Genomic DNA, 72,089 nt, shown 5'->3' with positions numbered 1-72,089 from the left:
TAGAAGCCATGTTCATGCCACCCACCATCTGAAATAATAAGCTTTTGTACCAGTCTGCCTACACAACTTTGAGACAACCATGTGACATGGTCTTGAAAAAGGTGGACTTACTGCCCTGGTTACTAGTATTGGATTTATTGGCTCTTTGTACTAGTTTTGGCTGGGATAGAGTTAAATTTCTTCACAGTAGCTGGTATGGGGCTATGTTTTGAATTTGTGCTCAAAACAGTGTTGATAGCACAGGGATGTTTTAGTTATTGCTGAGCAGTGGTTATACAGCATCAAGGCCTTTTCTGCTTCTCACCCCACCCCACCAGCGAGCAGGTTGGGGGTGCACAAGAAGTTGGTGGGGGACACAGCTGGGACAGGTGACCCCAACTGACCAAAGGGATATCCCATACAATATGACATCACACTCAGCAATAAAAAGCTGGGGGAAGAAGAAGGAAGGGGAAACATTCAGAGTCATGGCATTTTGTCTTCCCAAGTAGCGGTTACACATGGTGGAGCCCTGCTTTCCTGGAGATGGCTGAACACCTGCCTGCCCGTGGGAAGTGCTGAATGAATTGCTTATTTTGCTTTGCTTGTGTGCACGGCTTTTGCTTTACCTATTAAACTGCCTTTATCTCAGCCCACGAGTTTTCTCACTTTTACCCTTCTGATTCTCTCCCCCATCCCACCATGAAGGAGTGAGCGAGCACCTGTGTGGTGCTTAGTTGCTGGCTGGTGTTAAACCATGACACTCTTCAAGCTTAGGAATTCCTTCACTGTGCTCCTTGGAGTAGACAAAGACTTATTTCTCTCCATTAACTTCCCCACTTTCCAAAATATTTATAACCAGCTCAATACTGCAATTCTTGCTCTCTTTTATTTAGCTATGGGGAGTTCAGGAGATCAGTCCCTTGCTGATTAGAATAAATACTGAATAAATACTCCAGCTTAAAGCAGGTCATTAATTCATATGGCACATTTCCTCTAGGAATTTATATATGGGCCATAGCCTCAGCAAGCAAAGTCAAAGGAGTTACACCACCTCATGGGACCTGAAGATAGCAGTCCACTCAAAACCAGATCCTAATTCACGAGTCTCTGATAAGTGGCTCTGAAAAGATCAGGATAATTCTGGTATAAGAAAAAGTTGTTTATGGCAACTTTTCTAGGCTTGATGTTGTGTGACATGCACAAGTAATGCTATTCTATTACCTTCTAGAAGTTTTCTTCTACTAATTTCTTTGTAAATTAACAAAGAATCATTTAAAATGAAAGTTTTTCTCCCTTCAAGCTGTTAAAAAGTGATATGGGAATACAACAATGTTAGAATTTTCACACTGCTGTGGACGCTTTGAGTTTTCATTAAAAAGTTGATGTTCTCCGTGCCTCCAGCCAAAATTCTAAACAACATTAAAGCAGCACCATTCATGTTGCTATAGGAAAGGCTGCTTCTGTATTTCCCTCTCCTATCCTTTTCCAGGAGTTTATTCAGTTGCTGTAAATATTCATTTTGTGTTGAAACTTGTTATACAGTGCATCATGTTGCCCTTAGAATGATGATTTTTTGGCATTGTGGTAAGAATTTTTTTTAGGAAGCAAATACTATTCCATTATGCGGCACTTCGGCTGTAAAAGCCTTGCCTGCTTCTGCACCCAGTGTTCCCCAAAAACATAGCATGCACAAGATTGGGTGAAAACTGCCTTACTCTCCAAAAACAGATGGAAAATTCCCTGTATTAACTTATTGTAGGGACTTATGTGGAGTCAAATTCCTCTCACATAACTTGAGCTGTGTAAAAATTAAACATGTAGCTGAATATCTATGAGCAGGCTCCCTCTGGAGCCAATGTCACCCTCTGGAGACACCTAGTCATATATCGACTTTGTCTTCTTTCTAGAGTTTACTTCTCTCACCCTCCAAACCCCCTTACTTTCATTCCAGGACTGGCCGTTAATTTGCTAGCCAGCAGTAATATTGTCTGCTCCAGAGCTTGTCTCTTTTCCATCACGATGAATCATTCAACCAGAAATTTGATTCAAAGCTGGATTTTTACACAGGTTTCGTTACGCAGATCATCTCGCAAGTCACAAGCATAACTGGGTGTGCTTGGTACCGGCTAGCAACCAGAAGCATGCAACCATCCACCAGCCTGTGTCCAAAGAATCTGAGCTAAAACTCCCCTTTGTATATAAGCTAATAGTTATAATCTTCCTGTTGTGTGATTGTCATTCAGTTCTCAGTTAATTACTGATACTCCAGGCACACATCTTCAGGCTCCAATGAACAGCACCGTGTTGCATTTAGTTCATGCTATATATACGTTCTGAAATGTTTTGATAGTTCTTAGTTTGCACATCTTACAACATTACCTTTGTAGACCTTTGTTAGTTACTTGATAGACTACAGGTTTGCTCATTTCTCTCTTAACTAGATCAGTCACACTCTCAAGCTCCCCTCTGTTTCACTTGCATAGTCATGAGAAGTAGATGTCTTCCCCCCCCCCCCCCGGCCTGTAAAACACTGATTTAGCCTCACGCCATAGGGTATACAGAGAGACTAAAAGTTTAATTTAGACTAGCTGCTTAGTTTTTAGATTTCTACAGTTAAGTGAGTTTAATTCCAACCTCTTTTCATGCTGCTTAACTTACCACTGAGGAAAGCAGGTGCAAGCAGGTCTATGCCACACAGATGAGGAGTTTTACTCAGTTTGTCTTCCTTGTTCAGTAAACATGGGGAATGGCTGGGTGGAAGGCTGCCTTGGACCTTGATCCTGGCTGGAAAAGGGTGCATGGATACAGCATTTACTAACTTAAGCTAAGGATAAAGTCCTATTCTACACTCTCGCCTCAGTGTGCATATGTACAGTGACTTGTAGACAGATCTCGAGCATTTTACGAAATATCTGAAAATAAAATCTGGTTCTCTTCCTTAAAAATGCAATATAGTTAGTAATAAGTGCTATTAAAAATAAATGTTTTTTCTAAGAAATTACAGTGTAAATAAATACAGTGTTGGGCAGGTTTACTTTTCACTTTTCTTTCAGAAAGTGCAAGATCATCTTCTTCCAAAATGCTGACAACCTCACAGCTAAATTAGAGTGGCTTTATAAAGTAGTCTTGAAGTATGTTGGAGCCTATCTAACCCTTTTTTTTGCAGAAACAATCAGGAACAAAACAGGTTATGTTAAGCTGAATTTTGAAATATGTGGAAGAAACGTATTCCTTTTTCTTTTTCCCTTTAAATAAAAGGAATCTTTTTTTGCTTTTCTTCAACAGCGAGATCAGCCAAGTCAAATTTTTTCTTGCAGTTAAAAACAACACCTGAGGTTACAGCAAAAAAAACAGCTACAAAATGATTAGTTCATTTTATGGCTGGTTGAACAGAGAAGGTATGAACAGAGTTTTTATTTTCCTCCATGTCATTAATGAAACACTAATGAAATTAATTCATGCTCTTCTAACAAGAACGTGTTGGGTGTATTAATCTGATTATATTATTTCGGCAGAAAATTATAAATTGACTAATTTTATTTCTTTTTTTTTTTGTGTATGTGGGTGTATATCATTATCAGGTAACTTACATCACAAAAGGCTTTAATTGTAAAGAAGTTACTGGTTAAAGAAACAACAGCTCTTGATTCCAAAGTACCCCATGATCTGGAGGCATCATATTAAAGGAAAGGCAAAATCCATCTTGCAACTTCCTTGTACAGTTTTCCTCATAACTTGCAGCAAATGAATTCTGAGATTCATTTAGTGGTCATTTTCATTTAATCTCACCTTCTTGTCTGAAAATTAAGCATCCAGTCTAATATATACATCTGTGCTACCTCCCTCATTAACAGACACAGGCTAGTTCTACAGATTGCAATTGGTCCATCCTAAAGTGAGTAAGAAAAAACACATGCTGAATCATAACCCTTGGTCCTATGTCTAGGCTGTGGCTGTATTTATTTCATTCATCATTCACAATGTTGTATTTTTAAACTGTGATCACTCTTCTGGGTATTCATAAACTTCACAGCTAAACGTAGAGTCAGTATAGCAAAAAGTCCTACCTTGGCTTTGAATACCCCGTAAATGTGCTGGGATGGACAAGCCTAGAGACAGACTGTTTTGAGAAAGTCTTGTTTGTGGGTCATTACAGGATTCTTCAGGGTTAGCTTTGATTCCCAGCTGCTGCCATGGGATTTCTAGTGTTCACTAAGACTTTTCTCCCACTTCACAAGATGTCAAATATCTGCCCAGTTAGGGGAGGTAACACATACACACACACAAACACCCACACACTACAGCTTCAGCTGCCTCATTGTTAGAAGTAGCTGAAAATTATCCTACTTGTGGCTATGTGAAAGGCAATGAAGTTTAAAACAGCTGACTGCTGAAGAACATTGGCAATGTTAAACAGAGACCTGTCCATAAAAACCTGTGCAATGCAATATAATTTTATATACCTCTGCTTTTATACTCTGTACAATGTTAGCAAGTTGTCCTTTCTACTGCCTTGCTATATATATAAGCATATATATTGTATGTATAATTACTGATCTGACTTTCTGAATTCAGTCAGCAGACTATTAACTGAATCAGGGGAGGCAGCAGGTATAGAGAGCAAAAGCAGTGCTTTTCCTTTGAGCAAAAGTAGATATCGCCAGTCTTTATCTGAGCTAATTACACCAGGCTCTCTTTGTAGGCAGTGAAGACAGATTGCCCATTTTACTGTTCAATTCATCTAATCCTGAAGGAGCCATAAAAAAAATAAAAATCATATGACTCTCATTCTGAATATAACTGTCTTTCTGCTGACTTCAAAGAGAGCTTAGGGCAATGGCTCAGATGTAGAAGTCTACGTCAAATTTGTCTACTTTGGGTCAGATATAAACATTTCCGAAACTACTTGTGTGGGCAAGCTTAGCAAGTCAGAGTGAAGGTCTCATATCTAGAAAGACTCCATAGGAACCCTGGATGATTAGCTTTAGGCTGTGATTATATGCTATGAAGACTTTTGTATCAGTATCACATTAAGCTACACCTGTTCATACCACTTCATAATCCCACAACTAGGCCAAGACATGCAATCTTGCTTAAGGGACTGTGCTCTGACCGAACAGTAAACTTTTTTGGTTTATGTAAGCAACAATAACACTGTTTTTTGGCTATATAAGTTTGACTACACGACTCCATGAATGGCTGTTACAGGACAGACAAAGGGAGAGTGTCCTGTGGTAGGGAGAAGACATGAGAGACGTGATAAAACTGGTAAGCTGTTATTGCCATCAAAGCTTTGTAGTATTGAAGCTGCAGTTTAGAGACTTAGCTCTTAGAGAGCTCTTAGAGACTCAAGCTCCATTCCCTTAGCTGCTTAGTATTGCATTTCCCCTTAGCATTGCATGTTTTTCAGATGATCTTTAAAGTTACACCTGTAACAGTCTGTTGTGTTTTGGTTTTTTTTAGCAGTTTGTGTTTGTTTTTAAGCCGTGTGTTCAAAAAGGCTCAGTTTTTTAAGCAGTAAATGTCATTTTGATGGAAATGCATGCATTTGCCATTCATTGCAAGGTGATGCCTACTGTGACCATAAAGCTAAACTTCATTGCCTTGATAAATAGTTTATCTCTTGGCTGCTCAGCAGAAGGATGTTCTAGAGCCCTTGAACTAGTAAGCTGTGGGCTAAATGCCTTTGCAAATGGTCATTTGTCTTTGCTTTTAATTTCTACATGAAATTATCTGTCACTTTTTCAAGGAAAAATAAACATGAAGATGCCTGTCTAGCTAATCGTACCTACCCTTTGGGCCAGCAATGGAACAGTTTTGTAGTCATATCATAATGATTGATTTGAGCTGTGTCACTTGTGTTCTAATGTGCTTTATAAGCATGTTTGTGTAATCCAGGAAAAAATACGTCATCATGGAGCATGCACTCTGCCAGAACAAATATCAATAATTAGACTCCATTTCCTTTTAATGGACTTTTCATAATTCTAACTGATGTCTTTTTTATCCAGATGCATAGCACAATATTCAAATTAGAAATACTGTGATGCTTCTCTATCTCTGATTTAACTAACAGAAAGGTTTATTGATGAATGTAGCATAAGTTTTTCTTCAAATATTCATTGTATCATTTAGTGATAATGCTCTATCACAAAGAAGGATGTATAACATATAAGCAAAAAGCAGGTAAATGCATATATGCCTGGTAAGTACTTTACAGCCTTGGGGGCAAATTCTTGGCTGGAGCAAACTGAAGTAGCTCTTTGAAGTAAATGCATTTATGCAGTGTATACTGACAGCTGGGCTCTGGGGCAGACAGGCAAGCACAACACACTGTGGCAGGATGATTTTGTGCCAAGCAGCTTTTTCATTTCACTTCCTCACAGAACCTTCCTCCACTTCTGCAGGCTGTAAATAACCTTCCGCTCCCTTTCCTCAGCTCCCTAGAAATGCAACCTAAATCCTGGACAAAAATCCATATTACAGAGAAACATTTAAACAAGACAGGGGATGTGTGTAACAAATATGAACGCAATGGCTGTCAGCAAGTGCAGCTCTCATTGACAGTGCCCTAGGAAGCAATGGAAATATATAGGGTAAAGAAAACTTCCTGGATGGCTTCTTTCTACCCATTGTGCCTTCTGCCCTTAAGAAGCAGACACAAGTCAGGGTGAGCTTTTGGTGTGTCCAATGCTGAACAAAGGTTTTTCATGCACTGAGGTGCCTGTGCCACTCACTGAACGCTAGCGACCTCGGAAAGGTCTGAGTCCTCGACACCGATGTCACTTTCAGGTGAAGTGCTCCCAAGGAAAGTCTCTTTTCTTCCATTGACCATACAGGGAGCTCAGAATGACTATTTGGCATGTAGGCAATGTAGATATCCAAAAGGGACGGGGCAAGTCCTGTCCCTGGTCTCTGGTTTGTTAGTCGTGTAACCTACACAACTTATCTGTGAGCATCTTCACAAGATGTTGTTCATGAAATAAACCCATCAGAGACAAGTCTGCACCCCTTTCTCTCTTTTGCTCTGTGAGCAGTAATTTGCTGAGAAAGCACCTCAAGCTCCAAAGATCTGGTGGGAGCACAAAGCTTCTGCCTCTGGCTGCCTACCTACATCCCAACCACCTTCCTGACAGAAAAAACTCCTTGGTTTTGAGCTATCTCTGCATAACTAAGTGCAAACTTAAAATCCCGTGTGCAGTATGATCAGGACCTGTGGGTAGAAAGTCAGGAGTTCAGCTGCCGAAGGGTTAATGTCATATTTACTGCCAAGTCCCCCATGACTGTCCTTTTCCCGCTCCGTGACAGCCTGCATGCAGTGCAGTTAGCAGGGTCAGCGCTCAGACATCGATCTCGGGGTGGTGGCACACATCAGCAGAGGATGTCTGGCCCAGCAGGTCGTTTCGGCGTGCTTTCTGGGTCCCAAGCTCCCTCACAGGAATGGGGGAGAAGCGGGTGCTTTCAAAGAGCACGTCAGACTGTCTCTACCTGGCAGCTACATCCTTCCACCATATTCAGGGAAGCTAAGCTGTACTTCACTATATTTGGCGACGTAAAAGATACTAGATTCAGCTCTGAGTTTCAATAGGTGCACAGTGGGTTTTTCTAACCTCTTGACCTCCAAACTTTCTTATATGTACCTGTCAATCCTGTTTAACCTTTTATCAGCAAAATGTAATGTGGCAGGCCTCATTACTCTTGAACATAAGAAATGTCGCGTAGTGGCATGTGACGGACTGAAGGACTGTCATTCAAACGTAAGCACCCTTTGGGACCAGAAAGAAATAATTTGGGGAGGGGGGGGGGGGCACAGTGAGGATTATTAATTTTTTTAGTGTGTGATTTTGTGATTTTAAAAAAGATCTACTCCTAGTTCTAATGATTGCTATTGACAAAGAAAGCAGCAGTGAAAGGAGTGGTTAAAATGTGATCAGATCTGTTTTGCAATCTGCTGTTGCACGCCTTGCTGATTTTAATGTATTAAACATAACAATATGCCACATCTAATCCAAAATAATAAAAAGAGGCAACTATGTTGTGTCTGTCTATAACTGGTGGGCTTGTCTCTCTCCCAGAAATTGGCTAGCTTCCGTGATCCAGAAATTGTCATGAACAAAGCACATTTTGCAAAGAATGCAGAGGATGATTTTGCTTAAAAATCAGCTGCTGAAACAAACATCTAAGCATTCATTTATTTCTCATATGGCAGCATTAAAATAATTGGCAGCACTGCAGTAAGCGTAACAGTAAAAATGTATTTGTGCTTCATGCCACAACAGAATTATTTTAGTAGGGGCTAGAACAACTTGAATGCCAATAAGGTACTGAGAGCTGTGAAACATAACCACCACACTGTATTTGAGGTTTAGGATTTACTCAACTTACTACAAAATCAATAATGGGATCGTTTGTAACAAAATCTATTTGCTGAGAAGGAATGTCAGTACAGGTATTCATCACAAGAGTGGGATGCAGACAGTACAGTGCCAAAGCCAAGGATACAAATGAAGGTCTTTTACAGTACACTGGCTAATAGCTGACAGTTTCAAAAGTCTTGGAGACTAGAAGGATCTTAATGGGACCAAGTGGATAGGAAGACATTATGGAGTGTAAACATCCACAAAACTGTTGAATTATTTTTTAACTCACATTTCCCAAGACTAGCTGGAATCACCGTCCCCTGTCATTTCAATGTTTCTTGGTGTCTCTTGTGAATACTGTTTTCTGGCTAAGTGAAGCCATTGATAGTAAAAGCCCTCAGTTTTCCTTCCAAAATCTGTTCTGGCCAGTGGCAGAAATTGAGTTTTTTATCCTTTTTATAGTTCATTAAATTTTTCATTTGTATTTTTCCTTCTCTGCCTTAATTGTGCCTCGGCTCATAGTCTCTCCAAATTAGAATGTGAAGCCAAAAGTATCAGTGTTCAAAACACAACTGTGGTTTCCAAGGGGAGGGTGATAAAACTATGTCACCCAAATCACTGTTTTTGAAAGAACTAGAGGTGCTACCTTTTCAAGCTGGCTATCCTGAAATGGAAGTACCTCACTTTGGCAGGTACTCACAAGCCTTGGTCTTCAATCATCTTCTGCAAGGGATGGATCTTGTTTGAAGCATATAGGTCTTTACCTTGTAGCAAGACTTATCTAAAATTAAATTTGTCAGGTTTTTTTTGAGTTAGAATTATTTTTCTGTTCCCCTTGCATGTCCATTCTGTTTCTAGGCATGTTCAGTCAAAGCGTATGTCTAGAAATGTCTAGACAAAATGACTGTTAAAACTTTTTTCATCCTATCTGAAAGCATCATTGTTCCTGTAGGAAACAGTCTCCTCTGGCTCAGTTTTTGTATGCATAAGCAATTCCAGTGATATGGATTAAGCGGTGTCATGCATTGCTTCAAAGTAAGGACTGGGTTGCGTTCCTCTAGCATCAGCTTGTGGCCCTGCATGTGTGAAATGGGGAAGAAGACCCTTTGCTATGGTTTACTGTTCAAGGGTGTATTGTGTTGGTAGAGATTCTGTCATATCTACCAGACAAATTCACACCATTTTCCATGTTCTAATCTCTTCTGTATCTAGCTGTGGACTAGCTGTCTCCTAATCTACATGTATGAGAGCTGCAAGTGATTCAAACCATCTTCTGTTCTTCTACATTTCTTTGACGTTGCTTGGCTGTGTATTCAGTGGGAATTGGTAAGCACAGCCCAAACTGAAGGTTGTAATAGGAGATTTGGATATGGCATCTACCTTTGACTGTTTTGTTTCTGTGTAGAGCCAGAATCTGGCAGTTCTGAAGAGCAGGGACTGAACTACTCATAACAATGTTGATTTTAGAGTCCATTGTAGGTGGTCTGAATATGGTTCCAAGATGATATAACCTTCCACCAGAACCTAGGAAAAAAGATAGAGGATGAAGTTCACCATAGGTGAAAAGTTCATATCTTTTAAAACTCTGAAACTGTTAGTCTTGGCTCGGGATTAACATTAACATTCAGGACTTACAATATAACGTTGGAATTATACAGGAGAAAACGATTCAGTGTATTTAGCATTAACAGAAATTGCTACAGATTCAGAATCTGCTGGAAAGACAGCAGGAGGAAAAGTGATTGGTGATAAGTTGCCCTGCTTTCTTAGGGAGAATTGAAATGGGTGGTTTGATATCTGCAGTTGACAAAACAGTTTTGGAGGATGCTGCTGGAGGGACAATAGCAGAGCAGTAAAAGAGTAGGATACTGGTGGATTAAGCACCCAGTTAAACTCAGTCACATATTTTGAAACAACCACTACAACTGGCGCACCTGGTATCTGCCATTATCACTGCAAGTTAGTTGGAACAAAAGGACAAAAATTTTTACAATGAATGCCTACTACTATGAATCATAGTACTATAAAAGCATTCTTCAGCAATGAAAACTCAACAGTGTGTTCACATCACAAATAAGGATGAAGTCTCTAACATCTCTTTTATATAGTACAGCCCACATCTGTCTGACACTAGTGACTGAAACCTACAAAAATAAAATAGCGGCTAAGTAGTTCTTAAATGTTTAAAGTGTAAGTGGAAACGTCAATTCAAAAGGTAAAAATGGGTGAAACAAATAATTCTAAATGAATGCCTGAATAATGACAATTCTGTCAGCACAAATGAAAGCAAGAGTTTAAACTTTGCTGTTATGAGAAAGGATTAGAGGTTTTTACAACATGAAGATTTTTCTCTTTCTTTGCAGCATTTGATACCAAATAAATGAATCTCTGTGTAATGAGCCAAATCTGCCACAGATTTTAGTGAGTGACTCCAGTATGGTGGCAGATGGTGTAAATCAGTGCAAAATTTGGCAGTTAACTGAAATCTGTGATATTTCCAGGGACTCGGATGCATGCAACCCGTGAGTTCCATCTGAAATCACAAAATTTTTCTTGTGCTTGTATGAAAGCATGAGCTTAATTTAGCCTCTTAGACTATTCCTTGCATTTAAGTTGTCGTTAGTCTTCATTCTGATTTAGAAGAAAGGGTATGCTGAGAAGTCAGTTAGAAGACAGAAGCTAGTGACATCCAGCCATTAAAACAGATGTTCGGCAATTTAGAGAAAAATCTCCTTGGACAAAAAGCTGACTGCTGCTGCATAATAAGACAGTTTTTCCAGATCTTCACTTTTAGGATAACTTGAGAGGAGGGTTTGGCAGAAAGGATCCAGTCAGCTTGGAGAAGCTCTCTCTGATTGTTCGGCACACGGTGGAGGAATGAAGTCCAGGCAACAGGACTCTGACTAAGTACAGCTAAATACTGCTCAGTACTGTGGAGAGAAAGGTCAAGTACAACATATGATACTTACAGTTGTTCTTTTTCTTTCTTTATTCTGTTGATCTGTCTCTAGGAACAATTTATCACTTTTGCAAATCATCTTGTGATTTTATGTACTGGTTTTATGTACTTGTTACGATTTACTAAAGAAATATTTTCTATAAATATTGCACTCCTCTTTTCCCCTGTTCCTTCACCTTTATCTTATGTTGAAATTTAGTATGGTCAGGGACAGTGCAGAACTGTATATTCCCAGGAGAGCTCAAGTACCTCACAAGTTTACTTAGGCACTTTCTTTCTTGAGTGCAATATGATCCTTCCTCTTTCCTGGCATGGGTTGTAACCATTATCCTGTGTCTTCTGTATTTGTGGTGTTTTGTCTGGGGCACTTTGTAGCTTCCAGATACCAATATAATTCCTATGTTTCAAGTGCAGATTCTGAAATTCACTTGACTCATGAAAGAATAGGGACAAGTACTGAAATATTTCTCCTCTCATCTGTTTTTTACTATGCATTAAGGTAAGGAACTATATGCCCTTGAATGACTGGTGTACTAAGGTGAGGACCTTCTTTTTTATAAAATCATTAGTGACTAGGCATGTGACAAGAAGGGTTACTGATAGAGAGTTAATACACAGTGATCCAAACTTATTTCTCTCATTCTCTTAATCTTATGTACATAAAGTACAAATATTAGGATCCTAAACACTCTACATACAGTCTTTAGCCATTAAAGGGAGATAGGTACCTCCAGACAGCAATGCATAGAGAAACAGAAAAGATCTCAAGGTATCATCTAATACATCATCTCACAGTCCTCTCCACTAAGTCTAGTTGATTCTTTCTAGCTACCTGCAATGTTTTAAGTTTGGCCCTGATGAATTTTTTCATATTTTTCTAGTTCATATTTTTAAGTTATGAAGAATCTGCCCTCCAAGGTATTAGCAGCTATCTACTGCCCATGCCCTGACACTCAGAGGTCATCATCCTCTGTGAACTTAATAAATCCTGTGCTCCACCACTGAGGTTATGGAGGAGTCGATGGATGAGGAGCACCACCCCCAGAACATACACTTGCAGGACCTGGGGTCCTTCTTAGTCTTTCCGTGGTAACATAGAATGACTGACAATCACTCTCTGTGCAGGGTCTTCTGGCTAGTTTTATATCCAGGCAACAACAACATCTCATCCACAGCTTAGAAGGGTTGAAGCATCATTCTGTAACCCCACCTGTCCTTTGCTGTTGACTATAGAGACAGCTAGATTCCTAAGATCCCAGTAAAGGCTTTTAACTTTAGTGGTGAAAATGCCATGCTTTGTAACCACAGTGTAGTCATGCAGTCCTATGTGAGGTCTCAACTTTTATATGACTCTAAGGATTTTCCTATTTCTTTCCCCATAATCTGATTTTTTTTTAGTTTTTTTTTTTTTTTTTTCTTTTCCTAAGTGAAAAAATTTCTGCTTTGATATCAGGGAAAATATTAATGTCCTGAGGTAGTTTCCTCTTCCAACTTCACTGTCACAAACTCATTATTTAGATTGAGCAATGAAAATAGCTGATATAGAGAATTAAGGACAAACCCTCTATCCCTCCGCATCTTGTGTGGAAATCTGCACTACTGAAAGTGAAACTGAACACTTTCACATTACTCATTATTTAAAAAACATTTTGGCAAAGATTATTTCTACTTGTTTTGAGATAACTAAATAATCTCAAAAGTACTTTTAAACTTCTGTGATTTTTGTCATGCTCTAGAGGTACTTAGAGGTGACTAGAGGCAGCATAAAGCAACAAATTTCCAATCTTTAGGCATCCCAATCAAATACCCCCAAAATCAAAGGCATTAGCAAAGCAATTATCACCAAGGGCTTCTGTGAAAGCTTTGCTATTGCTTCAAATAATTACATTTAATTTTCCTTGGAATAACTCAAACAACATGCAGGATTCTTACCTATAATATTAATTTGTTACCATGACAAGCACTGGTTCAACCCAAAAATCTCTAGACCAAGTCAAGGCAGGAAAAAAGATTTGCCTTTTTTTTTTTCCTGGAGCCATGGAACTAAGTTTATGATTATGTTAAAATGTTTAGAAAGTAAGCTTGAATTCAGTAGACAAAACCAAAAATCTTTATGCATTGAATTTCCAAAATAAAGAAAATAAACTACCAGTTTATATCAATATATTTGAAGGACAAAAAAAAAAAAGAATGGTGTACCTCAGTGTTTAAAAAATGGTTAGTGATAACTGAGTGATGAAGGAAGTATGAGGGCAAAACCAAAGAGGTGCTTTGATAACAAACAGTATTTTGTTGTTCATTGGATCTGGGCCATGCTTCAGTCAGGGCAATACACAACAGGCAACTGATGGATTTATTCAATGAATAGCTCTGGCTACATCCCTCTGGCCGAGAGAACTGGGAAAAGTTTCTGATCTCTTCTGTTATTATTGATAAAATCTCATTTACACAAGTGTGTCCTGTAAAAAAAAAGCAAACAGTTACCCTGAAAATGAATTCTGGTGAAAGATTACCAGTGATAAGACTCCAGCCAAACTAATTTAATGCCAACAGCTTAAGTGTTTGGGCTAAAATGTTTTAAGGCAGGAAATACTCAGTGGCTTTCTGGAGAATCTGGGTAACTTGTGTTTTCAGCCATGAAAGCCTTGACTTTATACTGCCTCTTTGGATGGGACAAGCTAAGTTTTGCTGCATATTAACACCACCAAGTAACTGCTCATGCGATGCTTTCTCTGTATTCTGATATGGGTTGCATGTAGGCTGTGTCTCGACTACATCTGGTCCTGCCTTTATAACTCTTTGTATTTCCTAAATGGAGACCTGAGGATTTCCCTTCTGCTGTGAAGTCTAAGGTCAGTGAGAAGCTAAGGTGATTGACTGCCTTGGTCCCTCCTGGATGCCTGTTTTGGGTTTGTGTGGCAGGGGTTTTGGTAGCAGGGGAGGGGCTGCAGGTGTGTCTCCCGTGAGAAGCTGCTGGAAGCTTCCCCGGCTCCAGCCGGACCCGCCGCTGGCCCAGGCCGAGCCCGTCAGTGCCGGCGGTAGTGCCTCTGGGAGAGCGGAGTGAAGAGGGGAACCTGCAGCGAGTTGGGGATCGGGATGGGAGAGGAACCCCTCTGCGGGTACCGAGGGCAGTGAGGAAGGAGGGCAGGAGGAGCGGGGCAGGAGGGGATGCCCCCGCAGCCCGTGGGGAGACCAGACGGCAGGCTGTCCCCCCCCAGCCCACGGAGGGGAGCGGGGGAGCAGATGCCCGCCTGCAGCCCGGGGAGAGAGGAGCCCACGCCGGAGCAGGGGGATGGATGCCCCCCAGGATGGCCGGGACTCCATGGGGAAGCCCGCGCTGGAGCAGGCTGTGCCTGAAGGACTGCAGCCCACGGAAAGGACCCGCGCTAGGGAAGTTCATGAAGGACTGCAGCCCGTGGGAAGGACCCCACGGTGGAGCAGGGGACGAGTGAGGAGTCCTTACCCTGAGGAGGAAGGAGCGACAGAAACAACATGTGATGAACTGACCCCAACCACAATTCCCTGTCCCCCTGCACTGCTGGGGGGAGGAGGTGGAGAGAACTGGGAGTGGAGTTGAGCCAGGAAGGAGGGAGGGGTGGGGGGAAGGTGTTTTAAGATTTGGTTTTACTTCCATTATCCTTGTTTTGATTTGATTTGTAGTAAATTAAATTGATTTTGTTTCTTCCCCAAGTTGAGCCTGTCTTTTGCCCGTGACCATAGGTGGTGAGTGATCCCTCCCTGTCCTTGTCTCGACCCATGAGCTTTTCTTTGTATTTTCTCCTCCTCATTGCACCGCGGGTTATGGGGGAGTGGCTGAAGTGAGCGAGTGGCTCTGCTGCCGGCTGGGCTTAAGCCAGGACAGCACCTCAGGGAGGAGCTGAGCTGGAAGCACACTGGGGACAAAAACATTGTGGAATGTCAGTGGTCCTGCTGGTGCAGCTGTGGTCATTGCTGGATGCCAGAGATTCCAGAGTTTCAGGAGCTGCTCTACATTATGCTGAGAGTTGAACTGTTCCTAACTATGGACTGGAGGGAGGGAATAGAGCCCCAAGTTATTTTCACAGTCTTTGAGCCTGATGTTTCTGTCATATTACATTATTGCTTTTAGAGAGGATTGGTTGCCTTTATTGTACTCATCTAATTTTTGGAGACCTTTTCCAGTATCTTGTAATCTGGTTTATAAAGGGGAGTGGGAAAGAGAAAAAAATGGTTTGATTTAGGCTTTTTAGTGTTCCTGATGCCAATTCAGTATCATTAAAAATGGCTGAGGATTCAAAGTCAACACCACAGTGAGTAGTAGAAGTTTCTTCTCTTTCTTCTTCTGTTGTTCTTTAAGTAGGAGAAAGAGACAGACAGAGCCATAATACATATATACATTGCACCTTCTGTGGGTCTGACTGCCTTTATTTATGGAGATCATTCCTCACGTCCAGTTCTCTTGGAAGTCTTATCTGCCCTGCCTATCATTAGAGATGTTTCTTCTTGACAAATACACTTTAGGGGATGAATCAAATATTATTGACCTGCCACTGCTTATAGGTAGTTCGGGAGACCTCTATTCCCAGATTAGTTCTTCCCTTGCCTTTGGATATTTTAATATATTCTTGTATTAGAGTTGAACTTGGGCCAGTAGTTACAAAAACTGCAAATTGGAGCTGCAGTTCTCAGCAAATCAGTCAATTTTGCCAGCTGCCTTCCGTTAGGCGGCTTACAATGCCTATTTAATTATTAAGCTGGGAAGAGAAAACTGACTTCCCTGAGAGTGGCAGAGACATTCTCCTGTAGACACCATGGAGAATGTGAAAGCTGGGGGAGCAAGATGAAGAGTTTCCATAATGCTTCTGTATCAGACATTTAGTACCAAAGCTGTCTGCTCGAATTCACATGTAGAACAGCTGGGCATTGACATTGAGGTCTACGCATTTAACCCTAGCCTTGTGGGGAGTGTGCTTGGCAGGGCCTTTGTTGTAAGGCATGAAATAGATCAACCGCTGCAATTCTGCTGTGACTTCTTATCATTGCCTTTTCCCTTGTTCAAGCTCTGGGCACCCATGTCCCTCTGCAACAGCTGAATCGTGCATGCTTGACAGACATACGGGGGCTGAAGATTTTATCTTGGTGGATCCTGTGAAATGCCGAATGTCTGTAAAACTGCTGTCAGAAAGAGCTAGAGCTCCTTATTAATGAGCATGTAGTCAGACGCTATGTTTCCTCTCACACATTACCTCTCATGACTCCCTGGCTTCAAGTATCCCATGCAAAAGCTATATTTACTGTGCCAGACACTTACTCACTTTCCCTGGATGCCTCCCAAAACCTCAACCAATAAATGGCCCATCCTTCCCTCTCCCCAAAACTTTCATAAATCTAGTCTCCTGCAAGCTTAAATCTCCAGATGCTGAGCTCTCATGCAGAGGACTGCATATGAGCTTTCTCATACTGCCAGCCTTAGCCCTCACTGCAGGAGTTAGATGCTACTGTCAGGTTTATTAGCACAGACACTATTGAGTGCCCTCATTTCCAACCAATTCAGGACACAATCCGAAGCTGAGGGTCTCTGCCTCTCCATGGTCTTGTAATTTTGAGGAGCACAGACACCTGAAACTTTCACAACTGTGGAAAAAAAATAAATAACAAGGTATCAGTAGTTAAAATCCCCTCTTTTGGACAAGGGGATTTTGTATGCTGATTGCTAGGGAAATAATCTTTCACATGTCTCTCTTTCTGCAGCTGACCCACTTTTGTGGAGGACAAGACCTTTTGCTTAGGGATTTCAGTTCCTTACCAGAGTTTGAAGCCAAGGCATCGGAAACAGTAAGTAATATTCCTTCTGAACTTGCATGCTAAATTTATGTACAATACTTGACTGCAACATACTGTGGAAGTATATCCATCACAAATACCTTCAAGAAGAAGCTGATCTCCTTCATAAGCACCTATACAATTTCTATTTTTCCCAAGATCAAAAATTTAGTTAGACCCACCCCCCCAAGAAAATAAATTTGCAATAACAAATAATATGGTTTAAAGGTATTTATTTATAGGAGTACACATATATGAACATTGTATGTATGTGAATATAAGCCTGTAAGCCTATATTTAAGTATGTTTTATTACATATGTATACAGACTTTTAAAATTATATTAGACTTTTGCTTATATAGAATAGAATCATAGAATAGTTTGGGTTGGAAGTGACCTTAAAGATCATCTAGTTCCAACCCCCCCCTGCCATGGCTAGGGACACCTTCCACTAGACCAGGTTGCTCCAAGCCCCATCCAACCTGGCCTTGAACACTTCCAGGGATGGATGGGACATGCACGACCTCTCTGCGCAACCTGTGCCAGTGTCTCAGCACTCTCTCAATAAAGAATTTTTTTCCTAATATCTAGTCTAAATCTACCCTCTTTCAGTTTAAAGACATTACTCCTTGTCCTATCACTACACTCCCTGATAAAGAGTCTCTCGCCATCTTTCCTGTAGGCCCCCTTTAGGTACTGGAAGGCTGCTGTAAGGTTTCCCCGGAGCCTTCTCTTCTCCAGGCTGAACAAACCCAACTCTCTCAGTCTCTCTTCATAGGGGAGGTTCTCCAGCCCTCCTGATCATCTTCATGGCCCAACAGCCTCCCACCTCTAAATGGCCTATTACACGAAATGGGCTTTTGCATAGCAATATCCCAGATGGTCATTTCTGAAAAAATTAAAATGTGTACTGAAATTTTTTGAGACCTGACTTCCTGATGTATAGGTTTCATGTGACTTAAGTTTCTATTATTACTATTATATTCAAATATGTGTTTGCGATGTTTTGCAGTGTATGACCCTTTTTTGTGAAAATCTTCTCAGAACTAAATAAGACAAACCAGTTCCTGGAAGTTAGATAACAATCAAAAAACCCACAGCAGTTCTGCTGTAGGTATTTGTGCAATATTTAAGGTGCAGGTGGCTGGGGGACCAATGGATCTTAAGGAGAAGGTAATATAACTTGTGCATTACAGCTGAGATCCTTTTGACAATGGCTGGAACTACCCATAGCCTCAGTCAAGGACGACTTCTATACCACACAAGTGAGTTTTGCATTATCATGGCACACTCTCGCTCCTGTAGAGTCTTAATGGTTCACAGCTAAATGCAATTTGATTGCACTGCTCTGTAAAATCAGGGGTCTCCCTTTGCATGTTTTACTGTCCATGTTTTCAAGCAGTGTTTCCAACCAGAAAGCCTAAAAAGTTATCTATCTGACTCCTCTCAGCATCTAGCCTTTTTGCCTATGCTCTTGGGAAGCCCATGTCGCTGTTCCCACCCAGCTTTCACATGTTTAACTAAGTGCGCTCTTTACCTGTGGCTCATGTAGTAACTCCAGCACCTGATTTGCACCTTTGTGACAGCAGTTGCTGTGCCCTGTACAACAGCAGCTTGCTACAGGTAACACTAGAATATACTTAACTTCGTGGTTTTATAAAAACACCTGATCTGTACTTAAAACAAAGAAAAATGTTTCTGGCTTGTTTTTTCTGCATGGAGTAGGTACAATGAAACTGTTGTTTGCCTGCTTGATTAGCTGCTGTTTGACCATTAAGTAACTATTGAAAAAAAACTTCAGTGCTCTCCTAATGCAGTTACACAAGTGGTATGAACTGTAAATAGACAACAGAACAGATGTTGGAAGGTCATCGTAGAACCAGAAATGATGCATCTTTAGATTTAACATGTTGGTCTGATTCCCAGGCAGATGATGCCCCCCTGATTATTAAACAAGACAAGAGCAATTGTTTGGACCAGTCCTTCAAAAAGCAATGATTGATCATAACTCCATCTCCACGCCTGTAATGGGTTTAAGCAGTAATTGTTGCATCAGTGCCAAAAGATTTACAAAGGTCAAAATCAAAAGGGACACAAGACCCCTGTCCCTGTCCCTGCCACCAGGAAAGTAATTGTTATCAGTAGCTCCAATAATGGCAAAAGTGCTGAGCTTGCTTTTTTGGTTCTGCCTTAAAAACTTAGGTTTCACTGGTATGAATGCCTCACTGGCAAGCGCTGCATGTTGATGACAGTCATTTTTCTTCCCACTTGATGTTGACCGTTACAGCTGTCCTTGTAAACCTCCCCCCGCCTCCCCCCGCCTTCTCATTACAGTTTCAGCAATGCTCTTGCTGAACAACAAAAGAGGCTCAAAGGGAGATGCTTTCTCTGACGTTCCAGCAGTGGTGGATAGCAAGGAGTGGTGCAATAGGAGAACAGTTGCTCTTGGTTGGATCACACTGCCATCCTGAAGAGGCAGAGAGACCATGCTGGTTTGTAAAGAAGGACGCCTGAAGACTTTTTGTAAGCATGGAGGTGATTGTTGGGGATGCTGACAGTGCTACCATGCTTTTCAGTTCAGGCTTGGACTCTGCCACAGGTGGTCTGACCAGAACTGGCTGGTCAGCAATGAAATGGCCATGGCACAGGGAATACGTTAGAGGCTGATGGTGATAAGGAAAATGCAGATACTTACTCCTGCCTTCCTTCTTGTTTGTGGTTTGCCATGCAGCCCTGTTGCCCTGCAAACCCCTGTGAACTTCCTCCTCCCTGTTCCTGACAACACATCTGTTTTGAATGGGTGTGAACATGTCCTTCCTCATCCCCATTGACTTTGGCATATGTAGGAAAGAGTATCTCAGAATGCGTCTATGTGGTGGGTTGACCCTGGCTGGATGCCAGGTGCCCACCAAAGCCGTTCTATCACTCCCCCCTCCTCAGCTGGACAGGGGAGAGAAAATATAACAAAGGCCTTGTGGGTCGAGATAAGGACAGGAGAGATCACTCACCAGTTACTGTCATGGGCAAAACAGACTCAACTTGGGGAAAGTTAACTCAATTTATTACCAATCAACCAGAGTAGGGTAACAGAAAAAAACCCAAATCTCAAAACACCTTCCCTCTACCCCTCCCTTCTTCCCGGGCACAACTTCACTCCTGGATTCTCTACCAGCCCCCACAGTGGCGCAGGGGGACAGGGAATGGGGTTTACGGTCAGTTCATCACACGTTATTTCTGCCGCTTCATCCTCAGGGGCAGGACTCATCACACTCTTCCCCTGCTACAGAGTGGGGTCCATCCCACGGGAGACAGTCCTCCACGAACTTCTCCAACGTGGGTCCTGCCCATGGGCTGCAATTCTTCATGAACTGCTCCAGCGTGGGTCCCTTCCACGGGCTGCAGTCCTTCAGGCACAGACTGCTCCAGCGTGGGTCCCCCACGGGGTCACAAGTCCTGCCAGCAAACCTGCTCCAGCGTGGGCTCCTCTCTCCACGGGGCCACAGGTCCTGCCAGGAGCCTGCTCCAGCGTGGGCTTCCCACGGGGTCCCAGCCTCCTTCGGGCATCCCCCTGCTCCGGCGTGGGGTCCTCCCCGGGCTGCAGGTGGAGATCTGCTCCCCCGTGGACCTCCCTGGGCTGCAGGGGGACAGCCTGCCTCACCATGGTCTTCCCCACGGGCTGCAGGGGAATCTCTGCTCCGGCGCCTGGAGCATCTCCCCCCCTCCTTCTGCCCTGACCTGGGGGGCTGCAGGGTTGGTTCTCTTACATGTTCTCACTCCTCTCTCCGGCTGCTGTTTCTGTGTCTCCCGCAACCTTTTTTCCTTCTTAAATATGTTGTCCCAGAGGCACTACCACTATTGCTGATTGGCTCGGCCTTGGCCGGTGGTGGGTCCATCTTAGAGCCGGCTGGCATTGGCTCCGTCGGACATGGGGGAAGCTTCCAGCAGCTTCTTACAGAAGCCACCCCTGTAACCCGCCCTGCTACCAAAACCTTGCCACACAAAGTCAATACAATCTGGAATGGGCTCGATCCTTCTCCTCACCTCCATAGGTGTCAAAGCAATGCAACTCAAGTTTTTTCCAGAAAGCCACTCCTGCCTTCTGTTGGTGAGGCTGGAGAATCAAGGCAATCTGATTAACCATGTACTAAGTTACCAATTTCAGTGGTTAAAATACCCACTTCTTAGCTATGAAGTTTAAACTAGATACAAATGAATTCATGTATGAACAGTAAATTCTGCTGAGACTGCTTCAGTCTAACTGAAGGCTTTATTTCCTAAAAATATTGCAAATATTTTTGTTTGTGCAAGATTTCAAAAGACTGCAAAAGTAGAAAGGGATCCTCCCACCCCACCTCAGGCCCAGAAGACCCATAGGCCAGCTCAGGTTGTGGGGGAGACCTGCGGGCACTGTAAGATCAAGTGGAGGGCAGCTGTGGGCTTTAGAGAAGGCAGACAGCTGGAGGGAGGGTTCCTCTCATGAGAAACACATTTCAAAAAGCTTTTGGCTCCTGCTGACTAAATAAATCTGAAGTTAGTCCCTGACCCGCTGGAGTTCAATCTCTTTTTCAGACTTCTTCCTAGAAGTCAACAGAATTACAGATGGGTGGCTGCTCACTGAAACACGATCATGTTTCCACCCCAAGGTAAAGGCATGTTTGTCTGGATGCACTTCTAACTCACTGGGTTTATTAGACAAGTTGTCCTAGTGTAATTAAAGCAATTGGGTTACATAGTGCATATCCTTGGACACTCAAACGAGTTTAAAATTATGTTTACATTGACTGACTTCAAAGGGTTAGTTTCAGCTCACTACATAAAAGCGAAGCTTTAACTAGTGTGAGTAACTGTCTATTAGATGTTCACATTCTTATAACTAGGTCAAAATTGCATTGACTTAGTTATGCTGCTTCAGTGTTTCAGGCTAGGAAAGCGTCTCTAATCCTTAGGATTCGTCACTACTGAGGTCTGAAGGTTTTGAATCAGACCAGACAGTGCTTTACTAAGTGGTTAGAACTGAACACAAACAGGATATTTTTCCTTGTGATAACATTTTCCTCCAAACATCTAGTTCTACTTCTAGTCATGTAATCTGTTTATAACTCTTCCTCGTATTCTGTATGTAGTCTATCAAAAGTGATACTTTTCAGCCTTTGTCTATTTGCAGATTTTTAATGCTTTTCCAAATGCAGGTACATGGAGCTCATCGTTCTAGGGAAAATAATCTTCATTACTTTTATGGATTTTCCTGTCAGTAGGACTGATTTCTTCTTTGGTATTTGATATTTTCTTTTACATCCTTCTACTTATCTGCCTACATCCATATATAGTATGGTATAATGGCATAAATTATGATAAACACCACCAAAGTGACTAGGCAACTCATACTATTATGGTGCCACACTCCTCTCTGCACCATGTCTTGTACTTGTTGTTGCTCTTTGCCTCCTCCACCCTCTCACCCATATCCACCTCTTCTTCTGGGACAGTTTTCCCCTTTCCCTTCTTCCACTGCACTGGAGCAAAACAGGTCAGTTGGACTGACTGGGTCAGTATAGAGCCCTTGGTTCCAAGCAGGAAAATGGGTCAGAAAGGGGGTGCCAGGGTGAGGTGATGCCTCAAGGAGTGTGCAAAAAGGAAGGGGACAAGCTCCACTGACTCTGTATTGTACTCCAGATTACAACGTGGGAAAAATCCACTACTTACTAGAAGCAGTGGTTTCGTGAAGAGTGAAATAGGAATCATATGTGCCTAGAAATGCTTCTGAGCCCTTCTCTAACACACAGTGATATTATAATAGTTTTCTGTTACAGTTGTCATGATACATATAGTATCTTCTTTCAGAATCAACTTTTTTTTTTCCCAGAAAAATGGTAAATGTACTAAATGTACTAAACAGAACCTTGAATTATCTATTATTCTGAATCATTTTTTCCAATGCTTAAGTGAACAACAATGTATTTTTTTTTCCTGATAGCTCTGGAATTAACCAGAGTTAACCAGAGTCTGACCTCTTTGAGTAAAGTTGAGTTACTGTTGCCTTTCATAACACCATTTAACAAAGTGGGGATTTATCTCGCCTATCTTCAGCCACATAAAAATTAGATGTTTATTCTAAACTAATACTTTGGGCTGACTAAATAATCAATAGACAGAGTTAGGTACCTCCGGAAGGTTGGTTGTCTCACTTTGTAATATAAATTTAAGATGTGGGGTGCACAACTGTAGAAATGGATGCATGCGACACACCAGTTGTAAGCACATAGATGAATGTTTACATTAGGAATCTGTAACATCAGAAGAGAAATCCACCTCGCATTTCCAAAACCCGTCTTTAATCCACCATTGTTCAATCCACTCAGATTATGATTTCAGAACATGTGCAGTCTCACGGATTTGCTAGAGTGGCACTAGACAGTATCAATATCATAAAACAAACCTAAGTCAACAACTGAGACTTTACTTTTGTTTATAAATCAGCTTCAGTTTGGAGCTGACTTCACATTTAACTAGATAAAGCATGCAAAAAATCAGATTTTCTGTTCATCACCTCCAAGTGGTTCTACAATATAGCCAGAACAGAGCATAATTTCAAATCTATTGACAGAGAAGACATCAGCATTATGCAGTCATTTGTCAGAAAAAATATACACTTTAATCCTCATACTTAATAGCTGCTGAGCTCTGCTCTACTTGTCTGTGCAATGTTTTAGAATACCAAAGTATTCCTACTTGCCATTTCTGCATTGATTTCATCCTTTATTTCCTCTTTTTGCTGAGCTCTTGAATTGCTTGATTTTTTAAATTTCATTTTCCATTATTTGAGTTTTCTTTGCAAGCTCTGAAACATGCCTTTTGTCACTGGAACACATCTTACCTTCTGTACATATCTTCCCTTTTTCAACTAGAGAAACAAATGGCAGATAGATTAATCAGTCACTAAGCGCTGTTTTGCATGCATTTACTAGTGTTAGAAGATACTAATTTGAGATTTTCACAAACTAGGGAGGTATACCAGGACAAATCAGTACAAGCTTTGCTTCTTATACTCTTCCCTCTTGTCTTTAGTTTTAGTTTCACTTGCAGACACAGTATGGCAGTAAATAGACCTTTAAGCTAGCTCTGTATGTGTATTATTTTTGTCCCATTTATTTAATTTATTTCCTGTGTTTCCACATATTTCATGGCTTTTAGTGAGTCTTACGGACCAGCTCACCTTTTTTTTACCTGATTCTTAAAGCCTTTCTCTGCGTTTCCCTGGGTTATCATAAAGCATAAGGAAAGACCATCTCTCTGAACCAAAAGCCTCTCAAGCAAAACTCAGTGCTATATGCATAATATGATTGTTTTGCTTCCAAAATTTGTAATTATTATGTGGTGGTATTAGTATTATTACAATTGTGATTATTTTAAGAAGCAGTATCCTTTCACCAAAACAGTGTTTGCACACCTTTATATTAGATACAAAAGCAGATTCTTCTCATCTTAAAGGGAAATCTGTCTATGGTAGTAGGTATAAGCTAATGTACGAGATCAGATGGGTGGCAAGTAACCCATTATTTAGTTGTGCTATTTCATAATGTCTCTTTGATTGTTGATTTATTTGAAACAGCTTATAATGTCCTTCACAATAGTGAACTGCAACTGCAAAGACATCCCAACAACATAGCTAATATAAAAAATGTAAGAAAACTTTATTTCTGAGTTCATGCCCAGTTTTTTGACAGCTATATTCATCAAGTAAAGGTTGAGAGGTAGGAAACAGCTTTAAGAAATAATGAGAAACTAGAAATAAGATATTCATCTTATCACAGTTTAGTTAGAGGAAGCTGGGTGTAAGCCAGGATTTGAAATTGGAGATGCAGAAATTAATGGCAGAGAGTGATAAGGGTTGTAAATCACATGCATTTACATGCCATCAGTCTTGTCATACAGGAGGATTGTACCATGATTGACAAGGGAGAAAGTATTAATTTGTAAGGATCAAGATTTTGGAGTTAATAGAATTTGATCATCTGACTCACCAAAGGTACAGAATTGAAATACTTAAATGACATAAGAATGAAGCATAATCATACAGACAATGGGTTTGAAGAAACCTAGGGCCCTAACTTTTCCTCTTCTCTTCCACTGTAAATATTTATTATTCTTGTGTATGTCCTTGGCCCATTCATCAGACATTCTCGTATACTTCCTGGACAGGATTGTTGTCTTTATGCCTTTCACATGTTTTATACCCGTTATGTGTTTTAGCCTGTTTTGCTGAAACATTGTAAGTTGTCTTTCTTTCTGATTTCCCTGGGTACACTAACGGGAAGCTCTTCTAGCTGTGACTGCTCTTATCATGTGCTTGAAAGTGGATTTGGGGCAGAGGCTGAGGCACTCTAAAGAATTAGGTGAAGCGGAGGTTTACAAGATCTTTTTCTCCCCCACTCTTTTTATTCCTGTAATGGGAGCAGTGATTTCAGGAACTGGGTGTGACCCCTAGCAGGGAACTTGCAGCAGGCTCTAGTTCATTTTTTGCCATGGGTCTTCAAAGAAGATGGACTGTGATGTTATCTAGCCCATGCTGTTTTTCCACCTTCCTCTATTTCTTCTGTAATCACATTCTAGTCAATACTATAGTCTACAGTTGGGAAACCTTTGATTGCTCTCTGCATAACCAAATCTTGTTGCTTCTTTCTCCTTATTATTCATTTAATGAAATGTTTTCTGAATACAGGAACCAGCATGAAAGTAACAGAAAGTGAGCAGCTGCTGGAAGTAAGAGTTTGTAAGAGGAATTCAGTGCTCAGTCTGTAGTGTGCACATTAACTGCATATCTGTAGATTTTCTTAAATGCAATAGCCAATTTAGTTTTGCACACATTATCATATGAAAGTTGTAAACATGTTAAGATGTTGCACAGCACTGTGGACTTGTTTGGTACATTACAAATTTTGTGGTGTTTGCCCAGATCTTTATCTGTGTGTCCTAGCTAATCATGTCCAGATTCTTGTATACCATGTACACTCTGCATATGCCACCTCCAAACCAGTTTTTGAAATGCGGTTTTGAACTGAATATTTCAAACCACTGTTTTGAAAAGATCCTCTCTGCAGTGGACCAGAAAAATTAGGTGTGCATGGCTTTGTGCTACACGTACTCATCATGCCATGCTGAACAGGAATCTGTATTGAGATAGGGACATTTAGACTTACGAACGCAGAAGGCTAAAAGAAGATGCATATTGCTTTTCCTACCCTTATATTTGTGGTTCCTCATCTTCCCACTGCTCATTGGTATAATGAATTTTTAACAAACATTTAGCATTTATACTGTTACTGTGCCATCAGCAAAATAGCTCAGCTAATTAAAGAAATGAAGCAAGGAAACAGAAGCTCAAATCCTTCCTCTGCCCGTGACGTCTTACGTGCATTTTGACATCTTGTTTTTTTCTGTGCTTCTATTTCTTTATTTGAGACGTAAAGCCACCACATACTACGGAGTGGTTGCAAGAATAACAACATAAAATATATCAACAAATAAGATACATACACAGAGCCTTTCCAAATCAGGTCCTCAGTAGTCAGGAAAGATAACGGCTGAGGAAAAGGTAAGTAATAAGCAATGTCAGCTTTAACATTTTAATTTTTTTTTTTTTTCTGGACAAAATTCCAGAAGTTTTAGGCATTCAGAGGATGCAGTAGTGAAGACAGAGTCACTGCTTCTATTTCTGTGGGTGTAGGACAGGACACGATGATAAAATAAAGTTCTTAACATCAAGTTTGAAAGTAGCAGCAGTTCACACAATTAAGCTGGTGACTCAGTGAATTGCATCTTTTAAAATTTCCCCAGCTTTGACACATCATGGGGTGACTTTATGTCCTACTGTTTTCACATCCTTGTTGATATCTTGAATTAGCCAAGCATCTGTTACACCAATGAAATCAGATATCTGTTTTAATACGGTTGTTTTCAACACTGCAGTGTGTTCTGATTATTCTTTGTATTGAAAAAAGAAAGCATTCAATTCTATTCCTTTTTTCTTTGTTACAAAGGAAAATTATGTGTTCTCTTCTACTCTTTTTCTTACATTTCAATTAGATTTACCTACCAGTAGCTTCTGTCAAAGCTTCTTCTTATCTGATATGGTATTTTTTACATGAAAAATGATTAAATTTAGAAAAGAAATAATCTGAAATATATACCCATTAAATAACTTTCTTTAGCTCTGACTGCACATTCTTGGGGTAGTAGTAATGGTAAGGATTTTTTTTCCACAAACATAATATTTTCTGACCATACAGCCCTAATTTATGCTTGAAATATACTCTTTTTAATGGTATTCTTTGACAGGATGGCTTCTTTTCCAGGTCCAGCATGACTTAACTGTTTTTAACTCCCAGTTCATGCTTAAAATAAAGGAACAAAATGTTGTTGTGAGATTTATGGGTATTAACTTGGGGCAATTCTAGGGAAATGAGTGGAGTTGCTCTGAATTTACTCTGTGCAATGGAACGGTACTTCCTGGACATGCATAAAACTCTTGTATCTTTGCAACAGTCAGGGGAGGAATGCTGCACTTCTAATGCCTTAATGTGATTGAAGTTATTAGTAGATATTGATATCTTCTGATAGTGTTCTGCATTCTTCATTAGTAACGTGTGGAGTAACTCACATCTTCGAGGGAATCAAACCGGTGTATTCTCTTGGACATCAAGAGAGATACACCTTCTTCAAGCTTCTATATGGCCCAACACCTTTAAGTAATTTTAAACAAGCTCTGAGATATAGACCACAATAAATACTCCTGGGTCATCTGTTTTGACACTGGTGTCCTTTGCCAAATGGTAACATAAATTATTTCCATAGGTTACGTGTGATGTATACTCATGATCTCCCTATAGCTGAGATCAGAATGAGACCTTTAAACTCCAAGTCAACAGCCAGTTAATGAAGTAAGTCCATTCTGCATACTTCTTGCCTAATTGCAGCTTGTAACACCCAGTCACAGAAGATCTATCAAAGTCCAAAATATAAATCTGTTAATGGAACCATTTATGATGTAACTAGGGCTTTTCTGTAAAACACTGCATCACTGAGGACATAATATGCAAAATACTTCCCTAATACAGATATGTGTGCCCAGCTGTTGGATTCAGCAGTGATACTGGCATTCAGTGATGCTATGTAACTGCTCCAGTTCAACCACTTTCTCCTAAAACATATTTTTGGATGTGCTGTCGCTGTCTCAAGTTACTAGGGAATTATCTGGATCTGGGGAGAATATTTTAAAAGCTAGGTCTTCTGATTTACTGGGTATATAGTGTGACAGGGCCTCTAACTGTTATGGTGATGTTACATTTCTAGTCACTTTGTAGGTCTCAGGAAGAAAATTTTGAGAGGAGCTGCACAAAGCTGTTGGCAGCAATGATAATTGACGCATGCTACAGAGATCAAATAGAGGCTTTTTTTCATCTAGCCTCACGAGTTAGGGATACATTTGTTTTCTTTTGGGAATTATTGCCATTCACATAAGATACTCTAGAGACATCTGTGTGAAGAGGGGGAAAGAGGGATTTATTCAAACTATAGGTTACTCACTTAATGTATTTACTTATTTCTAATGCATGATTTGAAATTGTTTTTCTGACGCTTGTAGTTAGTTTTAAACAATGTAGTTTCTTACTAGGGAATACAGACAAAGACCTTATTAAGAATTCATTTGTGTCATCCATGATTATAACCCTCACCTGAATTTTACTTACAAACTTCTGGGAGATTCTCTCTCCTGCAGAGTTTCAGGGATGTTCTTCAGACTAATCTGGATGTTCTTCCTTGTTACTGTCCACTGAGTTTAGCAGAGTTTTTTGCCTGACTTACTTCCTTACCTCAAATGCTCTACTCTGTTAAAAGAACATAACATATGCTACTATATATCATCTAATAACTAAATTCGGTGTATGCTGTTCCACTTTCTGGGCTGACTGATGTGGTTTGAATCATACTTGGATCTCTTGGTTTAGAGCATACTCATAGCATAGTTACAGCCAGGTCTCGACATAAACTCAGATGGGAATGAAAAAAACCAATATCACCATTGTCTGGTTAAAGCACAAGGTATATTTAATTAACATGAAATTGCCCATACTTAACCCAGTATACTATCAATGCAATGTTCAGCACAGACCACTTCCAATCAGTGTTATACTTCTGATACTGCATCTCCTAGGAAGGAGAAGAGAAAGCAAACACTGGAGAGACCTTAGTCACTTTGCTCAATCCACATACTACAGTCATAGGTGTGAGAATCTGCACAGGATGGGAGAGGTGTCAGTGTTCACAGCCACCCTTTGCCCTTTAATGGGGGAGGTATTATCTGCAGAACTGGAAATGAGAGCTGTTTGAGGTCAAGTTGTATATATAGCTATTTTTCAAGTGAATATTGTTACACATTTACTGATTAGCTAAAATATTTATGCTCAAAACGTGTTATTCTGACTGATGCCATTTAAAAGTTTTACTTCTTTTTCTCATAGTACAGCAGCACAAGCTTCTCTTCATTTTTATTTTACAAAATGTAACAGTAAGCTTAAACTGATGCAATCTAAAAGTTCAAGTAGAAAAAAAGGATAACCTTTGATCCAGATCTAGCCATAAACAGTCTCATTACAGAACTGGAGGTTGTGAAAAACTGATGCTGTAGACTATATTGAGAAAAAAAGACATCATGTCAGTTTTCTGGGATCTACTCCTATTCTTGTCCCAGGAGCATGTTTTCTCAAACTTGACAAAAAAATATAAAAATATTTTTCAGCAATGGGGTACTGTCTGGAAACCAACCCAATGAAAACATCAAACCTGGTACAGATTTAAGACTCAGCTCTGGTTCTGAATAAAAAGCAAAGCATTACATGCATATCTGAAAGTCATATACCATGTTTGTGATTTACAGGATTGAAGGAGAGGCTACAAATCACAGAAGACAAGAATCCAGTTATTCCCAAGAGGGAGAGTTGGATTATAGACAGAGCAGACTTTCTTGGTCTTTTGATTCTGTGTGTCTATGTTTTCTTGGTGGGAAGTGATTTTGCACTTTAGGTGACAAAGACTTGGAGGAAAGGCCACGCTTGTGTCCAGCTACTGGGTAATAGGGAGTGTTGTGGAGGGGTGCTAATTGATCTACCCTGTAGGATAAATTCTCTTGGGATCTATTTCATGTGGGTCAAAGTCACAGTGAAGATATGGCAGAAATGGCCTCAAGGATCCAAGTAGATGCACAGGATTCAGGAGTCTAGGAATGCTGGACAGCCCACATCAAAACCCATACTGCTGTATACTCTTTATTGTTCTGTGGGTTGCTTATGCTTTAATTTCACCACTGAACATAGTGCAGGTGTATTCAGTCTTCCTCTCCTCTTTCCAGCATAGCCCTTATTCACTTTTACCATCTAATCCATTCACCACTTAGGTGAATGGACCACTCAGGTGACAGGACCCTTCAGACAGTTTTTAGAACAGGGGAAAAGTGCAATTGAGCAGGTATGAGATACTTTTGTGTGCATGTGTGTGTGTGTGTGTGTGTGTGTGTGTGTGTTCATACCAGCCTGCTTGTGGCTCTTGCTTCATGCATGTGCATTTGTAGGTAAAAAAAGTGCTCCATGTTCATTTCTCATACCCTGGGGGGAGGTTCCTGCCCTGCTTCCCTGAGGACAGCGTTGTGGTCCCCATGACTGTGCCGGGTATAAGGCAATTGTGGGCCATTTGGATGTTACTTAGGTTGCCCGTTGTACTTGCAGAAGTCTAGTTTCTAATCTGAAGGATGAAAATATTGAAGGGGAGAAAGAACTGGGAGAGGCCACATGTCCTATACCATCAGAAAATATTTCCCTCCTATTCTCTGCTGCATGACTGGATGCCTTGGCCCAGTGATTTCAACCAGTCCAAAAAGAAAGATCTGGCATAAACTACTTTTCTTCTGTTCTAAAGACTCAGTTCAAACTCCACTGGAACTGGCAAAATGACCCCTATTGATTCTGAATGTCTTTAGATGATGTCCCAAAGACATAAGATAGGAATAATGGCGCATTGTGTTTAAGGCTTTAGGATAGGTTTCAAGAAAACTAGATGATATAGCTTCTTTACGGTTCTAGACAAATACCTCATCTCTGCTGTCTGTACACTGAGGGTAAAACTGCCGTAACTCATGTCAAAATCCTTACAAGGATAAATCCATAAAGTCTCAGGATGCACTGACATATATCGCCAGGGGGACTATATTGATAGATAAAAGCCACTACGCTGTCAACAAATGTCTTACCGGTACATATAAAAATTGATGAGCTTTTCTTACTCTGTTGGGTGTCCTGAAAACCAGGAGAATTGTGACCTATCTCTGTCAGTTATTTTAATTGTGAGCTCAATTTTTGAAGTGCAAAAGTTCTAGCCTGGAGTGCTCATACCTGCCTTAAAAAAAGAGCAGGATTTGCTTTACCAATTGGAATATGTAGATGTTTTCTTTGTCTAGCAAGTTGTGAGCTACCACATTTATTATTGGACAGAACCAGACCAGGAAATAGTTATGACAGTTTGTGAGCTACAGCTTATTATTTGTGAAGAATTCCAGACATGTTCCATGAACCAGCCCTCCATGAGGTCTGAAACTGAAGTAGCTGTTTCATCTTTTGAAGTCCAACAAATTGTTTTGTATTGTTCTAGATAATGGCTGGGAATATGTGCAACAAAAGGGTATAATTTTCAACGTGGGTTGTGACTTTTTTTTTCTTTCTTTTCTGTTTGAAGCAAAACTGTCAGCCAAGAAATAAACTCTCTAATCAGTCACGAAAGATATCATGTTGCATCACAATGTCCAGCAAAGAAGCTGACAAAAAATTTTATAATGAAGTGATGCGGCGGGTTTGGTGTGTTCAGTGGGTGCTTTATTAAAAAATCCAGCATTAGAGCAAACTACCAATGAAAGGGCAAAACCATTTGAATTTGCTAAGCCATGTAATAAATTTCCATAAGATATGCAGGAAATATTATGAAAAAATGGTGCACTTTTTGTCTTTGGGTTACTTTAACAACTGTTGTATAATATACCTCCAGATGTGGGAGGTGTTTTTTTCTTTCACTTGTAAGAGGATCAGAGTCAGCCATAAAATCTGTCTGGGGGTAGGCAGTAGACTGGATGGCCTCTTGAAATCATTTTCAGTATCATTTCCACTAGAATCAGTCTAGACAAAGCTGACTGATTCGACTACTTGTAGGTTTGAGCATATAGCAGACCAACTTAACCAAGCTCAACTACCTTGCAGTGCATGCAGGTATTGCTACCTGATAAGCTTACCATAGCTGGGTACTCCCAGGCTGGTAGACTGGATCCAGCTTGTGGTCCTTCAGTGCTTGCTTGCTGGGTCTGAGCAGAGTTATGTGTTTGTCTTAGAACCAGCCACATACTTAGACTCTCTGCTTGACCACTTCTTTGCGAATGATGCTGAAACTTCCTAGCTCTAGTTCCTCTCCATAATAAAGATGTACTTTTTCCCAGACAATGAAAATGTTCAAATTGTTCTTGTAGTAAAAGCAGAGCAAAATGACTTTGCAAAACAGCTTCTTAAATAAACACACCTTTCACTCACAGGAAGAGACTAGCCAAAGTATATGCTCAGCATCTTCCTTGCCTGCTGGTCCGTGAGTTACTGCATTTCCTCTTGCAGTTAACCTAAGTGCAAAATCTCAAACAAAATCTGTCTTCATTGCTGTCACATTTCTGAGACCCCTTCTGTCCTTGATAACTCTCTTCAGGATTATAAGACACCCTTCTTCAGCTCAGGCTTCTTTCCATGTTTAGTCAATCATACCATAGCTGCCTGTAAAGCTGTTTAAAGATGTTCTTACCCTCCTTCCTATCCAAACCATTTATTCTTTGCTTACTCTGCTGCTTGTATCTACTCTGCATCTATTAATGAGGCTTGATTGATCTCCAGTGTTTGATCTTCAACAATACCTTCTGAATTACAAGTTTAAGGTAGAAGCTGGAAGACAATTTTCATGAACAAAATGGAGTTTGTGGTTTGGTACAGAGAGAGTAGGATTCATCCTGGCAAATTTAGATAGCTGTAGTGTAGATATCTACATTTGAGCATGTTGTTTACAATCCCTTGCAGTCAGTGGGGAAAAACAGACACTTCACAGACAAAAAACATTGTATTTAAAGGCAGATATCTGAAGTAGGTGAGGGAACTGCCTCATTCCCTCCGTTTGCTGTGGCTGGACCTCGGTGACTGACCCACAAGGAGTCAGGTGAGGTGAATCCCCATTAAGATATATGCCAGACTGACACATCTGCTTTACTACATTGCTGCACAAAATCCCCAGAAGTCTGGGCAGAATCTACTCGATTGAGGTGATTCAGTCTGGCTCAGCAGAAATAGCATTTAGAAAATGCCTCCAGGAAACCCAGTCCCCCATTGCTGCTTTCTCCTGAGAGCTGCAGTCTTTGTGCTTGGCTCAGTGGGAGGCTTCTTCTCCCCACACCTACGGTGTCGCAGACCTGGGAGTCCCTGCACCTGTTTGCAGGGGAAGGGAAACTCAGTCCTCTACAGGATCCCCACCACCTCTCTACCGCAAGTGCTTTGACCCTATAGGAAAACATAAATATATGGACTTGGTCTCATTACCTGTTTTTTTCCCCCAAACCACTCCGTGTTCCACTTCTACTTGCTGTAGGCAAGTGTTTCTACTGAATAGCCATTGATTATACGAGGGCCAGATGAAGCTGTGACATGGATGAGGTGGTAATATTGTGGTCAATCAGGAGTATTTGTTCTGCACAGAGCAGTGCTGATACTTCTCCCAGCATCCTGCCAGGAAATCTATCCCAGGGTTATGCTGCATATTATGCTAAATCTGTCTTGTCCACGGAGAGTAGAAATAGCTTGTTTACTTACAGTAAATATCTGTAGGCATATGAGTTGGGCTGTAGCCTATTTTACATATGAGAAAAATAAACCACAGCACAGTCATTGTGGTAATGGCCAAATTTGAACTGTTATTAGGAATGTCAGACAACAATCTGTACTCATCATGTCCCACATCTCAAATGCTCAAACTGAAATTTACTTTTAGTCAGTGCTGCTCTCTCCCTCCATTGCAGATACAGTCACAAACACACAAAAGTGTATTTGCAAGAGTGAGAAGACACTTCTGTGTCCCTCCTACGCACACTGTGACCTGTATAAAATTTCATTCTTTTTCTTGTTTCTGAAACGGCCCTAATACAAACCCCCATGGCTTGTCTATTCCTTAAACATTAATCTAGTTTTCTCCAAGAGGAGTTTGTAATGCATCATCAGTTTCAGCAGTGGTCAGAAACCAGATAAGACAAGTGAAAATGTATGAAAATATTATCTAGCAGTCCTATTAGGAACAGCACTGAGAAAAAACCACCATGACACAGACTCAGTGCCCTGCAGCTTCAAGGCAGTGTAGTCAGATAGCTACACCAGAGATCAACTCACCGGTAATAACCCCTCGGGTTTCCTCTGTACAGCTCATGCCCTTCCAAAAGCTTTTCACAGAGTTATTCTCCATGGTTCTGCAGGGCAAAGATTATCTGGAGCTTGTTGGACACTGTTGGCTTCACGGCCATGGGGACGTCGTGGCAGCAGCCAGTCTGCTGTGTGAGAGGAAACTTTCATTATTAAATGCTAAAAGAAAAAAAGGTATGACGAAGACAGGCCTTTCTTCCTCAGGGTAAAATATCCTCCTTTCAAGCTGTTCAACAGATCGGAATAAGCCAGTCACCTTGTATACGGTCATTAAGAGCATCTACCTGTTTCATGCTCTGCTGGGAGACCGTAATAAGCTTTGTCTGTCAGATCTTCTCACCCCACCTGTTAGCTAAAATAGTCTGCTGCATGGGGGCCTCTTTCCTCACGCCAGAGAAAGCATTTAACTTGCTGCTGCCAGCTCGGCGGGGTGCACTGTACCTGCCCGCGCTCTGCCCGCCCGCCAGCCCCAGGCGTGCCGTGCTGCCCAGCGCATCCATCCTGTGTCTGACCCGGGCTGCTACGAGCCCCCACCCGAACAAGTCAGCGGCTGCTAGAGTATGATCGAGGTCTCGCCTCTTTTCTCACTCATCTAGTGGCCCCGTTTCACACATCCGATTCCCTTTCTCTGGCTCTTTTTACAGTTTGTCTCTTTTTCAGCCTCTGAGTTGCTAGAGTCACCTTTTTTCCATCAACTATTTGAATTCATTATACTTATAAAAGCGCTGTTGGGTTTTTTTGCTTTCATGTTATCATACTGTACCCCTAGTCTCCTATGAGGCAGATTTCTTTTTTTTTTTACCTTATTCTTTTCTTTCAGATTTTAGATATCAACCCCTCTTTAATTATTGTTTTACCTTTGCCAACTGGAGTGCTTTTTCTTTTTTTTTTTTTTTTCCCTAACTCCTTCTCACTTTCATCCTGCTTGAAATTTTCAGTGAACTGTGACTTCAAACTGTGTAATAATCACTGTGTTCCTTGGTTTATATCATTTGAAGAAGCAAAAGGAATTTGAAAAATCAGTGTTTCATTTCAAGAGCTCCTGATTTAGCTGGGGAGTGTGTGCGTGTGTGTGTGTGATCAAAGTTTATAAACAAATTACAGAAATGTTACTGTGTGGGATTTGTAAGTGAGCAAGACTAATATTTCATATGGGGCCTGAGCTGTCCAAGCAAAGGCTGATTTCCTTTATATCCCAGTCAGACTCACTACTGTCCTTCTCTAGCAAACCAGACCTCTTCCCAAGTAACTTCTCTTATACCATCATCTATAATCTTTCCTAAAAAAAAAGGACATTTGGCTGCCTTTCAGCATTCCTTTGGTCTTAAAAAAACCCCAAACAACAGTTTTCAAATGCAGTTTTAGGTGAGTAGAAGCAGCCATGAAGTGTTGCTTCCCACCCTGATCTCTAGCTCCTGAGCATTACAAGTAGGCAATAACATATATCTGTGCAAAATAGTTATCAGAAATACTACCTAAAAATGACAGCATTTTACATTTAATTTCCTTAGGTGAAAACATGTATCCAAGGTGACAGGAAAGGGTAATAAGGAATGAGGTTTCAGGCCCAGTCCTGAGCAACTCCCTAAGAATGACCTCACATCTGTTCCTCCATTGAAGACCTCCACGAAGTTACTCTTTTCCATCCTTGCACACCTCCAAAGTTAAAGAGAGTTCCTTCCTCTTCCTTTGGTGGATGGGAGAGAGTGTGTTGCAAGACTTCGACAGTGCTCTACCACATTTATGAACTGAAATTTCTAGCAGCTGCAAAACCTTAGTTCACATTGTAGCCAGCCATGGATTTTGAGTCTGGAGAGCTGTAATTCCATCCCCTAGGGATGAGTGATGTGTCATCCATGCACAAAACAAGCGAGGAAAGGTTTTTATGAACCCATCATTTTACTTGCTACTGGAGCTGTCTAACCATAGACCAAGCATGCACCACCTAAAGATTGACCAACCAGGACAGTACTCCTGGGGAGGGACAGGAGGGACTCCTGGTGCTCTAGTGTAACAGTTCTGGAGAGATGAATTTGCTTCCTGTATTTTTTGTAATGGGCTTTTAAACTAAGTGTGGCAAGAAATCCAAAGGTCTATAGAAGTAGTTCTGAAATTGAAAGTTCTTTTGAACTTCTTTGGTAATGTCCACCAGAAACCTCTCTTCTGCAAACCTGAATCAAGTATCAGTAATGCAGTTTATCTCTTCAGCAGTTACTGGATCAGGCAGTGTTAGAGAAAGTGTCATCCCTACCACTTTGTGGTACTGGTAGTTTATGAAGTTTATCTATGTATAAGTTACATGAGAGGAACGTGGCATCTGATAACGCTGATTGTGTTTGTATGCTGTCTATTCTGTAAAACGGAGAACTTGGTTCTTTTGGTAGCTTGTTAGCAAGTTGAGTAAGTTGTTATATTACCCCATTTCTTAGATAAATCGTTATGCTACTCTGAAGCATAAAGAAGACTGTGGCATGAAGGTATCGGTCAGCTGAAGGGCTGTCATGTTTCAAAATTAAACATGGTTCATCAAACTAAAAGCTTTCTTGTTCAGCCTCAGACATAGCATGGAATCTCATCGGTGGTAACAAATGCCCTAAATTTGCTAGTTTTCGTCACTTTAACTGCATATTATGTGCCCTGTAAACTCCATTAATCTACCAAAGGTGCACTTAGTGATGCAAAGAAATATTTAAGGCAATTATATCAAATTTCCCCTCTCCAGAAGACTAGTTATAGAAATAATTCATAACACTGCATGCATAGCAATAGGTGAGAAGCTTGTTTAAGTTGAAGGGAAATAAACATTCTGAAGAATATGACATTTTAATTGAAAAATAATTAAAGCCTTTTCATTATTTGAAAATATTGAACTATTAAACGTTATTACATGTTTTTAGAAAGGTAAGTAATGAGGAAATTTATTTAACTGTCTGCCCTTCAGTTTAATGAACATAAAATGTGCTCACAGAGTATGAAACTAAAGTAGTATGATGGTGGGGTTGGTAAAGTTAGATTTAAAATTGGATTGATTTTTACTTAGTACTTTTCAACAAAATAGTCTTGCTAGTGTGGTAGTGGACTCCCTAGAGAAAATAAAAGTTCAAGATCCAGATCTGTTCCAAACCTTCTGTTTGACCTGTCTGTGTCACCTTTCCTCTGTAGGAAGAGGTTAACTGTCTTTTTTTTCCTTTTTTTTTTAGCTACATTGAATTTCGGTTGTTAGCACCTACTGCACCTAATGAAAGGTAATTCTGATCTCCATCCCAGTCTCTAGATCTTAAGGGAATATAAATAGTATGTTATAAAAAATTGCTACGAAAAGTAGTTGAAAAACATATTTATGGGTTTTAAGGATGTTTTGTTCCAAAAGCCAAATACATTTACTTCGTCACCTCCACATTTTCATGGAGATGAAAGGCACTCTTTCTGGAAGCACTCTTTTTTTAAACATCTGGTTTCAAACATTTGTGAAAAATGAACAAATTAGAGCCTGAAGCGAATCCAGATATAATTAAATTTTTTTAGGTAGGATGTAGGAGCAGGTAAAATGTATTAGGTCATTTAGTTCAGCTTCCATAGGCTGGTTCTTAGCACTTCAGTACTGAAACAGCTTCACATGTGCTGCTTGTGAAAGGAGCACTCCTTTCACACTGCTTTCTCCTCAAACTTCTGTGATGTTTGACCAAGAGAAAGGCCTGGCATATGTTGAGGATACTTGCAGTAACTTAAGAGGCTGCAATGGGAGTAGGAGAAGGAAAGATTGCGCAGAGAGCAGAGGTGCCGTAGTCAGAAGGCCACACTTGGGAATATTGAGGAACAAAGGTTAGAATTAAAGGATACTTTTCACTGATGTTTAGGAACTTTTATTCTGCTGTTTGAGAAATAGGACTTAATCATGAACAGAGGATTTTGAAAGGAGGTGTGAAAAGTCTGAATACCAAGAAAACCAAGGTGCTTGCTCATGTGCTGGGGATTAAACCTATGGACAGATTAAAGGCAAATTGGCAAGCACCATTGATTACGCTTTTGTTTATTTGCTTAACTTTCTTCTAATGCACAGGTGTGATCCATTACCCAGGGCTGTCTGAGTATTTACCTTGCCACATCTCATGCTACTCATGAGATCCAGGGTTTACTGACACCCTTGATATCTTTTAATGATACTTAAAAAATATATTTTGGATTACATTTTTAGAGCACTGATTGTATTTTTCTGTATTACAAGCAGCCTGCGGTGGGTGTTCCCAGAGCTAATAACTGTTACAGGGACTGTAATACCTGTTCCCAGGACTAATATCTGAAAAAAAGTGATGGCCACTCTAAGCTAGACAGGGCTTCTCTTGGCGTCCTCTGGGCATACAGAGCCTCTGAACTGACTTTCATCCATGCTATCCCCAGTGGGCTTCCTCGCTTCTACAAAGGAAGAAAAAATGAACTTTCTGCATCCTGTTCTGTCACTCTCACACGAGCAGATAGATTTAACCTGCCCACCACAGGGCGCCTCAAAAATGCCATGTCTACTCATAGCCTTCACTGCAAAGAAAGCAACTTTTGGCTGACAATTCTCTTAATTATACAACACAGGACAATAAATTGTTTACCAAGGATGTGCTGAACCACAGTAAAAGGTTTCAGGGAACTGGCAGACAAGGCAGCCCCTGCTCCCAGTTTTATTACCAGTGTGGGTGTTTATTTCCCACCCTTTTCCTTCCAGGTCAGTAAATTTTGGTAGAGGACCATTTACACTTTCTACAATCTGTGTTATTCAAAGCTATAAACTTTACAAATGAATGGGGCAAACCTTGGCTGCCTAGTTTTCTGGGTCTTGCTGTTACAGGACATCCATCTTATTTACTTACTAGCTCTCAAGAAGGCAATGAAGCATTGTGACTTCATAAGCAATATGAAAATATTTAGATTAATCCCTGTGACTGAGACTGATACTATCATGGATGCTGAGATCTGTCTTTCTGATATCTGTGGCAGCTGTGATTTCCCTGTTGCTCTGCATCTGGTAGAGTTATTTACAGTATGGCAAAGTGTGTGTGAGAGACTCTCAGATCACAGATTTACTTTTGCACCATTTTGAAAAGTTTTAAGTGATTCAATGCGTACAAGTGCAGTAGAGACTCGGTGTTCTCATTTGTTTACCTCTCCCACTGGCAAGGTGGGTTTGGGTGATTGTACAGGTCTTGAGAAAAGCTTGTACCCTATCCTCACAAAGTACAAATATGAATTGCACAAAATAATTGAAATATTGCAAGAATGAACTGTATATATTGTCGCTTTGGTTTGCAAATTTGTAACAAAAGCTACAACAGTGCTTTCAAGAACTCCAGCAAACTGGATAAATAAGAAAGTTCTGCCACAGTCAGCAATACCATGTTTGAGAGCCTGTGGTGAGAACCATACAACACTGACAGGGTTTAGTTTTCTCCAGCCTACCCCAGCCACTTTTTCTGCACAGTTCTCCTGCTCATCAGTTGTACCAGTCTCTCGAATGGTTCAAATGAATAAAAGAGACTCATTGTTTTGAACAAATTATTTCTTACTTGTGGAAGTCCTGCCTATTTCATCCAATGCCTGAATTCCTTTTTGTTGTCATCACGCTGAAAGCACTCATCTCTCTCCAGATTGGCGATGGCAAACAGCAGCACACACATGCTCAAGCTGGCACACGGCTCTGACCATTACCAGGTTATAGGCTCCAGTCGTGCAGTGGCACTGGAAGTCCCCATGCATCGAGCTCATGCAAAATTTTGTAAACAGTTCTTCAGCTCCACAAGCCCCATTTTAGATATGAATTGTTGTGCTCTGTCAAGGAGCAGAAGGAAGGGGCTAAAGTGGAGACTACAGGCTCTCATTGACTGATGGTTCTCAGTCTGAACTTTACATGGGAGCTGGCCCCATTTTTCTGCTTTTCTTATGTACTGGGACAAAGCCAGCTTTCACAAAAACTGTCAGAAGGGAGTTCACACAAGAAAAGCCCTTATATTGAGGATGTAGCAAAATAATGCATCAATAAACAACAAATAAACATAACAAATAGAGGTCCAGTTCTCAAACTTGAAGGCTTTTCTCTAGTGAAGTACAAAAATGCTGGCTTAAGAGTCTATGCAAATCCATGTAACCTAGGCACCGACAACTTAACCAACCAGTAGTGAATGATGATACACTCTTGCAGTTTTGAATACAAGGTGGGTTTCCTTCAAAACCATGAGTATGTCCTAGAGTCTTAAGGCTGTCTGTCATCTCACAACTCATCTTTTTCTTGCTGTGATTTCAAAATTTGCCATGTCTGCTTCTGGTTTCAAGCCACAGGGCAGGATTTTTAAGGTGGCAGTTGAATGTAGTTGAAATTAAGCTTAAATTTAAAGTTTAAGCCTACTTTCTAGAACTGTAGTCTTACACTGTCTTTCGTGACTCTGTGAAGTGAGGATGAGATTTTTGTTGTATATTTTAAGCCATCTAACTAGCCTTCAAGGCTCCCTTTATAGTTCATAGAGGCATTTCCAGAGGGCTTCTTCCCCGCCCCAAAAAATACATGTCTGTGATAGATGCATTACTCTCCAGAGGTGTCATTCTCTCTTCATTTACAATTTAAAGTGTTGTCATGGTTTAAGCCCAGCCAGCAACAAAACACCATAAAGCTGCTTGCTCACTCCTCCCCCCTGCAGTGGGATGAGGAAGAGAAAATACAACAAAAATCTCGTGGGTCGAGACAAGGACAGGGAGGGATCAGTCAACAGTTATGGTCATGGGCAAAAACCAGACTCAACTTGGGGCAAAAATAAACAAAATCGATTTAATTTACTACTGATCAAATCAAAACAAGGATGCTGAGAAGTAAAACCAAACCTTAGAACACCTTCCTCCCACCCCTCCCTCCTGCCCGGCTCAACTCCACTCCTGGTTCTCTCCACCTCCTCCCTCACAGCGGTGCAGGGGAACAGGCAATGGGGGTCGGGGTCAGCTCACCACACGTTGTCTCTGCCGCTCCTTTCTCCTCATGGGCAGAACTCCTCACACTCTTCCCCAGCTCTAGCGTGGGGTCCCTCCCACGGGAGACAGTCCTTCCCAAACTTCTCCAGCGTAAGTCCTTCTCACGGGCTGCAGTCCTTCATGAACTTCCCTGGCGTGGGTCCTTTCTGTGGGCTGCAGTCCTTCAGGCACAGCCTGCTGCAGCGCGGGCTTCCCCATGGAGTCCCGGCCACCCTGGGGGGCATCCATCCCCCTGCTCCGGCGTGGGCTCCTCTCTCCCCGGGCTGCAGGCGGGCATCTGCTCCCCCGCTCCCCTCCGTGGGCTGGGGGGGGACAGCCTGCCGTCTGGTCTCCCCACGGGCCGCGGGGGCATCCCCTCCTGCCCCGCTCCTCCTGCCCTCCTTCCTCACCGCCCTCGGTACCCGCAGAGGGGTTCCTCTCCCGTCCCGATCCCCGACTCGCTGCAGGTTCCCCTCTTCACTCCGCTCTCCCAGAGGCACTACCGCCGGCACTGACGGGCTCGGCCTGGGCCAGCGGCGGGTCCGGCTGGAGCCGGGGAAGCTTCCAGCAGCTTCTCACGGGAGCCGGCCCTGCAGCCCCTCCCCTGCTACCAAAACCTGCCTCACTGTCGTGGTTTAACCCCAGCCAGCAACTAAGCACCACGCAGCTGCTCACTCACTCCCCCCCACACAGTGGGATGGGGGAGAAAATTGGGAAAAAGAAGCAAAACCCACGGGTTGAGATAAGAAGAGTTTAATAGAACAGAAAAGAAGAAACTAATAATGATAATGATAACACTAATAAAATGACAACAGCACTAATGAAAGGATTGGAATGTACAAATGATGCGCAGTGCAATTGCTCACCACCCGCAGACTGGCACCCAGCTAGTCCCCCAGCAGCGATTCCCCGCCCCCACTTCCCAGTTCCTATACTGGATGGGATGTCCCATGGTATGGAATACCCTGTTGGCCAGTTTGGGTCAGGTGCCCTGGCTGTGTCCTGTGCCAACTTCTTGTGCCCCTCCAGCTTTCTCGCTGGCTGGGCATGAGAAGCTGAAAAATCCTTGACATTAGTCTAAACACTACTAGCAGCAACTGAAAACATCAGTGTTATCAACATTCTTCACATACTGAACTCAAAACATAGCACTGTACCAGCTACTAGGAAGACAGTTAACTCTATCCCAGCTGAAACCAGGACACTCACAGACACAAAACAAGTACGATGATAACTATCTTAGACTACATGACTAAGTTTTTGATGGATAAAGTTAGGTGATATGAAACCAACCTCAGGCATCTGATCCAAAAGGCTTTAAAATCATTAGGGTGTTTTCCATGTACTGCTTAAGGCTTTGGATCATTCCTTCAGAAGAGCTCAGAAGCCTGCATTTGAACTCTACATGCTCTTGGATCAGAAACTGCCAGAGTGACTCAGAAGACTCCAAAAGGAAAATACTGTTTTGTGGAGCACTGAGAATAAGGTTTGTTAATGCATCTAATGTTCCCAGCTTCATTTACCATTTTCCATTACATCCTTTTTGACTTGCCTTTTCAGGTGTTTCATTTTGTGTGCGTGTTCTTCCTGGTGCAGTTTGTTTGTCTGCTTATTCTCCCCTAGAATCTTTATAAAATCAGGTTGTTGCAACTCACAAAGCTGAGAAAGTATGTGACTAAAGCAGAGCCATGAATGTAATATAGGAGGTTTTTGGCTATGTGGGGTTTTTTGAGGGGCAGGGACATATCTGTGTGTTAGATGATGGCAAGATGTTTTGCCATTTGTTTTGCTGAGCTGGAACTTACTATTGTTGTGCTTTGTTTCTCACTATAATATCTTAGGTTGTAAACTCTTAGAGAAGAATTGTCTTTTTTCATATTTGACAATAGAGCATTTCCAGAACAGTTTCCTCATACGTGCTGAGGGCACATCATGTTATTATCTATTAATAAAAATAATAAGTCTGAGGGAACAGTAATGGTATTACAGGGCAATTTATCTAAAAATATAATACTTTTTCTATTGTCTAACTATAACCCTGCAACTATTTTGACACATTTATCATTACAACATGCCTTTGACATGCATGTAGTGTGTACAGATAAGAAACTGAGAGCATAGGCAGTAACAGGTATAGCAGCAGTATCAAAATTCAGATACCTAACAGCTAGCTAGTATCCGTAAGTTATACGTTTGTTCAAAGGAAAAAAATTTAATTCCTCAAAGGTAAATCAGAAGAACCTTTTTAGACTGTTGTTCTGAGGTGTCCTATTGGAAGGTCTACCTATACATTGGTTTCCAAAGGGCTGGGACATTGACTTAGAGAGCAAGAAAGAAAAAACTTAAATCTCAGCTCATGCTAGTACATCTCTCTCCCTTCCACATCTACCATTTTGATTGGCTTTGCTCCACACTGGTGGGCTGCCTTAGTAACCCCATGTAGGCTAAAGCCACCTTCGTGGAGCTTCTGAGCTTCTCTTTTAGCTTCATCTCTATCACTCATATTCTCATTGTCTTCTGGCAGCAGGACTTCAGCTGAACTGGGACAGCCCTACCTTTTTCAAGCTGCTTTAGAGGTACACATTATAGAAGTCTGATGGGAAAGGTAAGACCTGTGCCTCACCTTTCCCTTTAAATGACCATTAGCAAGACTTAGCAGGCCTTAGCAAGACTTTTTGGCATACATTATTTTCCTCATTTTCTTTTCCATATCTCCGCTCTGTCCCTTTTACCTTTGTAGATATGCCTTGCACATACCTTGCAACGCCTTGCACCCTCTGGAAGTTGCATAAAAGGGAAGGAATGTGAATCAGAGCTCATTGTCATACTCCTTTCCATGCAGAAAAGGCCCAATGTGACTTCTGTACAGCAGAAAGTTCTGTGTGTGCTGTAGAAAGAAGCAAGTGTTGTGCTTCCTGTCACTTTTAAAATTATCTGTCACTCAATTGGGTAATCAGACTCTGGAGTTCTTAAAGAAAATACTGTATGTAATGATGACAGACTGTTTTTTATACTACACTTTGTCTCTGTACATGTATTTGAAAACAGAAACATCTATGGGTGAGGTTGAATTAAGAAGCTCCTTCTGCTTTTTACAAAATTGATCAACTATTTTATAGAGATTCTACCTACTCAGGCAAAATCTGCTCTGTGCCATAAACAACAGGAAGAAGCTACTCCAAATGAGGAGTCTGCATTTCAGTCTTCCACCACTGAGATGAATAAGAATCAGAGAAAAGCAGTTTAGGAAAAAGGAGGTAATTACAATGCTACTGTTTTTTTTAAAGAAAAAAACCCAAAAGCAGTCGTGTTTTAAGATAGACAAGTGAAACAAAAAGGAAAACAGAGCAAAAGACAAGGTTGTGGAGAGGCAGGAGAAGAAAGATGATAGAAGAAGAACAAGAAAAGAAAAGTTAGCTGAATAATTTTTGGAGTTGTAATGGGTGAAAGAAAGTTTGCCTGAGGTTTCCTATTCCACTGAGAAAGAAAAGTACTTATCTATCTGAGTGCGCTAGAGACAAAAAAAATACAAGAAGGACTGCCCTCTCAGGTGTCGATCATGTTAGCAGGGTGCAGTTAAGACTGGGGAAGAGTACAAATTCCTCTGTTGCAAAGAGGAATAAGCTGAGAAGCAGCAGAGCAGATACTTGTCTGAAAGGGAAAAAGCATTATATCCATCTGAATCTTAGTCTATTGAGATGACAGCATGGCACAAAAGAAAAAAGATAATCCTCTTCTTTGTATGATGTGGTTTAACCCCAGCTGGCAAGTAAGCACCATGCAGCCGCTCACTTACCTCCCTCACAGCGGGATGGGGGAAAGAATCAGAAGGGTAAAAGTGAGAAAACTCGTGGGCTGAGATAAAGACAGTTTAACAGGCAAAGCAAAAGCTGCCCACGCAAGCAAAGCAAACCAAGGAATTCATTCACCACTTCCCATGGGCAGGCAGGTGTTCAGCCATCTCCAGGAAAGCAGGGCTCCATCATGCGTAACCATTACTTGGGAAGACAAACATCATCACTCTGAATGTCCCTCCTTCCTCTTTCCTCCTCCAGTTTTATTGCTGAGCACGATGTCATATGGTGTGGAATATCCCTCGGGGCAGTTGGGGTCAGCTGTCCCAGCTGTGTCCCCTCCCAGCTTCTTGTGCCCCCCCAGCCTGCTCGCTGGTGGGGTGGGGTGAGAACCAGAAAAGGCCTTGGCTCTGCGTAAGCACTGCTCAGCAGGAATGAAAACATCCCTGTGTTATCAACACTCTTGGGATCACAGATCCAAAACTTAGGCTCATACTAGGTACTAGGAAGAAAATTAACTCTACCCCAGCCAGAACCAGCACATATGATTACTCCTAACCCTAACAACAGTTGTGCAACTGTATTCTCTGACCAGCTTTTCCTGCTTGGGTTTAAGAGGAAAGGCAAGAGAGAAGTGAACTGAGGCACTTCAACATCTACATGAAAAAACTGAGTTTGGGATTGCTTCACACAGGGAAATCTAGGGAGTCCATCAAACTGGATCACTATCCTGTTGGCATTTAACCAAAGCTGGACTCAAGAAGTGGTACAAAATGCTTTAGAAGATGTTGGCTATAGTTACTGAAAGAACAAAAGTCTAACTGGATTAATGACATTGTAACTCCTCAGATTTGTGGAGATACTTCTAATTAGGTACAACTATGTCAAAATTCCTCCGTCATTCTTCAAAAAAAATTATTGCTTTTGTCCCAACTAAGACACCAAGTCTCTAACAGGATGGAGTCAGAGCAGCAGCAGATGGATATTTAATGCTGTGATCAGATGATTTCAAGCATTCTTTCTAGCACTGAACACAGGAGAAGTATTTGAGATAAATACTTTCTTCTTTACAGAGACATTTAGGACGAAATGTAGTTGGTATAACTGTGAAAAATTCATTGGTTTGATCAGTGGCAAACTGGCCTTTAGATGTATCCTGACACATCTAAAAGAACCTGCTGAAAGCACATCCCAAGCTTGTCCTGAGCTTTACAGCTTTTTATGATTGATGTAGACTTGTGTGACTAATGTAACGTGCTGTACATAATGGGACTCAGTGAATCTTGTGGTCATTTTATAACATAAAGAATCATAGAATGGTTTTGGCTGGAAGGGTTCTTAAAGATCACCTAGTTCCAACCCCCCCTGCCATGGGCAGGGACACCTTCCACTAGACCAGGTTGTTCAAAGGCTCACCCAACCTGGCCTTGAACACTTCCAGGGATGGATGGGACATCCACAACCTCTCTGGGTGACCTGTTCCAGTGCCTCACCACCCTCACAGTGAAGAACTTCTTCCTTACATCTAATTTAACTCTACCCTCTTTCAGTTTAAACCCGTTACCCTTTGTCCTATCACTACATGCTCTTGTAAAAAGTCCCTCTCCGGCTCTCTTGTAGGCCCCCTTTTGGTACTAGAAGGCTGCTGTAAGGTGTCCCCAGAGCCTTCTCTTCACTGGGCTGACAACCCCAACTCTGTCAGCCTGTCTTCACAGGAGAGGTGCTCCAGCCCTCTGATCATCTTCATGGCCCTTCTCTGGACTTGCTCCAGCAGGTCCCTGTCCTTCTTATGTTGGGCGCCCCAGAGCTGAACGCAGTACTCCAGGTGGGGTCTTGGGAGAGCAGAGTAGAGGGGCAGAATCACCACCCTTGACCTGCTAGCCACACTTCTTTTGATGCAGTCCAGGATGCGATTGGCTTTCTGGGCTGCGAGCACACATTGCTGGCTCATATTCAGTTTTTCATCCACTAATACCCCCAAGTTCTTCTCCTCAGGGCTACTCTCAATCCACTCATTGCCCAGCCTGTATTTGTGCTTGGGATTGATGCGACCCACGTGCAGGACCTTGCACTTGGCCTTGTTGAGCTTCATGAGGTTCGCACAGGCCCACCTCTCAAGCCTGTCAAGGTGCCTCTGGATGGCATCCCTTCCCTCCAGCATGTCGACCGCACCGCACACCTTGGTGTCATTGGCAAACTTGCTGTGGGTGCACTCAATCCCACTGTCCATATTGTCAACAAAGATGCTAAACAGCACCAGTCCCAATACTGACCCCTGAGAAATGCCACTCATCACTGCTCTCCACTTGGATATTGAGCCGTTGACCGCAACTCTTTGAGTGCAGCCATCCAGCCAGTTCGTTATCCACCGAGTGGTCCATCCATCAAATCCATGTCTCTACAATTTAGAGACAAGGACATCATGTGGGACAGTGTCAAATGCTTTGCACAAGTCCAGGTAGATGACGTCCATTGCTCTTTCCATATCCACCAATACTGTAACCCTGTCGTAAAAAGCCACCAAATCTGTCAGGCACGATTTGCCCTTAGTGAAGCCATGTTGGCTGTCACCAATCACCTCCTTATTTTCTATGTGCCTTAGCATAGTTTCCAGGAGGATCCGCTCCATGATCTTGCTGGGCACAGAGGTGAGACTGACTGGCCTGTAGTTCCCCGGGTCTTCATTTTTTCCCTTTTTAAAACTGGGATTATGTTTCCCCTTTTCCAATCAGTGGGAACTTCCTTGGACTGCCACGACTTCTCAACTATGATGGATAGTGGCTTAGCCACTTCATCTGCCAGTTCCCTCAGGACCTGCGGATGCATCTCATCAGGTCCCATGGACTTGTGTACCTTCACGTTCCTTAGATGGTCCTGAAACTGATCTTCTGCTACAGTGGGCGGTTTTTCATTCTCCCAGTCCCTGCCTTGGTCTTCTGCAATGTATTGACTTTGTGTGGCAAGGTTTTGGTAGCAGGGGGGCTACAGGGGTGACGTCTGTTAGAAGCTTCCCCTATGTCCGACAGAGCCAATACGAGTGGGCTCTAAGACGGACCCACCACCGGCCAAGGCCGAGCCAATCAGGGATAGTGGTAGTGCCTCTGGGAGAACAGATTTAAGAAGGGAAAAAAGTTGCAGTGGGAAGAGAAATGGCAGCTGGAGAGAAGAGTGAGAACATGTAAGAACAACAGCCCTGCAGCCCCCCAGGTCAGTGCAGAAGGAGGGGGAGGAGATGCTCCAGGCGCCGGAGCAGAGATTCCCCTGCAGCCCGTGGGGAAGACCATGGGGAGGCAGGCTGTCCCCCTGCAGCCCAGGGAGGTCCAGGGTCGAGCAGATATCCATGTAAGAGACTCAATTGTTATCTCGAGCCATTTGCCTCAAAGATTGTTAGGTGTGAGGGACTGGACTGTCATCTCAAGGAACTGTGAACTGTTTATCTTGAGCCCTTTGTCTCTGAGATGGCCTGTTTAAGCAGGACACTCCTCTGTCCATAAGGACTATTACCAGGCCATTGAGGCATCCAGGGGAGGAAATGGGGCTGGAGCTGATAAGATACTAGTTTCTGGTATTGATCACAGGAAGGTCCTGTGATAGACGAAACCTGCAGCGCATGGCATCATCGAAATATGCCCTATAAAAAACCATAGAGACAATCCATGGGGGCTCCCACCACCATAGAATTGAAGATTGAGGACCAATGGGATGCCGCTGGATCCATGGTGGTGACTATCCTTGCAATCCTATCCCGACTGCTCATTTGATTTCTGCCTTTTCTTCCATTCTATCCTATCGCTACTATTTTCCACTTTTGATACTTTTGATAATAAAAACTCTTTTGGGTATATGGCATTTGACCTCATTTGTGTCTTAATCTTGCTCTTGGGATCATATGAAAAACTTCCCTGACATTGGATCGGGACAATCCACCTGCAGCCCGGGGAAGACGCCACGCCACAGCAGGGGGATGCCCGAAGAAGGCTGTGGCCCCATGGGAAGCCCGTGCTGGAGCAGGCTCCTGGCAGGACCTGTGTCCCTGTGGAGAGAGGAACCCACGCTGGAGCAGGTTTGCTGGCAGGAACTGTGGCCCCACAGAGGACTCATGCTGGAGCAGTCTGTGCTCCTGAAGGACTGCAGCCCGTCGAAGGGACACACGCTGGAGCAGTTCATGAACTGCAGCCTGTGGGAAGGACTCATGTTGGAGAAGTTTGTGGAGGACTGTCTCCCATGGGAGGGAGCTCATGCTGGAGCAGGGGAAGAGTGTGAGGAATCCTGCCCCTGAAGAGGCTGAAGCGGCAGAGACAACGTGTGAAGAACTGACCCCAACCCCCATTTGCCAACCCCCTGCACTGCTGGGGGGGATAGGTAGAGAATCTGGGAGTGAAGTTGTACCCGGGAAGAAGGGAGGGGTGGGGGGAAGGTGTTTTGAGATTTGGTTTTATTTCTCATTGCCATACTCTGATTGATTGGCAATAAATTGAGTTAATTTTCCCCAAGTTGAGTCTTCTTTGCCCATGATGGTAATTGGTTGAGTTATCTCTCCCTGCCCTTATCTCGACCTATGAGCCCTTTGTTATATTTTCTTTCCCCTGTCCAACTGAGGGGGGAAGTGATAGAACGGCTTTGGTGGGCACCTGGCATCCAGCCAGTGTTAATCCACCACATGCAACTTGGGCGGTGTGGCTGGAGCACTTGCCAGGAAGACTGAGGCAAAAAAGTTGTTGAGTATCTCAGGCTTCTCCATGTCCTGTGCCACCAGGTCTCCCATTTCCTTAAGGAGAGGGCCCATATTTTCCCTAGTTTTCCTTTTATCACCGATGTACCTACAGAAGGTTTTCTTGTTGCCCTTGATGTCCCTGGCCAGATTTAATTCTATCAGGGCTTTAGCTGTCCTAACCTGATCCCTAGCTGCTCAGACAATTTCTCTGTATTCCTCCCAGGCTTCCTGTCCTTGCTTCCACCCTCCGTAGGCTTCCTTTCTGTGTTTGAGTTTGTCCAGGAGCTCCTTGTTCACCCACGCTGGCCTCCTGGCGTTTTTGCCTGATTTCCTCTTTGTTGGGATGCATCGGTCCTGGGCTTGGAGGAGGTGATCCTTGAATATGAACCAGCTCTCTTGGGCCCCTCTTCCCTCCAGGGCTGTATCCCATGGTACTCTACCAAGCAGATCCCCGAAGAGGCCAAAGTCTCCTCAAGTCCAGGGTAGCGAGCTTGCTGTGCGCCCTCCTCGCTGCCCGAAGGATCTTGAACTCCAACATTTCATGGTCACTGCAGCCAAGGCTGCCCTTGAGCTTCACCTTCCCCACCAGCCCCTCCTTGTTGGTGAGAACAAGGTCCAGCATAGCTCCTCTCCTCGCTGGCTCCTCCATCACTTGGAGAAGGAAGTTGTCATCAATGCATTCCAGGAACCTCCTGGATTGCTTATGTCCTGCTGTGTTGTCCCTCCAACAGATATTGGGGTGGTTGAATTCCCCCATGAGGACGAGGGCTTGCGAACATGAGCCTGCTCCTATCTGTCTATACAGCGCCTCATCTGCTCGGTCTTCCTGGTCGGGGGGCCTGTAGCAGACCCCCGCTATAATGTCACCTGTCCCTTCGCTTGTGTACCATGCACACGATAACTTCCTATTCATATAAATTTTGCTTCATATCCTTAACTCAGCAGAGATTGAATTTTAAATATTTTAAAATGATAGCATCAACAGAGCTAGAATAGGGACTCCAAAAGTCTCTGAATTCACCCGTTTCCCTGAATGAATATCACATGACTACCTAATTGATCTTCATTCAAATGAATAAAGTGGAAGAGAAAGGTGATGTTTTTAAATAAAGAACTGAAGTTTAGCAGGTAGCAGCAGGTGTGCCGCAAAACTAATGTAAAATTAAATAAAATATGAACCAATGACAGAACAGTGTGATTGTCAAGGGTTCCTAAAACATCCTGTTTTGTCTACCTATATTTTCCTTTTTTCCACCTTCAGCAGATAACAAAATTGCAAATTAAACCCCTTAGCAGCCAATGCTTACCGATGTTATTATCATGCTCATTGTAAGGGTCCCATACAAACACTTTGTTACAATACCAATTTAGGATTGCAATCCTTGTTTTAGAATACATTTAAATAATTAGCAGACCAAAGATCATATGAGAAGGCTGCAATCTTAATGGAAGAATTTTCTGGGTTTTATTACAGATCTGTAATATCTTGTTTTTAATTCCTTGCAGGAAAAAAAAAGGTTGTTTTCTCCTTTTTCTGCAAGCATGGTTTATTATTCAGTGACACTACCACCACATTCCTCATGATCTCAAAGGTTACAGTTCTGTTCCCCTACTTGTAAGGGACAGTAGTTTACTATTTGTGTCACCAAATTAATTTCAGCACATTAACTCACTCTCAGCAAAAGTTTCACAACTTATCCCAGATCATTTGGGCTGACAGGAGAAGAGTTTGTCTCAATACCTCGAGGTGTTAATAAGAATATACAAGCAGGCTTTGGATCAGATGCTAGACTGACACAAATGAGGAAGTGTTCACATAAGAAGTGTTTCTACGTGAGCAGCACTCCTCTGCTTTGGCATAAATTGTGTGCCTCTACTCAAACTTTTTTACTGTTCTTGGTGTTGGGCTTTGATCTTATCTTGGTATTAATCCTGACAGACAAATGAAGATGTAGAGCTTTGGTTCAGTGTTAGGCATCTCTATCTCTTTCTACGTGAGCCATGAGTCAGAGTGAGGTATGGAGCAAATATTTTGAGGCTGGAATCCTTTGTGCAACAAGTTATTGGGAGCCTCCTAGGAGACTCCCATGAAGGTCCAAAGCAGAAATGCACTGTAGGTGCTGACAAGTTGGCAGCTTGCTGGTGGTGATTGAGGCATAGGCAATACTGGAGAACTGAAACAACAGCTCACCAGAAAGGAGGAAATACCCACTTCAGAACATCCATTGGTGAAAACCAGCTCTGGACATTCAGCTCCTCTGTATTTTGGGTTTACTATGAAAGTGTCAAAGCTACTCATAGAGTCACTGGTGAGTCATTTGATCGTCAGTAGAGCCCATAGGGTTGTTGGAGTAATGTTGCAGTAGATACCAGGAGGCTGACATGTAAATCATTCTCTTGGCTCCATTAACTGGGATGATGTGAGGCACGCTCACCCAGAGCCAACTGGGATGCTCAGAGGTATCTGAGGCCTCCCCCTCAGGCTGGCATATACGAAGCAGGACCTATGGAAGGCCCAAAGGTCTTCTCTGTTTGTGTCTGGAGGCCAGGTGGGATGCCCTCATGTGTCTGAAATGACACTAGACACCCGAGTGCAGGCAACTAAATTGTGCTCTGGACCTTTTTTTATTCTATCAGGAACTCAGAGAACTAGTACACATGGGCAAACCCATTTGTACCATACATAAATGTGTCTGTGCCAGCGTTCAGGCTGAACTTCTTGGACTGAATCTTACCCAATACCTCTAAGGTCTTTCAAGTAGGGGGAGGCTTCAATTCCCTTGAGGCCCAATTCAGGCCATAGATTTGAGTGCCATATTCTGAGAGAAAAATCTGTGAGTCTATCTGGGAGCTACATTGTTTTGTACAAAAAATTGCATATTCCTTGAGCCGGGAGGAAGGATGACAAGTGACTGATTCTGCAGTGCCCCGATGTGAGATGCCCCTTTAGGATGCGGGAAACTGCAGCTCAGTCCTCTGCTCCGATTAATTTATCAGAAGTGACCCAAGTTGGCACAGTCTGTTTTAAATACAAGTAGAAAGAGTGTAGTCGGAATGAGGAAGTGAACTGGTATTTCTGATGAGCTGAAGGCAGATCAAAATGTAGCCTGACTGAGTAATAAGACAGATCTGTCCGTATAATATTGATTGATAGATTAATTGATGTGTTATGACCGCATCCATTGATGCAAGTTCTCTCTTTTGGAACTATTCCTTTTTTTCTTTCTGCCAGCAAAATGTCTTATTTAGTTATATCTACAGCAGAGATGCTGCATGCAATTTACCTACTTTAATGCTCTACATTTTTCTATATTTTCTTCCAGGTAGATTATGGTGTGTTATTTCCATATAGGGACACCTGAAAATCCAGATTCTAATCACACTGTTTGCTGGGTAAATTTGGAGAAACTCCATTTGTATTCCTGCAGTTACTCTGGATTTGCTTTGATGAAACTGTAACTTTGTCCACGTTTTTATTTTAATCATAAGAAAGAAGATTTTTCATTCTTTTTTTTTAAATGTTAAAATGGACTAGATTTTTTTTCATAAAAGAAGAAAAGCACAAATTGATGGCTTTTTGCCTATGCTGCCCTGCCAACTCCCTGAAGTGTTACTGTTTAATTATTTTTCAGAAAGTGGCTTGGATTTTTTGTTGCTTGTGTTATGCAGTGTGTCTATGGAGGCACAGCCCTGTTGCAGCATCTTGTCTAAAAGCGAAAGAGAACATATTGATACATAAGACAGACTGCATCAGATTGCATAAAGGAATTCCACACAATGAGGTTGACCTGCTTTTGTATCCCTTTTATCTTAGCAGTACCTAGGCAGCACCTTCACTGTGAGATAATAAAAGACTCGGTGCGATCCAGATTGTTCTTTAATGAAAGGATTCTCCCCTCGCCTGGTTATAAGATTTGGCTAATGCAGGAGGAGGCTACAGCCAGCAAGGTCTTTCACATGTAATGTATAATTGATGCAGGATTTGACTGGCAGCAAAGACTCATCTTCTAAAGTTATTTTTATCAGCCCTTTCCTCAATGTGGTCTCTCTCATATGGCTTACAGTTTAATGATGAAGAGTCTTTTGAGCGAAATCCGTATTTTATTAATGAGATCTTGCTTGATTTGAGAAAATAATAATTCTTTCTTTATAAAAGGCTGGTTGCTGCTTTTCATTTGTGGCTGATCTGTCAATATGGATATTTTTACTTATTAACACTGCAAATCTGGAATTATTTATTTGCTACTGTGTACAATGTCAAAGCAGTAGATGAAGATTTTAACACATTTGAACGCAGTTCTTATTTCTCTATGTACTATTGGACTTTTACTCATCAGATTTACACTGATGTCATTCAGAGTGAAAGGTATTCAGCAACTTGATAAATTAGGCAGTGTTAAGCCCTGAATGAGGAAACAATCATAATTTTAATTAATGATCTGAATACATGTGAAATACATTTTTACAAAGTATCAATAGAGAAATATATTCTTCCAATTAAATGTAGTGTCTCTAATGATATTATTACATTAGATACATGTTAAAATTTCCCTGAAGCTAGTAAATTTACAGGTGGACTTGAAAACAGGGAAAACAAGAATTTGTTATGCTCCCCAGTTTGGAATAGGAAATGCAGAGTATTGAGACCACAACTGAAAACAGACTGTGTACAAGCTCAGCCAAATAAGAGCTGTCTGGAGAGATTTGGGGAGATTTTGTTCACTTATTTACTGATGTTCATTTACTGCACTAGACAAACCCATGTTCAAGAACAATCTTGAGCTGAACATACTGTTTCTTTTGAGTTGCACATATTTTGCCATTCTTCTATATTACAAAGAATCCTCTCCAGTTTTATCTGATGGGAAAAGACCTATATTTCAAAGGACTAAGTGAGTATCAGTAAAACAAATGAAAGTAACCTACCAACAGAGGAACAGTCCTTTGGTCTGGGGATGTTCAAAAGAAAAACTGATATGAGCAGTGTCCTTATGGCCTTACAAAGAAGACAGATTACCACTATGGTGTGAAAACATGTGGATGGACTGCTTACCACCTCTGAACAGCTGGTATGTGGGATATTTTGAAGCAGCATTGCAAAAGGCAGCATTTGAAATTTTTGGGTAAAGTAGGAAGTACTTTTGGGTGTAGAACAGAAGTTGCGTGGGACAAAATGGTTAGGCAAAGGAAAGTGAATTGGAGAGTTTAAGAAAAAGCCAGGCAAAGTTTCCCTTACTACTTTAACTAGGTCACCAATGAGTTTTTAGCTTTCAGAGGAATGCTGTATTAGTGTTGGCTTTGTGATGGCAGTTATTTGACCACAGCAAGGAGGAGTCCGGCTGAAGCTGCTCTGGGAGGCCATCACAAATCAGGAAACACACTCCTTGTGTAGCTTGGAGCAGCTCCTTATCTACCTTGGGAAGGCCTGTGGTAGAGGAGGAAAGGGTGAAAAGTGTGTGAGTCTACAACATTACGAACGTGCATCCTGGGCCAGGAATTTGAAGGACATAGTGGACCAGGGATCAAGACACATTTTGCTATTTCAAGGCCTCTGTATTCTTTCCTGAACAACTATAGAGTAACTTTATATGGATGGAGACCCTGCTAACACAAACCCAATCCTCTTGCAACAAACCTCTCCCTTGCAATGATGGGCAGATGAAATTCTATGAGGAAATCTCATCTGACTTTTTTTCTCATGTTCTCCTTTCTTCCTCCGGAGATGTTTGATGGTTAGTCTGGAGGAGGTAAGAATACAGGTAAAAATACATGCTCAGAGAGCACTTTTTACACCCTCCCTCTGTTACTGATTTGTTGCATCCAAGTTACAGAACAGTTTGCTTGAACTCCCACAAATTTATTACCCTCAAAATCTTGTTGTTGTAGGCAGAAGCAACACACTTCGTATGCATAGTCAAGGATTTATTATTAGTCTAATTAAAACCTTAACAGCCTAATCAGAGAATTATTATTATTCCCATAACACGGATATTAACACTTACAATGCAAATTATATAGAGCTAAAGTGATCTGTACACAAACTTTTTGGTATTTAGTCCATTCTCTGAAGTTACCCTCACCTCCTCCACTACGCTTCTGTGTTCTTCAGCCAGAGGTGGAGGGTATAGGGAGTCATCAGCATCATGAATCCTTCACTGGGAAGAGCAGAAAGCTGATGGTGAGGGTTTTTTCCTCCTCCCTCTAAGATCTTCTTGGGGTCATTTGTATAGGTTTACTAATACTCTCTACACCTTGCTCTTTCTTCAGTTGTCTGCAAGCCCACATTGCATCTGAATTTACTGTGTATGGTACATGTGTTTTACACATGTTAGATACTTGCTCTTTGTTCTTTTTGTTACCCTTGCTTTTGCCCATATCCCAGAGTGCCCTGGGCCTTCCGGTGTCATCCCATGCTTGTACTTTCAAGCCCTCTTGAAATATCCCATCCATATCCTTGTCTGTGTGCTGTGTTTGTTCTAGAGTCATGGGTAGCCCATTCTGCACAGCCAGTACTTGTTATTGCTATCTTTTAGTTAAAAAAATATGTAAAAGTGTTGCATTACACAATTGTGCAAAGCTAAGTGGAAAGGTGAAATAAAGGTAATCATCATCTGAACATTAGACCATTGCCATTACAGTTAAAAAAAAATCTCACACAAAGCTCCAGGCAGACCAAGACAAGGTCTGACAAGTCCTGAGTCCTGTGTTGTTAAAGTAACACAAAGCCCACAGCTTGTTAGAAGCAACAGCAGTGCTACACTTGCCTTGCTGTGTGGCTACACATTTGCATAGGCCTTGTGTCCTCTGGGGCAGTAGACACCCTTCAGCCCCTGGTCATCTTTGTGCTCAGAAAACAGAGTAAAAAGGAGGATCCTGGGAACTAGTGACCAGTCAGCCTCACCTCTCTGTCCGGTAAGATCATGGAACAGATCCTCCTGCAAGATATGTTGAAGCATATGGAAGACAGGGAGGTGATTCGAGACAGCCAGCATGGCTTCACCAAGGGCAAATAGTGCCTGACTAATCTAGTGGCCTTCTATGATGGAGTGACTGCATCAGTGGATAAGGAAAGAACTATGGATGTCATCTACCTAGACTTCTATAAGGCCTTTGATACAGTCCCCCACAGCATCCTTGCAGCTAAATTGGAGAGATATGGGTTGGTTTGACAGATGTACTGTTAGATGGATAAGGGCTTGGCTGATGGCAGCATCCAAGGAGTTACAGTCAAAGGCTCAATGTTGAAGTGGGAACAAGTAATGAATGTTGTCCCTCAAGGGTCCATACTGGGATCAATACTATTTAATATCTTTATCAGTGGCATAGACAGTGGGATTGAGTGCACCTTCAGCAAGTTTGCAGATGACACCAAGCTTAGTGGTTCAGTTGATTCACTTGGGGGAAGGGATGCCATCTAGATGGACCTTGACAGACTTGAGGAGTGGGCCCATGTGAACCTCAAGAGGTTCAACAAGGCCAAGTGCAAGGTCCTGCACCTGGGCTGGGGCAATCCCTGGTATCAGTACAGACTGGGGGATTGAGAGCAGCCCTGTGGAGAAGGACTTGGGGATACTGGTGGATCAAAAATTGGACATGAGCTGGCAATGTGTGCTTGCAACCCAGAAAGCCAACCGTATCCTGGGCTGCATAAAAAGATCGAGGCGAGCAGATCGCCTGCATAAAGGCGAGCAGATCGAGGAAGGTGATTCTCGCCCTCTGCTCTGCTCTTGTAAAGACCCCACTTGGAGTGCTGCATCCAGTTCTGGGGTCCTCAGTGCAAGAAAGACATGGACCTGTTAGAGTGGGTCCAGAGGAGGGCCATGAAAATCATCAGAGGGCTGAAACACCTCTCCTGTAAAGGAAGGCTGAGAGAGATGGGGTTGTTCAGCCTAGAGAAGGGAAAGCTCTTACTGAGCTCTCTTAAGAGACCTTATTGTGGCTTTTCAATACGTAAAGGGGGCTTATGAGAGAGATGGAGAAAGACATTTTACCAAGGCCTGTAGTAATAGGAAAAGGGGCAATGATTTTAAACTGAAAAAGGGTAGATTTAGGTTGGATATAGGGATGAAAATTTTTATGGTGAGGGTAGTGAGACACTGGAGCAGGTTTCCTAAAGAAGTGGTGGATGCCCCATCCCTGGAAGTGTTCAAGGTCAGGTTGGACAAGGTTTTGAGCAATCTGATCTAGTGAAAGATGTCTCTGCCCATGGCAGGGGTGCTGGAAATAGATGATCTTTGAAGGTCCCTCTAACCCCAACCATTCTATGATTCTATGAAGGAGCAGGTGAGCTGGTGCAGGTTCCTCTGCTCCTGGCACTGCTTGCAGTGCTGGTAGCTCTTGCCTGAGTGCTGCAGGCACCACCTCTCCTCTGTCTTGCAGTATGCTCAGGAGAGCCAAATTTAATTGCCAGTAATAAGAAGCCTGAGTTAAGCCAAGCAAAATAAATGAAAAAGCAGGTACAAGCTATTCTTTCCTTCATTTCTTTGTCACTTGCACTGAGGGAGGGTGAACCCACAAGCTGCTCTTGTTTTATATTCCTTCTCTTTTTATATAACTGAGCTCTGATTGCCTGATGTCTGATTAGCTGAGAGCGGGAGTAAATAGCTGGCAAGGAAGGATGGTTGCTAAGGTGCTGGATGCTAAAGCTATACAATTCCTGGTCCTGAGTAAAGAGAGTGTTTTGTGTGGAGATTTTTCTTTTTTTTTAAATTCATGACTAGTACACAGACAAAACCACCTCCCATTTCTCTTGGTCACCATCTGCTTTTTCTCTTTTTCCTTTTTTCTTTCCTCCTCTGAACTCCCCCTCTCTGTTCTCCCTCAACACCTGTTTGGTTAAGTAGCCATTTCCCTAAAGTTTTGAGACACAAATGTGAACTGACACTGCTAGTCCCCTGACAAAGGCATTTCTAATGCGTGAACAGCTCCTGGCTGTAGAGTTAAAACAGAAGAAAAAAAATTGTTTTTCCCTTTCTGACAGAGATTTCAGTCCCAAACCAGAGAGAGATTACACTGAAATAATTGTTCTGATGATTTAACATATCAATAATAACCATGTTGATAGTAAACAATATTATTTTATTCAACTTGCAGTGGCTTTATTTGCTATGACAGTTGTGCTAAAGAGTTGTTCTAAAATAGCAGCCCCTGATCCTGGTGGGTTTTTTCCAAAACACTGATATTTATAATAACTGGGATTCTGGCTTCTTCTTTTTCTCTTTATGCTGAAGTATGTTATCTGTTTGCTCAGAGAGTAGACACAATCCATTCTGCTTATTAATGCAAAGTAATCTGGGGTGATCAAAATACGGGCATGACCAGCTGAGTTTATTAGCTATGACGACAAGCGTTAGGACGTCATCCTCTGATATTTATTTAAACAGGAACACATCCTGTGAATGCCATTGCTCCGCTGATGTGAGGGTTAGTATTCACTTGGTATCAGGTGAGAAAAAGGAGGAACACAGCTGGAATTACTTCCAGTTAGATATGACCAAGAATGACAAAAAACATTGAGCTCTAAATGTCTTGGTCCTTGCTGCTTTGGCTAAAAGTCAGTGAATGCAAAAGGTACTGGGCACCCATCTTTGTATCTCGACCTTTGACACGTGAAGAACTGTCAGACTGAGTAAGCACTGAGATGCTTATTTATACTGTACAGAGATGAGTATGTGCCAGCTGCTTTCAGTTTGTATCTGAAGACCATTTCCCGAGCACCGTGAAAGTAGTCTTGGCTTCTTTCAAACCTTCATTTCCAGAGTTGCCACCAATCAAGGTGACCTCTTAAAAGCTACCTCAGTTTGGAAGAGTGGCTTCTGGGCAGTAAAGATATGTGAATACCTTTGAAAACAGGGAGCAACCGAATGTCCTTCCCTGCTTACCGTTGCAGGGATGATTCCACATGCTCCTTGGTCAAGGGTGTTACCAAGCAGCTAGGTCTCTGGTTGCAGCAGTTATAAAGAAGTGGTACATTGGGTGCACATACAGAAAGGATTTGCCTTTCACATCGGGCAGTTTCTCAGCACATCTGCAGATGAGGTTGCTCAAGCATGTTACAGGACACCCAAAATACCCATTTTTGGGAAAGCTGGTCTATTGCCTAAAGAATTAGAATATCTGATATTTTAAATGCCTAAAATAACTTTAGTTTTAAACAAAGAAAGCTTGGCTATACTCTTAAAAAAGAAAAAAAAGAAAAGCTGTAAGTGTTTGTTCTTTGGTGCTTCCTACAATGTGTAAGTGCTTTGCAGTCATGTGTGTCACTCACAGATATTAAGTGTCTTGATCTCTCATTCTCTGAGGAAGAATGATGAACATGTGTGAAATGATTTTTTTGCGTTTTCTTTTTCTTTTTTCTTATTTTTCTTTTTTTTATTTAGTTGTTAATTTTATAGCTGCAGTGCTTAGAATACCCTACAAAGTCACAGTGTTGGTGGGTCAAATGCAGCTTAAATGAGTAATTAAATACTTACCTGATCCCAGAGAAAACACAATCTAAACATTAAAGGCAGGTAACGGAAAGTAGGAGAAGGCAACAGACTCTAGATCATGTCAATAGTTTCCACTTCCCAGCTCCAACTGTGCTGCTTAACTCTCTCTCAACAAACTGATATTTCATATAGTTTTCTCCCTTCTTGATTCCACTTGTAGTGGTTTATATCTGGCTTTGCTTTTACTACTGTAATCTGTATTGTTTATGCTATCTTCATTTTCTGTCAGCATGGCTTTCCTATTCCTGCTTTGCTGTACTGTATTGCCATATAAATAACTAAGGAAGAGTCAGCTGTAGCAAAAACTGAGCTGTACTGGGTTTTATAAATTTCTCTTGCGAAAATTAGAAATCATTTGACTTATATAAATTGCTTTGCTGGAGGAAAATCCTGACATGAAAGTGAGTCTTTCTGGTGCCTGGAAGGGAAAAGAAACGGGCACAGAATTTGCTGCTATTGTGCCAGAAATGTATCTTCCATTAATTTCTGGAAGGATAAAGCACATAGGCAAACATCTCATCACAGATGCAGATTTCTTTATCCTAGAAACAAAAGGATAAAAAATATAACATAAACCAAAATCAGGCACCAGGTAAACCAAAACCAGCCAAAAATCAACATGAAGCCAAGCTTTTATCACACCATTGTGAAAGATATACTCAAATAACTCATGGTAAATTACTGTGAATTAATCACCACTTCAGCGAAGATATATTGCACAATAATTCTCTAGGGTCCAGTTCTATAACATGCTTTTATAGGAAAGCTTGGTGTTTCTGGGAGATGAGTACTCTGTGTTTCTCATGAGAAATCACTGGGATAGATATCAGTGACTGACTGAGCTGCTTTTGTTTAGTGTTTTCAATACTCGAGCATTATGATTATAGCAGAGAAGTGCAGTACTTCAGAAAGCAAAGGGGATATTAAATTGTGAGGAAAGTAGAAGAAATGATGGGCCATCTGATATATACACTTGACAGTACATTGTTGAGCTTGGTCAATCGTTATGAAAGGCAGAGGAGCGAATTTGAAGGAAATGAAGGAAATGAGTGTTTGGGTCTGAGATATATACTTTAATGGAAACAGGTCTGGGATTGTAACCTGTTGTGATGGCGAGCTGTACTTGGGTCACTCAGAGTACCACCAGGCTGGACCACTCACCTTCCTCCACCGACACAAATGAGATATGTCCAAGGGGGAGCATCGTGCACTTCCAGTGACTTCCATTTCACCCCAATTCAGGTCTCTCTCACTGTACCAGCCCTCTGCTGGACCTCTTTAATTAAGCAGAATGGTCTCCACTACCCAGTATTTAAGATACTCACCCTGATCGCCCCCCAGGTCTGTCAGATAATTTGTAATTCTCATTTGTTGGTCTCTATCTCTTGTGGAAATATTACAATATTACTTTAAATATCACCAGGTGGACATAAAATGGGCAGCGGGGCTGCAAACAAAATGTATTAACAAGCTGCAAGGTGCTTAGTGGCAAGGAGGTATAAATATACAACTCCCTGAAAGTCCTGCCTTGATTTAACAGAGGTGGTTACAAAGAATTATTGTTCAGGATGTGCCTTGTGTTTATTTCCTCGTTAATGCTCTCCAGTTGCTGGTTTGATTTTTATCATTCTATGCTTGCCTTTAGAAAATGAGCAAGTTGGAGCATAAAGTGGGAAGTGCTGCACAAAACTCCCCAAATGCTTACAGCCTACAAAAAGCAAAAAAGCCCAATTTCTGTAGTAATTCTGCATGCAATGTCAGCTTGTGCATTTTGAAATACACGGATGGAAGTCTGGCCCAATTAAAGCCACTGAGAATTTTTCCTGTGGAGTCCAGGGGCCAAAATATTACTCCAAGTGTTTGACACAGAGGCTATAAAGTTCATACTTCTTGAGCCAGGAAAACTATTCTCTAAAAACTGATTACAAAATATCTTGCAAACCTATGGTGTCTGTGTACATATTATTAATTTTTGTGAGACAAATATGAGATAAATGAGGTAAATAAGGTTAGTGAGTTTTGAGTGAATAAATAATCAGCTTTTTTCAGCTAATCAATATCCCACTAGTAAAAAAGTATGTTCCAGATATCCTCTGCATAAATAAGAAATTGAAAAGATACATTTGTTAAATCTAAGTTAGAGTTTGTTTGGTTTTTGCTTGGTTTTTTTTCCCTAGGAAATGAATGAAGAGGTGTGATCCATCTTCTTTTAGCAGAAACATAAGTGAGAGTATTTGATTGGGTCCACAGAGAGATCAAACACGAAAAAGGCAATAAAGGGAGAACAACTGGAAGAAGCTGAATGAGTCACAGAGCAGTGCAGAATGATTTCCTTAATCTCGACCATGTGTTTCTGCTAAATAACTCCTTATTTTGCCTTTTATAATACTGTGACAGGTCTTAAATTGTTAGTCTCTTTTTTTGGATTGTATGATAGCTATAGGAAATGTGGCAGGATACACAGCTACTGCAAATGCAGCTGCTGCAAATTTAACGTCTGTTACCAGCTCCAATCACATATGTGCGCTCTAGACATGAAAATAATCTTACTAATTTCAATTATACATGCATACATAAAGAGAAGCACATTCATGCATTATGGGATGGACCATTTTTGCCAAATATCTAGAAGCAAAGTGGGAAGATGAATATTTTCCAAGATATTTCACTGAAAGCTTTCACTCCAGTTTTTTTCATCTCTTTAAAATATTAATGTTAATATTAGAGTGACATAAGAAAAAAACAGATATTTGTCTTGTTGGGCTAACCTATTTAATACTAGCTTCTGTATTGCAAGTGCATGTATTGAGCTATTACTCTTGCATTAACAGAAATGTGTCATTTCTGTAGTATATATTAGGTAAAGATGTATGAGGAGTTTCCGCTGATAGCTATAAAAGCTGCAGCTGCTTGCTGCTCAAATTTCAGTGTGCACTGGCCAGAAGGTGGTGCTTTCAACCATAGATGTCCAAATCGGGAAAGAAAATATGAATATGAGCTGTGTGAACACTTTTCTGTGGTGAATAATAGAGGAAAACGGAGAATTCTGTGAGTTTTGCTAAGTGAAACACAGTGTAATAAGAGGCCACCACAGTCCAGAAAGAAGCGAGTGTAAAACGGAATCTTCTTTCCTATTTAACACTTTTGTTCACCTTACTGTCTAAATCAGATTTTTCTTCCTGATTGCAGCACAGTGGTAATGCAGCTTGGAAAGAAAGAGCAACAGCTTTTTCTGCCTGTATAAGCAAAGGGACTTTCACCTGACTGCAGAATCCCTGATAGTCATGCTGTGTACCCAAGTTTGGTTTAAGAAGCAGCATTGAAAAAGAAGAAAGCAAACTGAAGTGTGTGTGTTCCTTCCCCTTGAAATAGCATCAGTTTTTGAACATCTGCTTTGGCTTCTACTGATGGTCCTTAAAACAACAACAGAGGAAAAGGTGTTTAATGGTATTTTGAAATGTGTAGATTGCATTTGGAAGAGGTGGAAGGAAGTGACAAGTTTGACCCTACAAAAAGTTTTGCTTTCTGTGTAGCCAGAAGAATAAGAAGAAACCTCCTAGAGACAGATTCTGGATAGCTGGCACTATAGGATTACGCAAGTGTGTGTGCTTGCCGTGTCTCATTAGACACACACATACTGTTGTTCTGCCTCCCTCTGATGACTTTGGCAGATCTTATGGAACTTCCTGGCCGTATAAAGCTCTGCTGCTCAATTCCTGCACTTTGGTTACACTTACAACTGTATCATTTCACCTCTGACTAGTTTTATTGCCCTCCACAGGGTTATTTGTGTATGTAAAGTTTATTAACATACTCACCTAAATGTTTGCAAATTCAAGCTATGAAAATTATCTTCTAAAGTTTTGATTTGAAATTACACTCCTTTCATTAGAACTCTGCTCTTAGCCTTTAATAAATCTCATTGAGTTGGTTGACCTCTAGGTGATCATCCTAATTATCAAGTCTCTTTTCATGTTAATTAAAGATTTGATGGGAGATTTGAGGTAATGGTGAAATGGAAGAAAATAAGAAGTTTCATAATACAATCCAGGCCAATATTTTTTGTGAATGTTGACTGTATTAATAACAATTAAAGAAAAGGTTATGTATACATAGGTGTTTTATCTGTCTTGATCAATCAGGCAGTGTTCCTGGAAAAAAAACCCCACATGCATTTTAGTGTCAGTAGCTAGTATTTCTTCAGACTTCAACAGAATTAGGTTTCTGTTCCAGTGCTTGAAAATCTCCTTAGCTGAGGTCTTTAGTTGTGTTCTTAATGAACATGCTAAGGTTTTTAGTTCTGTTGATTGAAGCAAATTAATTTTGGACTTTGCTAATTGGGGACAACTGTCAAATTCTTCTCCAGGGATAAACTGAAAACTAATAAAGATATGACATCTTTAGAAATGTTTGAAGGTTCTTAATCCTCAGAGTTTCTGTGTCGTTGTCCTCAGATACTCTATGGGACTGAATTTTTTCCTTTCTCCCCATGCAGAAAGTCAGCACAAGACTTATGTAATATTTAAACACTGCTTAAAAAACCTTTGGTATATAAATGGTGTATAATTTGCTTAGCGTGAATGGTAACCCATTCGTCTAGTCACAAAGTCCTTTCTCTGACCTTCTTTTCAGGGGATTTTTTGCCTTCGTAAGGGCTTCAGACTGAGATATATAGTAATAGAAACTTTGGCATTTTCTATTAGTATGGATAAAGAGATTATTGCTATAAAGAGATAGAAAGCTAAACAATGTTATCACTTTCTGAAGATTATATAGTTTATTAAATTTATCTAATCCTTATTAATTCCACACCTAGAGGATTTAAGTTGATGGGTTGCTTTGAAATAGACTTTGGATACAAGATGAATTGGACTATGTCTGTCCTTTATCCAGAATAGGCCCAAAAAGCTCTTTGGGGAAGATCCCTTATCTTTCCATTTGTATATGCACGTACCTGCCTCATACTTGGGACTATTAATAAATAAATTAAAACCCCATAGAATTTGCATGATAAGAAAAGTCAAATGCAGTCAAAGCCACACTCTGGATGAAACGGGACTTGCGGAGCCACTGCTGTGTGACATAACTTACAGCACAAATGCCACACTAACTGTGCCTAATAGAGCTCTATTCCCCATCCTCTTGTTAAAACTGCACCTGTTTATAAGAGATAGCTCTGTCCTAGGGAAGAATTACTCAGCCTTAATAATTCTTCTTCGTCTTCTTCCTCGTCACTGTCATACTTCATGCTGCAACGGCTGGAAAAACAAAGGTCTCCAGAGGCTGGCATGGAGATATTTCTGCGTCATGTACGAAGAGCACTGTAAGCAGATTCAGTCTTTTACCTGTCCAAGCAGGGTCACCCTATCTCCTGCTACATTCAAAGGAAGGCACTAGCTCCTTTACAGGGTGATTAAGCCCAGACAAAATCGTCTTATGGAAATGCCTTTTTCTTTTCATTGCCTATAGTAAACATCGAGAACGAACTTTTATTCCCTGTGTTGGCAGAGCACTGCTAATCGCAGGATGAAATTCAGTGTGCGAGCTCAGAAGCAGGCTGTATAGAAAGCATCAGAAACACATCAGAAGCCCGTAGAACTAAATCAATTTACACTAGCAGAGAACAAGCCCAGTATGTCTGGCATGGTCTGGTGAATACAGCTGATGAATGGGGCAGCCATTTTAAGGATTTCAGTAGAGTTGCTCTCTGTTCTCCTACAGAACATTTTTTAATCAGAAAATTACCTTTTGATCAAAACCAACTCTTTTCCCGGGAACTTGTCCATCCAGCTGAAATTCTGAGCTAAAAACCAGAAAGTGTTCTCAAAATGGAACAACATAAGTGGGTTTTGGGCTTTGTTTTTTGTTGGTATTTTTTTTGGTTGGTTGGTTTTTTTCCAGATGGAGATTTTTTCCATTTTGGAGATGTGTTCTTGTATTACAAATGTTACACTTCAAGCACAGAAGTTAAATAAAAAATCAGCTTTTTCACAGTGCAAGATTCTGAGTGATTTATCAAATTTTTACTAGTACTTTTGTAATTTTTCTGGGAAATACTGAATTACCTTTGATTTTGTTAAGAACATGGATGGATACAGCTTTCACATTCATAAGCCTTTCCATGAAATAAAAATCTGAGATCTTGCACAGCCCTGTTACTTCTTGATCCCAGAAAAGAGGCTGACACAGGCAAGGGCTCTCTCAGGGCATATCTGCACAGATGGGAACAGACGGACTCAATCTGCCGTTGCTCCATGGCCGTATTGGCACAGGGCCGTTTTCCTCAAGATAACCTTTTGAATTGGGACAGTGGGGCAATAAGCTGCTGAGCATAATCATGGAAGTTCCCAGCTTTCCCTGCTGCATTTATAGGCAAGCCAAATCCTGCATCCAACACTTCCAAGCAGATGTGTCATGGATGAAATAAGTGGTGAGGGTTGGGGATGAGGTGTATTGGAATGGCAACAGGGCGTGGGAAAGAGGAAAAGGAAACTTATACAATGTTGATATTGCTTGACAGTGCCTGAAGAGGTTAAGAACGCTCATGGGAAGAAGTGGAGCTTGTTTTGGTTGCTGGGTTTTGGTTTTGGTTTTCTGTTTTTATTCTTTTTCCTTTGACAGTGAGTGTTGGGAGCTGAGATTAGTTTTGTGAGAAGGAGGAAAACATCTAAATGGGTTAGTAGTTTTTGTGGGAGTTACTGGAGGTAGCTGAAGGGACACTTTGCACTGCACTCTTCCCAGGGGACAGGTATCACCAGTTGTTCTCCTGTGGTCAGACAGGGAGGATCTTTATGGATCAGCACCTCTTATAGCCAGCTGTTGCAAAACCCTGTAGTGTAAAATGGATCCAGTTTCTTCCCTGCCTTAATGAGCAGCCCTTTCCTTTTTCTCAGCATTTGTTAAATGCTACCAGTCAGCGCTCTGCTGTAAAGATGTGGCGTGGGAGAAAGCAGGCATAATCCCCACTGCAAAGAATTTGGGATCTAAATAATCTGCTTTAGTTTATCAGGCTCTGAGTGTGATAGCAACACAATCAGCAGCAGCTGAGTAGCTCAGTGATGGTTATCAGCAGATGTTCATCCTCAGCCTTGTGGGATTGAACACTAAATGATTAATAATTCCCATTTTAAAGTAAAACACATTAACTGAGAAATCAGGATTTGCTTAGCTTTTGCTGAGCGTTACTGTAACTGAGATAAAAATAAATAAATAAATAAAGTTACAGTGCTGCAAGGCAAAGGTTAGTTATGATTCTATTCTTTACTTACTGAGGATAAAGGATATTCTTTGGAGAAAATTCAGAGAAAATAGGAATATGAATTTAAAACTAGCTTGAATGATGGAAGTGGCCATTAGACTGGACCCAGGTTAAAGGATTATCCTTAAATACTTGATCGAGGCAGAAGGCTGGCAGTTGTTCTTATCAAATGTATTTAACTCCTGGAAATTTGTTTATTTGATGCAATCAATGCAAAATGATATAATCACTTTTACATTAAAGAAAAGTATGCACCAATGAACACCACATGAAATTACCTAAGGAATTAGTGAGGCGACAGGACAAGTGGTGAAAGACATTTTTTTGCACAGCAGGAGTAGGGAAGCATATTCATCCTTCTGCAAGGACAGACAGGAGGTAGTCCATTGCCTCATAGTGCATACTTGTCTGAATGGTGAACCATACAATGTTTTTAAAAGTGTTGATGGAGCATTAATATAAAGTTAAGGCTGCCCTTGTCAGGAAATACTATCATTCTTTCTTTATTTTGTTATCATGTCCCCGGACTAGAGCCTCACACTGGTGGGACTGGTATAGATTCAATGAAGCCATCTTGCCTTTCCTCAAAGCTCACCCATGAACACATCACCTCTACACAGAGCTTGCTATCTTGTGCCCAACACCTGTTAATGTGGCTCCACAACTGCTGGCTGGAGCTGCCATTGTAATGTCTGCTTGTTGAAATCCTTACAAATATTTCTTCAGTGATGCATGGCAAGAGTAACAGACTGATTACACTTGGTCAGTTGAAAGGTACACCTGACTCAGCATCGTCTCTGGCACCCAGACTGCTGCTCTTTGCTGTTTTGCCATATGGGCACCATGGTACTACCAATGGAGACCCTGGCAAGTTCAAGAGTGACTACTGGATTTTTTGGGGATAGGTGAAGGGCGTAGAAGCCCAGGTATAGATCAGCTCTGCCTTTCATGGCTGGTGTTGCCAGAAGGTCTGTTTGGCTTCTTTACTGTGGAATCCTCTCAAAAAAATGAGTGTTGCCGGGAAGAGGCAGAATCCACCTGATAAAGTGTGGTAAGAACAACTTTGCCAACAGGCTTGTTAATTTACTGAGGGGACTTTAAATTAACTTTGCTGGAAGACAGACATAAAAGCTTAAGTAGGCGAACAGAGGGAAAATTGTGCACGGGAAGGCGTGACTTGGTAGTCTCTCATATTCTTCTGGAGAAAATTAGGTGAGCAGCAGCCCACTTGAAATGCCTTTACCTAAGCGTATGCAGTATGGGAAAGACATGGAAGGCATTATAAGCCCCTGAGCAGCTGCAGGGCTATAATATTCCCAGGATTATGGAGCTATGGTGGAGTAGTTTACACAACTGAAGTGCTGTGACAGGTGTATAGAGTGTCTTTAGGAAAAACAGGCAAAGATGACAAAGGGCAAGGTCTTGTACTTCCAAAAAGAAGCAGCCCAGGTGTATGGAGCTTCTGCATCATGTTCAAAGGGGAGGCCAACAAGAGTACATCATGGTGGGTGTCTGCTACAGACCACCTGATCAAAAGAAAGAGGAGGAAAATGAAGTCTTTAAACAACTGGAAGAAGTTTCATGATTGCAGTCCTTGGTTCTCATGGGGAATATTAGCCACTCTAACATCTTCTGGAAGCCAATATACTGGGATACTAGAAATCTAGATTTCTGGAGTGTGTACTAGTTTTTACTCAGGTGTTGAATGGGATGACTAGGATAGTTTTCTGACAGACCTGTAGGTCACAATAAAGAAGAATTAAGACTGAGAAGATCAGAGGCAGCCCTGGTTGTACTGACCATGACATGCAGGAGTTTTAAAACTTAAGGAAGGGAAGACTGTGAGTACAAAACTAGACTCTGAACTTAAGAGTGTGAACTTCAGCTTGATTGGATATGTGATGAATGTGATATTGTACTATACTGTTCTGAAGGGCAAAGGGACCAGGAGGAGAGGCCTGATCTTCAAGGGTAACTTATCCTGAGGTCCATTACCGTGTGCAGGAGGTCAACCAGGTATGGCAAAAGGCCAGCTGGCAGAACAGAGAATACCTGTTTGAATTCAAACACACACACACAAAAGTGTACAGAAGATGGTCTATTCAGGAGGAATATTAAAAAAAAAAAGAAAAGCCTGCGAGTACAGGAATAGAGTTAAGGAGGCCAAAGATCACCTGGAGTTGAAAGTAGCAAGTGATCTGAAGAGCAAACAAGAAGAGTTTCTATATGTACATTGGCAGTGAAAGGGAGGCTACAGAACATGTGGATCCACTGTTTAGTGGGACAGGGGACCTATTGACAAAAGACATGGAAAAGGCCAAGGCACTTAATGGTTTTGTCACCTCCATTTACAATGGGAACTCTTGTGGGCCTGGTGGTATAGTATAAGGAACTGAAGCATTCCCTACTTTAGAATAATATTAAGTTAAGGGCCACTTAAACACTACCTACACAGGTCTCTAGCACCAGGCTGGATTCATCTAAGGGAATTGAAGTAGATTGTTGATGCCATTTCTTGACTGCTCTTTTTTCATCTTTCAAATATCATGGTGATTGAGAGAGGTTCCTGATGACTAGAAAAAGCAAACAACACACCCATCTTCAGGTTGGCCAGGAAAGAGGACCTGGGGAACTGCAGGCTGGTCAGCCTCATCTCATGTACTTGGAAGGTTGTGGCGAACATCCTCACATGAAGGACTAGACGGTGACTGGGAGCAACTAGTATGGATTTATGAAGGTTAAATTTTGCCTGACCAAATGTATTGCCTTCTATGAGAGAGGACTGGTAGGTAAGGTGTGAGCAGTGGACTTGACTTTAACCTCTATCTAATCTCTATCAGCCTCAATAATTTTATTATTCTCTGATGTGCTGTCTAACGCAGTTTGTGCATTTCACTATTCTGAATGTACTCCATGTTTTAAGGCTACCGTATAGAGAGAGGACATACTTGTGCGTGTTATCTGAAACAAGCAGGCAGCTGTCTAACCATCTACTGCTCAAATATAAGCAGTAACTATTTATTTTGATGTTATATATGTGTTCAAAATCACATGTAAATAAAGATCAAAAGCTGACACATAAAGAAGAGTTTAAGAATGTCATAATGAGAGGTCTCCAGAAGAACCTTCTAGCCTTCAGAAACTTGCAGTTTAGAGACTTCCTGAGTGAGGGGGAGTCCTGGTACTTAATAGCACTCAATGGATTCTTTTCTCCCATAGATTTAGTCACCTGCTGTTAGAATGGGCATGAGTCTCATGCATTAGTGATACAGGGTGTGTGCTTTGTTTTTCACTTGTCTAGAGGTTAAACTCCTATCCACTTTTAAGGGACTGTATATGGAAGAAAATGGAGAAAAGATTGTAAGTGGGATAACCAGTATTTATTATGCATGTCTTGCTTTCTCCGTTTCTTTCCTTAATGATACAGTAGACACTATTCAGTAGAGCAGTCATAAGTTAACAACCGTCCTAAGATTATTTTGCTTAACTTTTACTTTGGATAACCAACGTTTGGTAAAGAAATTCACGTGATTCAAACCATAGGATTGCATACCCAAATTAGCACCAAAGCAATTATTAATATTTGCCCAATTACACTCTGCTACCATCAAGCCATATTTTTGTTGTTCCTGTTACTTTGGGTTGCTCTTAAACAGCGTTCAACAATTTATAGTTCCTCTTTGCTCACAGTTCAGTGTTCCACAGTGCTACACAACCTGTTCAAGGGATCCTCATGGCCTTTCATAATAAAATATATTTTCTTGGTCTGGATCAAAACAAAAAAAATCCCCACTAGAGGTTTATCATTTCAATGGTAAGAAAACCATCCTTAAGTTTCGTAGCATACTTTAAGAAAAAATAATTATGATATAAGACACAATAAAACAGATAATTTGTCACACATTTTGATTACTTTTATCACATAATACTAAGCTTGAGGGTTAATTATATTTTGTAATTCCATTAAAAATGTAATCATTTTTGTATGCCAAAATCTCATATTTATCATAATGCTGAGCTCCCAGCTCAGAATTCTGTCATTAGAAGTTAGAGCACTTTACAAAACAGGTTAAGTGCCAGTCCTGATTTACTGATGGGGAAGCTGAAGTGGGGAGGATTGAAGTGATTTGCCTATGGTAGTTAGCAGACCAGTAACAGCTGAAGGAATAAAGCGAAGTCCCAATAGGGTGCATTCCTCATCAGGTAACAATATCAAGG

The sequence above is a fragment of the Aquila chrysaetos genome, chromosome 19, assembly GCF_900496995.4.
Source record: "Aquila chrysaetos chrysaetos chromosome 19, bAquChr1.4, whole genome shotgun sequence".
NCBI lineage: Eukaryota > Metazoa > Chordata > Aves > Accipitriformes > Accipitridae > Aquila > Aquila chrysaetos.
This window is presented reverse-complemented; position numbering follows the sequence as displayed.